This window comes from Ixodes scapularis, unplaced genomic scaffold (assembly GCF_016920785.2).
Source record: "Ixodes scapularis isolate PalLabHiFi unplaced genomic scaffold, ASM1692078v2 PGA_scaffold2__306_contigs__length_199485367, whole genome shotgun sequence".
NCBI classification, from domain to species: domain Eukaryota; kingdom Metazoa; phylum Arthropoda; class Arachnida; order Ixodida; family Ixodidae; genus Ixodes; species Ixodes scapularis.
In genome coordinates this window covers 33,374,636-33,436,046 of record NW_024609857.1, presented here as the reverse complement: position 1 = coordinate 33,436,046, position 61,411 = coordinate 33,374,636, and the positions used below count along the sequence as shown (strand labels likewise).

Sequence of the window (61,411 nt, the reverse complement as noted above, 5' to 3'; positions counted from 1 at the left end):
TTGACCTGCCGATCGACGTTCTTGCGTGTCACTTCCGGTTAGGTTCACTGACAGCTTAAAAAGGCGGCTTATTATGTTTACATTTCTTGGTTCAATTCATGTCTGCCACAGTCTGATTGTCTCCCGAGAAAAAGATGATCACACCATGCCATGCGTGTCTCAAGTCGTCAGTGATCAACCAGTATACGTCTCACACATCCTGATTTGGTGAAGGATGGCTAGTTGGGCTAGTTGGTTTTGCATCATGGTGTGATGCAAATACGCCAAAGCAACGTCCTGTCTAGTTCTCCCTTCGTTTTTTTGTCCCTGTTGTTTTGGCGTATTACACCATGCTGATTTGGTGAAGCGTTCGGGCGCGCAAACAATGTCAGCTGACTAACAGTGACAAGCAGCTTATATTCGTGGTCAGAAAAGTTCATCACCGCGGTACAGATCCAGGTTCGCTTTTAGAATACGCGTCCTTACCATGGCGTCGTCCAGAAGACTCTGTCAGCGGTTTTCGTTCAATGAGATTGTGCCGTTAACCGAGGACGCCGAAGAACTAATCACAAAGCAAGAACGATGAACGTGATAGTTCACGCCCAGTGTTTCTTAAGCTTTCGGTGATGATGTATAGCTGCGGGTACAGGAATCCGACCTTAGCGAGTCGAACCGAGATATGAAGATTGTGTTGCTAGAGGAGGACGGAGCAGGGACTGGGCGCGTGCGGTTGGTTCCCCCTCAGTTCGATGCGCTACTGCCGCATCCATGTAAACACAACCCAAACACCTCGCTCATCCGGTTCGGCTGGCATGTGCAGCGTGACTTGGCAATACTGGTTCAAGCTTTATCTAGCCTGGTCAACACCACCTAGACAGAAGGCCTCCGCATGGTCTCCTCTCCCTCTTCGAAACGTCATCAGAGTCGGATCTCGCTAACTCGGCTATTGGGCCCGAGCCGGACCTTGGACCCGCTGATTGGTCACGAGCCTAAGCCGAACAGTGACACAGCACCCGTGCCCAATCTCACGCCTCGATCGATCTGACTGTGATGACGCGTGCGGAGGCCTTGTGTCTACGTGGTGCTGCTCTGGTGGAGGATGGATGGATGGATGGATGTTACTGGCTATTCCCTTTGTAGCGGGCGGTAGCTAGCGCCACCTAGCCTAAGTCTAAGAAAGACTGAGGCTAGGTGGTCTCACGCACGATGTTGATGACGATGGGCATCATGAGATTGTTGAGGGTGGTGTTGCCCACGAACTCGGAGAGGAAGGCGGCCAGCAGGCAGAGGAGGAGCTGATTTGTCTGCACAGACTTGTACTGCCAGAACTTACGGCCCACCCGGTCGAAGATGTACTTGACCACATTGTGCTCCTGGAACGGTTGAACGCGGAAAAGCGACTTAGTTTGGGCATCGGGGATTGGACTGAAACTTCGACATGGGCACGAAGTGTTCCGAGTCATGTGTGCGACGAGCTGCCTCTGACTTGCGCGTTCTTGTCGATTTGGGTGAGCATCGTACCGGCGTGCGCGGTCGTGTATCACTATGTGATGCACGTTAAATATCCCGGGCTAACGTTGGTACTTCACTGGCCAAATTTCTCATTTACAGCTGAGACATCAGCGGCCTATTAGGACGAACTACTTTCCGGCTGTTTAAACACACACAACACACCATTACAATTGCGCGCTTTTGTTTAATTATATGTAACGATTTTCTCTAATGGTTAACAATAAGCATGAGTGTTGGCAAAGGCACGGGCGAGGGCGTGCCTCAACAAAATGTTTTGTATGTACGAGCATGGGGGGCTCTGATCGGGACACTTGGAGAAAAAGTCGGCGAGGAATTCGGCTGCCGTGATCGGCACCGGCCGATCACGGCAGCCGGATTCCAAGTGTCCAAATTAGCGACAAAGTACTCCATAGAAAAGCGCCCTTGAAAACGACGTGCTCACGCCTGCCTCTGCCTTCAAGCAGTAAAGACAACCTGTGAGATGGAGTGTATAAAGTTTAAGGTTCACTGATTCGAATGTGCATAAACTGCCCCGAGCTTCATTAGTAAGCTTGATTTATATCCCATTACTGCTAGAAAGGTGATATCTTAACAAATAAAATTAATTGTAAAAAAATGAAAGTATGCACTGATTGTTTATTTACATGGTGGCGGAAAGTAGCATTTGCTTCCAATCAGAACATTGCGAAGCTTTCCCAGAAATATCCTTCGTTGCAATAAAAGAAATGCTTGAGCGGCTCCTTCTTTGAATTCACAGAAAAACAAAATGGCGTTCCTACTATACTCCTCGCGATTGTACCGTTTCTGTGACGTCACGAAGAAAGAAAGCACCTGTTGGGTCCATTTTTTCTAAATTTTCTTTTTAGGGCACACGTCTATTAAAACAAAGCTCGAAACACAAAACTTCACACAAAACTTTTTTTTGTTTTTTTTAGCGATAGCTGTTATTATCGACGCGTGTGCCCTGCCTAAGAGTTTTACGATGTATTCTGTATTAGAAAGCAGGGGAAACCAACTACTTAGTACCTCGTCAGTGGACCTGACAGATAGTTTTATTTCCTGAACGAATAACCAGAAAGATGGTATTAATAGTGTTTGTTTCAATAAACCTTGATTTGAGAGTGCTTTTCATCTCGTCTACTTTATCTCCGTTTATTCGGCGCTTTTCGTTTAGCACGTGTGACTGTTTGTACCGAAGTGATGTATACGTCACTTCGGTACAAAGGGAGCGTGTTTTCGTATACGAAAACACGCTCCCTACTAACGCAGACAGCTGAAATGCTCTCTACTTAATACACCAAAACACTGGGAGTAACTTTTAATCAACATTTAAGCTGGAATGCACACGTGGACCGTGTTGCTGGGACCTTGGCAAAGGCTTGCGGTATACTTTGTAGATTCAGACAAATACTAACAACTAAAGTCAAGCTAATGCTCTACAACTCTCTTTTTGCATCCCATATAAACTACTGCAACCTTGTCTGGGGAGTGACGTCGCAAGTTAACAAAATTAAGTTGCATTTATTACAAAAAAAAGCTATTCGTCATATAGCAAATGCCCCATACGATGCCCACACAAAAGAATTATTTGCTTCACTCAATGTGCTTCCCTTCCAGCACTTATACAATTTTAATCTAATAATGAAATATAAACTTAGCATTAAAAATAACAATTCCACTTTTATCAAGTTGTATAACCTTAAAAGGCCTCATGATGCATCGTATAATATTAGAAAAAAGGATTCCTGGCTGGTACCCTTTTCCCGTACTAATCATGGGTTAGACAGGCTGCAACACCGCATGCCTAGTTGTCTAAACTCTTTAGAGAAAAGGAACCTTGATATACACACCATTTGTAAAAAAAACATCGAAAAAACACTTTTTCACACAGTGAATAATTGTGCAAAAATTTTGTTGTATTTGCTTTATATTTTTCCTGTATAGTATGAACTGTCGGAATACATGTTTTAGTGTGCACGATGTCAGTATTAGTTTATATTTGATGTAAATTGATTACATGTATATTTTTCATGGTTTGAATTTCTGTGCATATGTCTTGTCAATTTTAAACTGTCGGTTTGGTTGTGCCAAGGTAGGGGCAGGAACCCCGTCAAGCTACTGTATTGTAGCTTTTTGTTCCTGCCCTGGCATTTTTTGTTCGACAAGGAATGTCAAATAAAGAATTTGAATTTGGATTTGAATTTGAACCCTCAATGGTTCCAAAACGCTATGGAATTTTCGTCCAGTGTCTTACTCGGTTTAATACAAAACAGGGCCCATGCGGACTCTATATGGTGCGCGCTCGCACCTTTACCGTTCATTCAATTTGTCTGTTCCGAAATGACACCTTAGCGGCTCCGTCGTCACACCTCAGCTGTCGCTGTGTTTCACCTTACGGGTTGCGTAAGTGTTTACAATTTTTGGTTTACAGTGTATGCGGAACTTTTCCCGAAGTTCTTACGTTGCGAGGTGATACTTTTTGAACACGATCGTCACTACCTCGAAGAGCGATGGACCTTTTCCGGAGTGCTGCGCATGCGCGCACTAACTTTCACTTAGTCACGTAGAGTCAACTGTCACCGGCCTCCTTTTGTGCATACTGAAACCGAAACTTCTTTTTCGCCTACCATTGACCGGGACGTGGAAAGCGTTCCTGTACTTTTTCGATTGTCTGGCACAGTCGGAATGATCCTGTTTCGATCGACCGGTAATGTATACGCTTCTCCAAGAGGTTATTCCCGAGGCCGAAATTCCTTCAAAACGACGTTCACGAATTAGCCGCTAAATGCCGCCTTTACACGAAAAAAAAAAATATTGTGTGCATTAAAATTTGTTAGTATTGCCTATAGGAGCCAGCGCAAGCGTTGTGCGTTTGCGCTAGCGTCGCCTGCTCCGCGCTGCGCATGGGCGTCGTCGCCATGCGCCGATACAAGTCCACAGTTATTTATAGGCGCACGCGCAGCGTGGAACCCGCAACGCTAACGGAAACTCACGGCGCCTGCGTCTGCTCGTATACGCAATACTCCAAACTCATTAATGAGAACGAACACGCGGGCTGCCGAGACTCGCCTCGGCCAGAAGTGCGAGGGTCGAGACGGAGCCGTACATGACGATGACACTCCAGGGCATGCGCGACTTGATCACCTCCCAGGGCGCCAGCCGGTGCCGGGCCCAGAACCACCTGCTTCTGCGCGGCAGCATGCTCATGGCGATGGCCGACAGACCCAGGAGCGGGGCCTCCAGTTGTCTGCGTTCCAGCTTTCTTTCAGGTATCAGGTGGGACTGCCGATAGGGGGCACCGACGCTTTGGGCCTTCCGAGCAGCTTGGAGCGTCGCACTGCGCAAGCTTAGTGCTTCTGCGCATCCGCTTTGTGCCGCCTTCAAGCTGCTTGGCAGATCCAAAGCGTCGGTGCGTGCACCCTATTCTAAAACTTTCTAATGAGGTGGAAGCGACGTTCTTTTTTGACCAGGTCATACCTTTCGCTACGTGAACATGTTCGCGCCCATATCACTATGCAAACTGCGGGATACGGTTATGAAAGGGAGGCGGTTGACTGGCCCGGCGATCGTGTAGCTCATTGGTCCCACCGCACTATAATTCAGAGTGAAAAGAGTATATATGTATAACTGAAGGGGGTGTGCGAATATAGGCGCTTTACACACGCGCCAAATTACAGCCGCCATAGCTGACCTTCTCTTGTCTCACCGAGATGCCGAGCAATTGAAACGGTAGTTGACGATCCTGTACAAAGGCCGATGCTTTAGAAAAGGACACAGTTGAATCTAATATGGCAATAACCTGGCCTGCTATGGTAATGATGAAGTGAAATAAACGTAATAAGAGGAAACAAAAACTGAAGGTCAGTTATGGCGGCGTCCGTGCACAGCTGCTGCAAAGCGGCTATAGGCTCAAATGGGGCACAGCACTGTGTCCTTCGTAACCTTCACAGTGCGAGACGAGCTGAACGGGACTCGAACCGCATCTTAAGAGGCTCGCGCGCCCTAGCCTTTACAGTGCTTTCTTTCACCCAGTTTCAGCTGAGACGCTGTTCGCCGGCCCTGTTTTGTTATTAGTGTTAACTCCGGCGATTTTTGAGCTACCTCAACTAACTATATTTTCTGACTCCCCGGCCTTTACCCTTTCTGGTACGCTATTTGGTATCGTGAAATTCTTAATAGTTATTGCGAAATCGGCAAATGAAAATGACGCAAAAACCAACATTCAAATATACCCGCCCTTTTCAGTGCCGTGACGTCAGTGGAAGGCAAGCTTGCCAGTCGGGCGAGCAGTCTAAAAAATAGAATATGCCAATCATTTGTTCCGTGCTGGAGCGCGGGGACTGGAGCGAGCTTCCAAAGCATTCATTTGACACAATGAAACTGCTTCGAATCAGTTGGGAACAAATTCTACAGTCTAAAAAGTGAACCCCTGCACTTCCAATGACGTCACTTTTTCGTCGTTGCCAGTAGAGACTTTCAGTTTGAAGAACACGGTGAGGACCAAAATTGCAAATTCAATAACTTCGTGAAAAAAAAAAATATTTTGACCTAATATTTGGGATACTATTTTGGCGATGTTGTTTGGCGAGTTTAACAAAATTTCAAGCAAATCGGGGACCATGAAGAAATCGGCGGAGTACCCCTTTAAGGCATGGCCTCCTCTATACTCACGAGGCCTGCCAGTTCAACGACGGAGCCATAGGACCCCCCCCTCCCGGTCGCAAATTTGGAGAGCGAGGATCTGGTAGAGTTGCGCGTTCATCCCTCTAGCGCCGGCTTTCCGGCACGGCATTCGGAGTCTGCTCCTTAAAGGGCAACTCCGCTTCATTTTCGATGCTGAAAAAACAACGCAGTTCTATTTAGTATCACCTAGAAAGACTACACGTCAAGTTTTACGACGTAATTAAGCCTAAAAGTTTGTTAAACTGGTAAACAAAGTTTGAGATGCCTCAAGTCTCCGAAATCTGCTAATTCTAGCGGCCGATGTGCGGCGCAGAGAACAGCGCAGTCAATACCGCGTGTTGGCGCAGCCAACACTGCGCCGCACGTCATAGTCTGGGACCGCTTTTTTTCTTGTTTTTTACTTTATTGAGGCGCAGCCTACAGGCGGCGCCAGCAGCGTGCATACCGATGTCCACGTGATCCAAAACGCGCATGCGCTGATGAGCGTCTGAGCGAGCGCACCGCGCTCGTCGTCGGGAAGACGACGAGCGCGGTGCTGCTGCGTCTCGGAGCAACGTTTTGTGCTGCGATGCCTGGCATATTACGAGTGGTTTACTTAACTTCAACTACTAATGGTTCCAAAACATAACTTTAAAACAACTTGCCTTTTTCTGCGTCAAAACACTCTGCGGCCGCGGTAGTGCACACGTCGTTGGATAGCAAAGACCGTGGAGCAGACGACACGGCGCGACGACGCTTGCTCCGCCGATCCGTCCGTCCGCGCGGTCGGCGAGGTCGTCCGGTGACGTTCGTACCACGTGGGTTGTCCCAGACTATGACGACGCGGGACCAATGTTGCCAGGCGCGGGCGCAGTTTCGGTTTCGGTTCGTGTTCAGGAGTAAAGAAGGATTACGAGAATTATATTTCCTTTTTTGAGAAACAAACGACGTCGAGCCGTTTATTAGTATACCTTAATGTATAATCACCAAAAACCCCGAAATTCCTGGAATTGAGCGGAGTTGTCCTTTAAGTGACTGAATTCGGTGTGCAGCGGCGTCGCCCGTTCGAGGCGCGCGGTGCGCTCCAAAACAGGGGAACGTACGGCGGGGCGCACTCAGCGTCTACTTTCCTGCATGGCATTTGAGTCGACTCCTCACATGATCGGATCTCGGCGAATAGCGGCGTGGCCGCACGTGGAAAACAGACGCGCAACTCTGGCTCCCGTAGGGAGAATATACAGGAACTCTATAGAGGAACCTGGACGTAAGCGCACAGCTTTTGCAGCGGCGAGGACCCGAAACACACTTGTTCGCTCGGGAGAAGTGTGTTTCGGCGTCTCGCCGCAGCGGGGCGCCAGTCACGTGGCTCTCCTCTCATCCGTTGTCTGCCGCTCCACCTTTTCCATTTCGGCGGCCGCTTCTCGTGGCGATCTGCCAGACTTTGTCAGTATATAGAAGGCTATGTTTCAGGCCTGCAATGACACAGCGCCATCCGATACAAACCTGCATTCACACCCCCCTGGAACTGAAGCTATATCACTCCTGCGTCATCTGTAGTAAATACTATACCAAGCACTAGGAACGTACATGGATATGTATACCAAAATTTTTTTTTTGACAGTATAAAAAAAAAGAAAAAGAAAACAGCTCATGAGCGAGCGTTCTCTCTGTGGCTACACATCCTCGCAAAAATTCCCGCGCAAAAAAAAAAAAAAGAAAAAGGATAATAAGAAGGAAAGTTTAAATTCTGGTGTTTCGCGTCATTAGTTACGTTTATAATACTTGTGGAACTACGTCACTTTCCTAGGCTTGGTTGCTTTGAGAAGTAAAGCCAGAAAAATCTTGTTAGCTGTGGTTCCAGCGTTTAACAAAATGGAGTCGATCTAAGCCGAGGCAGGTGTGCTTGTTAAAATTAAATTAAAAAAACTGCGGTTTATCGTACTCTGCGTCATAGGTTTTCGAGATGTTGGACACGTAGTAAAACGGGAACAACAGGAACCAGTAGGCCACCAGAGCCTCCTCGAACCTGCACAAACCGAAAAGCGTGTCACCAGCAATAGCGAATTGTCGCGCCATAACAAAAATGAACACGACAATATAGGAATTCTAGTGGGGGTGTGCAAACAGTAGTTCGAATCGCATAGCGCTGCGTCATTCATAGCATGCACAGTGCTTGGAAAACTCGCGACACCGGGCTTTAGCGACACCGGCTCTTTCAGAGTTGTAGCTGAGGATGACGCTACACCTTTTTTTTTATTTGAGCCGCAAATCGCACGTACACCCCTCATTTTAGAGGCTGGATACCGTAGAGTTTGGCCATTCACTGGGAAGTATAGGAGACAAATGAGGAGGCGCCATTGGCCGGAAACGGGCTGGGCGTGTTCTAAAGGCCTGTTCATAAATTCGAATGTGACCCACTAGGAGCCGGAAATAATACCCTGGCGGTGGTCGCGAGAAACAGAATTAATTAATGCATCGGAGTAACTCTTGGTTACCTAAAATATGGTGCACGTGATGTTCCAATCGCGGTCCATCGAAGAGCATGGTGGAAGAGCGCAACTAGCGGAACGATCTACATCATCCGTACGCCAGGCGCCGAGGGCCGGGAATCTGCCGTTTGAGCAATCACACACTGTCCAAACAAAACAGGGCTCGAGCGGCATATTCATTTCTTAGATATTTCTGCATGATCAGAATCAAAACATCACGTGCACCCTATTTTCAACCAGGAAGGGTTCCTACATTTAACTATTACGCGTTTATTAAAATCATATACCAAATGATTACAACTGTTTCTCGCTACCACCGCTAGGGGGTTCTTTTCGGCTTCTGTTTGGCCAAAAGAGCATTTCAAGCCCCCTCTCTGCGTCCGGTGCAGACTCTGGCTCTGACCGCGCCCCCTCTCCCATTGACCAAACTCTTTCTGCACACGGCTATGCCTTAAAGGGTAACTGCAAAGAAAAAAAAGTTTTTTTTGAAATAGCCTAATTGGGACAAGCACGTCAAAAAACAATTTTTCCGCGAGAAAAAAAATTTTTTACAGCAATATTTATTGCGTGAGACTCATATTAGTTTGCGGCTATTTCGTCCGTTTTAAATCGCGCGCCACGAAGTTGTGATTATGTGACGTCAATCCCAAAAGGTTCTCATTGGCTAAGAGTTTGATTGACAGCTTAGATACGGTTGTTAAACCTTTGTTATATGTTGCAATTTCCTTTTGAGCGGCATATTTTTACGTTTAAAGAATAACCCATGTGATGAGAGTTATTATTCTTTACAAAAGGTTTACAAGACGGGCACTTCCGTTTGGATTCATACAAACAAAAGCTTCGCCATTCTGTCATGGCCGCCGAAGTCTCTGCACCCGCCTGTCTCGCCTACCTCGACTAATCGTTTCGCCGAAGTGATCACTGTTTCGTCCTTTCGTGCTGACCCAGGTGCTTGAGTGAGACTTCTTGAAGTGAAGTAGTGTGTGTTTAGCAGCTGTCGCAGGTGTTAGTGATAGGAAGCGACGCGGGGTTTTGGCTTTCATAGCGCGGTTCTTTCGTTTTCCTCTTTGCGTGCTTAGCGGTTTTTTTTTTTTTTTTTTTTTTTGTTTGCGCGTGCAAATGCTGACTTTTCGGAGATGTCAGATGCGTGATCCCGACAGTGAGCCTTCCAGCAGCCATGTCGCCCCGAAAAGAATGCTATTTGGCTGGAGGCAATCGGGCGTTCGCGTAGCGACCAACGTGTCTAGTTACGTTCTCGTCATATCGATCTGGAGGCCGTCGAGATTCGCCCCGTGTGCACCTAACGTCCGCGACTAGACAGAAAATAAAAAAAGCACTATGTCCACTACGTAAAAATGGTGTCAGTTCATGCATCTGTAGGCAGGTACGAAATCGTGCCCAAATTTATTCACACCGCACGATGCAACACGTCACTGTGCAAACGCAGTCCAACAACACGAAGCATAAAAACGGCAGATTTAGGACAACAATTCGGAGTCCATTATCAAATTAAAACGACGTAATTTTGTTGAAAACGCCCGCAGCTTTTTACTCACGGTATGCGTCGGGAAAGTTTCACATTTTGAAACAGAACGAGGCAGATTTACTTTTAAAAACGCTACCAGCGTCCTTTCGGACCAGTTTGACTGGATCAGCTGACGACGACGGGACTTAACTGGTTGAACGTCAACTCCACAACAACCAATTTGCGCTCCGTGTTAGCACCGCATTACACACACCACGAACGTTTCAGCTATGTCGCATCGCCGTGTTGCACCAAACGGAACGAGATCGCCGAAACCAACGCAGCGCTGTCGTGAACCTTGGCTTGTGGTTGCGCACTCGTGGATTCTGTGACTCCCTTCGCTTTCAAAGCGCGCACGACGATTACGAACGATACTTTCCGTCTTCCGGGAACATCACAGGGGCACTTCTCCGGTCACGTCTTCGCTACATGTGCTCGCAAACCGCGTCAAACCAAAACAATACCGCGGCACCGCCAGCACCGCGGCCTGGCGTAGTGGCGTAGTTGCCAGATCTTGCCGGAAGTCGAGACGCTGCGTCGTTCAACTCCGCAACGCAAGGAGAGTGAGGGGCGGGGCGTACTCCTCTTCCGCGGGGGTCGGAAGAGCGGGAGTTTCAAATGTGGAGAGGTTCTGACTCTACTAAATTACGTCCTGTGGCGTAAATATTCATAAAAAAAAATCATTTTTTTCGCGGAACATTTGTTTTGTGACATGCTTGTCCCGATTAGGCTGTTTAAAAAAAAACTTTTTTTTCTTTGCAGTTACCCTTTAAAGGGGCACTGACACCCCAAAGGTCGTATTTATTTTTATTGTCTAAAACGATGCAAGTTGCAGTCATAGACACGCAAAAAAAACCGCATCGCGAAAAAAAATTTTCCCGCGCGCGCGCGCGCCTTTTTATTTTTGGCGTTTGATTTTCCCGCCTCTCGCCTCCTCGCTTCTTTTGATCGGTGATGTCAAAAATCAGGAAATTTAGAAGCTTTGTAGGCGACATCTCTATAACATTTAATTACGGCAATCCTAAAACATGTTTTTTAACGCAATTGCGAACGCACTACGGCCCTTCTTTTTGAAATACCAAAAATCGGGAGTTCGTTGTGGTGCCGTCTCCTGGATTTGTATCCTCCAACGGAAAACAGGCGACACCGCTCAAAACCGGTCCGCCTTAAAGGGACACTGACACCCCCCAAAAAAATTTTTTTATTTTTTGCCAGGCGCTTCATTATGGTGTCGGAGGACTACCCAATTAATATTTTGCAACAGAGTAGCGTATTTTTTTAACAAAGCCAAAAGACGCAACTGCTCGAAACCGAAACCCGACGGAGGTCAGAGAAGTGGAGAGAAGAGAGTGACTGGCAGAAGTCACGTGGCTACACCCGACCGTGCGGTTTTTTTTTTTTTTTTTTTTTTTTCTCCTTTCCGGTAGCAGACGACACAACATGCGGCGTGCGATGCGGCGTGCGGGAACTGCTCGTTGTTCTGTACTCCAAGATGAGTTGTTTTGTACATTGAGGAGTTCGAGATGAGTAGTGAGTGTCCGTGGTGAATTTCCATGATCGGCTCCGAAAAGAATAAACCCAAGATGTTGCGTGAAGAGCTGGCTCACATGTCCTGCATCATGTCCTGCATGTCCTGCGACAGAGTTTCCGAAAGATCAACGGGATCGGGACCAATGGCTGGCTGCAATTCCTGTAGAACATTTACGGGCACCTCGGAAAGCGGACGCTACCTGATTTATATGCTCCTTGCATTTTGTGGAAAGTGATTACATTGAGTTCGCAGGTGTCAAAACGGAAATCCCATACCGTTTAATTCAGCGAAGTATCATCCACAACATTTGTTTGTTATTTTTTTTTGTCCGTTTCTTTAGTGATGATTGTAAAAAAAAAGAAAAAGATACGTAAACATCAAAAAATGTTTCAAAAAAAAAAAAAAAAAATTCACGAGGGATCGAACCCGGTCCTACCGCGTGTGAAGCGGTCGTCTTTCCCACTGAGCTACTGGGCCATCTCGTTTCTGGTGGATCTCTTTCTTAGTAATAATTCAGCCGGTAAACTGTAAGTTGGAAAGTTTGCTGTCGATTTTTCTCTATAAATCCCGGGTCGAAGTCGGGAAGCACCACGCTTTGCGGACATTCGCACCTAGTAAAGAAATCGTACGCGTGCATATTCAACTCGAAGTAGACACGTCGTGCTTGACGTTTGCGCAAGCGCTGTCTTCAGCCACGAGAAGGGAGCGACGGCTCGGCGACGTCTTCGTGCAAATCGGCTTGGTGGCAGGGCGTGTCGTACGGGATGAATACCAATTCTTTTGATCAGTCCCAAATTTCTCTTTTAACGGTAGACAGAATTCGCCGGTACCGCGAACGACAGTTCTGAAATAGAGGTCCCACGCCCGTCGTCCGCTGCCATCGCCGTCCCCGCGAGTCCCACGATACGCGAAACGACGAACGCACAGAATGCTTCCGGTTGTCTGTGGAACTTTTTTTTTCAATCAACGTATTTACAGCTTTTTAGAAGCCACAAAAAATGGGTTTCATATTTTTTTCTATTTTTAATATTGAGTGTGTGCCTTCAGTGACCCACGACTTTGATTAAATTTGGTGGTCGCATCGATACCTTAGAAAACGGCCCGTGACCGCGAAAAAGAGAGTGAGCGAGACTCGAACCGGCCAATTCTTGATCGGCGGTTTTCGGGCGGAAAGAAACCGAATTTCGAGGCGCAAATTCTGTTCTGGGTAGTTGAGCTCTCATATGTCACGTACAACTAAAAACCTCGGCGAGCATAAATACCCTGTCAGTGTCCCTTTAACGCGGGCGCTCGCTCCTTTCCTCCTCGCTTTGGGTCGCCATGGCAACAGCCGGGAGTGGTGAAAGGAAGTCGACTCTCAGGTCTCCGCGATTTTTGACGTCAAGGCACCGGCGCCGATCGCGCGGGAACTTCGAATTCGGCATTTGGAAATTGTTTTTTTACTTCACGAATACTGAATTCCCAAATCTCAAATTTTGAGGGTAATGTCCCGGCATCGTTTTCAATCGTTTCGGATAATAAAAAAAAATATGATTTTGATGTGTCAGTGCCCCTTTAACGTTACTTCGTAAAATAGCAATTCGACATAGCAAGCAGAATAGACAACCTCGTCACGACGAAGCGTTTATATAGCTGAAACGCTGCGTCATTTTGGGGGTCAGCCAATCAGGTACTATAGCATCACTAGATTCAGTACTGCTGACTAGCTTTACACAGAGGTGTTGGAGTACGCACACCTAGTCAGCATGACTTGGCATATGCTTAAAGGCCGCTTCGAGCCATTCAAAGCGTTCTGTGGAGAGTGGAGAGTGTGGAGTGTTGTCATTTTCTTCGTTCTGTCGGTGTTAGTGGCTCATTTAGACTGTAGCTTCTGTCTTTTACTAAGTTACACTTAGTAAAAGACAGAAGCTATACCCCCGATACTCCCTACCACCGCTAGGGAGTATAGGGCGTATCCATTGGTAGCCACAGCCTAGTCAATACCTTCTAGAAACTAAAGCCTGCGCGTTTCGTTTTGTTACGTCAGCTGCCGCACTGCTGCTAGGCCAAGTGAGGAGAGCCAGCAGAAGGTTTTCACCGCCGAGCATCTGCGACGATGCTGACTAAGCACTCCGGATGGCCCAGCGAGACATTTTCTTTGTTTTCTTTTTTAATGCTCCGTCATCTCCGTTGCCTTCGGTCGAAGCGTCATAGAAGGAACTGTACCATATAGCCTCCTCCTATGCACTGTAACGGTCCATGCCAGAAAGAGAATGTGTGGTATGGAACGTGGTTATATTGCCGCGCCCAGGGCTGAGAAAGCAACGCTCGGTCACGGACCTCCAGAAAGTTCTCGTTTATTCATGTACCGCACGTAACTTCTATCATTTATTCCTGCTTTTGTTTTCTAGAAAGTGCGTGTTCATTCTCGCCCGATCACGCGACGCTCGAGCCGCTTTCGCCGAATCTTCGAGATTGCGACGAACTCTAGATAAGAGGCCGCCCGCGACCTTGTCGAGTCAGTTTCGCCCCAGCGTTCGACTCTGCTGACACGCCGACTTCGACGCCCGCGACGCTCTTCTTTCTTCTGTTTCCTTCTTTATTTTTGGCACAAGTTCGCCACATTAAACGTTTATTTATTTCTGTTTATTTCTTGTTTATTGGTCACCACCCGTGACAATATACGCATTTGAGCATTTGACCGCAGCGCCCTCTCGTCTATAAACGTTGAGCCAAAGCATGCAAAGTTTAACGCGATTATATACGCATTTGACCGCAGCGCTCTCTCCTGTATAGACGCTGAGCGGCTACAGGCAACGTTTCATCCATGACATCCAAAGCTCTTGAGTTACTACCAGATCTCAGAGCCCCTTACTCGTCCCGCAGTCGTGGCCGAGTGGTTAAGGCGATGGACTAGAAATCCATTGGGGTCTCCCCGCAAATGTTCGAATCCTGTCGACTGCGCGAACATTTTTTTCTTTTTATGTGAGCACGGACGCCGTCCGTCCGGACGGACGGATGGACGGACAAGGGCTGGACCCTAAGGAGCTTCGCCCCTAAAAAACGTCGCGATAGGATGTGAAATAGCCGAAAAATAGCCACAAAGCCAACCGCCCGATTCGGACGCCAAATCTAGTACAAAGTAGCCCAACTTGGCTATTAATAGCCCAACCTGGTGGCCCTGAACACTGTCCGGCGGCGCCGAAGGGATACCAAGGGCACCGCCCCCCGGCCCTGGGGACACACACACACACACACACTCAAAAACAAGTTGGTACGCCACTGAATATGGGCCCTGCATTGAACACGAGCCCTGCGCGAAGCGCTTGACTTCAGTTCGGGTACAATCAGTGCCGTGCGGGGACACTCGCGTTGGGGCACGTGTCCAATCGCTGCTGTGACGGAATTTGCCGAATCGCTGCTGTGACGGAATTTGCCGGAATTCGCGTTAGGGCATCGTTAGAACGATGCCCTAACGCAGCACGCTGTGTGTCTATCGGCGACCACGCGCGGCCTCGATGAATAATTCCAGCACCTACCGGCACCAGATCACGTGGCCGCTTGTTCTGGCTGAGGAGGAGCAACCTTGCTCGGGTTTTTTTCTCCAATTTATTTGGTATGCGCGCAAATAAAACAAAATATAAATTAACGCGTGCTGAGTACTGAACGCCAAGAACAGACGCCATGGGACGTCGAGCAAACACCGTGAAATTCTATATTATAAAGTAATCACTATTCTATATAGGATTTCACGGGAAATCAATTGCACTACTCAGTAGTACAATGGATTTCCTTTCGGTACTGGACCTGTACACGGCGTGACGCGCGGCTCTCCCCAATTGCTGCAAGGACAACGATATATATTTCTTCCTTTGTGCTTTTCACTCTGTTACATGGTTCTGTTTTCTTCGAGTATTACCGCTCGGTGGTTACTTTAGGGCCGAACAGCGATCGCCTTCGGATGTTGCTCGACTGATTCAAGTTGGGACTTAGGAATGGCGGCAAACCGCCATCTTCGCGTACCTGTAGCCCCGCAGCTCTTTGAGCCTGGCCACGGCGCACTTGTTGATGTCCTCTTGTAGGCTCTCGTCAAACTCCTCACTGCGCATGTCAACCACATGAGCCCCGTGACCACACCCCCGCGACATTCAATTGTTGCACGCGCATTGGGTACTCGCAAATTGGGTTCAATCATGTTCACCGCATTGGACGCGCCACCGCTAATATTTACTCTAAAAGGAGCTTTGAAAAAGAGACGTTTACATTAATGTTTTTTTTTAAATTCTAACATGTAGCAGACGTATATCGCAGCCAATACTGGCAACATTTTAATTTAAACATATGATTCATTGTCCTACAAGTATACTAAGAAGTTAGTCAATTGATCCTTATGCCGCGTGAAGAGAGGGAACACAAGGGGAATACACCTAGGACGAGGTTTGTCACGTCACAACTGTCACCTCACAATAATATTCCGCTTGTTTTCTTTTTTTTTTTTTTTTGGGGGGGGGGGGGGGGGGGGGGAGTGGGGGGTGGTGTGGGGTTTACAAGGGGACGGTTTATGTGCTTTATAGTATTACGACATTTTTATTTGAAATTTATTTCATAAGCTCGAAAGCGAAAAGCTTTACTTATTGATATACGAACACATCACTCCAAACAAATTAACTAAAACAAAGCAAAAAAAAAAAAAAAGTAGAGCGCACTTTTTTTTTTGTGTGTGTGAGCCAGGGAATTTTTAGGATGATTAAAAAGCGCGACAGGACAACGGACACAGAAAGAGACACAGACACAGAGCTACTTACAACTGAACTCTATTTCTGCTGCAGCTCGGTATATATTACCGGCAACACCACACAAGTTGTTTGTGTTGCTGCCGGTAATATATACCGAGCTGCAGCGGGAATAAAGTTCAATTGTAAGTAGCGCTGTGTCTGTGTCTCCATCTGTGTCCGTTGTCCTGTCGCGCTTTTTAATCATTATGAATCACCAACTTGCCCAACTTTCTACCCTCGTTACTTTTAGTACCCGGCTCACCAACGTGCGCGCTGCCTGACAACTCACATGGGGACGAGGTAGATGGCGTAGATGAGACCAAAGGAAACCAGCGAGCAGACGGTGGCGACGGGGACGGTGACGATGAACCAGCTCCACGCACTCACTAGCTGGTACCTGCGCAGACGTCCGAATCACATTGGGCGTCGCGACACATTCGGTAAGGGATGTGGATGAAAACTGTACCTGTGCGCGTTTCTTGTGCTGCGTTAACTTCACTGATTTCAATTCTTCGGTAGAGACCGCTTTAATGCATACTTCCTGTCTGCTTTTATGGCGTAATATTATCTAAAATAAAACTGTTGAGCCTAAACTCTGTTACGGGGTGCTTATTAGGTATAGTACAAATTTTTTTTTTTCATATATGGCGTAATATTATTTAAAATAAAACTGTTGAGCCTAAACTCTGTTACGGGGTGCTTATTAGGTATAGTATAACATTTTTTTTCATATCAAATTAAACGTGTGGTTTTAGGGTACGACTGCTGACGAAGGGAGCTACATCTGCTATTGTCCCGCCTTTACGATACCATACACGAACTCAGCTCTGTTACGTCACGGCGTGGTGGTGGCGTTTCGGGCGCGTCAGGCGCACTTCCGGTCTCGGGCTGTGGGCGGAAATCACCTGCAGAACGTGCATTCCTCTGTTGTTTTAAAAAAAAAAAAAAAAAATGAACACGCATTTTTTTTTTTTTTTTTTTTGTGAAAACGCCGCGCTTTGGCTGTACCAAAAGAATCCGGAATTGTTAGGTCAGTCTTCATGCGTTTTCTACCTGCTTGGTTCGTCCGAAAATGTTGATATGGGTGCCGTAAAAAATAACAACCAGACGCCGTCGGAACAGGATTGCTTGTGCGGGAAGCACTTTGGGTTGAATTCACGGATACTTGTAGTCGTCAGATTTATTTGTTTTGTTCGAAAATGACCGCGGAAAAACTGCCAAGTTTTACGGACCACCTGCGGACTATACGTTCAGTTCGTCTTCAAGTTCAAACGGCTGCCCGATCGTTCGAACTGTCGTCTGCTCTTTCAAACGTTTCTGCTTCTTGTCGTCTGCTCGTTCAAACGACAGCGGCCCGTAAGCGCGAGACACATGCGCGAAAAATCCATCCGATCCGACGTCCGATCCGGCAATACGACTGCCTGATCCGAAAAATTTGGTCGCTTCAGACGCCGGATCGGCGATCCGACGTGCGTCCAACGCGCCAGATAGTTTCGCACGGTGGACGGATTGTCGGATGCGTCCAGCCAATGACAGCACAGCTAGCTCAAACGTCATGGTGACGTACTGGGTCTGGCGGGACGAGGCGAACGCGATAACGGGACGGGCGAGGGGAAACCGGACGCGTGAATCCCGTTGACCCATTCGAGAAAGATGGCCCCAGCAAAGAATGCACGCGCTAGCGAGAACAAGCTCCTAACTTCGCTCGTGCGAGCTGAACCGTCAATCTGGGACCAGATATCTATGAACGCGGACCTCCGCTGGAGTGCTTGGATCTCCTGGGCGGAGCCGAAAGGATCGTCGTGTCGCATGCAAGGTCGGAAGCGTGTGTCTCAAACTGTCGCGTACGGCGATTCGGAGCGGCGTTCGGACTGTCGGATCGGACGTCGGATCGGACGAATCTGCCGTCCATGTGTCTCGCGCTGTAGACGAAACGTTGACCCGGTAATTGCGATAACAAGTGAGTGCAGGCCTCAAAATACATTTAAGTTTGACGGTGGGTTGGATTAAGTAGGCTCTGTGTTAACAGTAGATACAAGAATATGCTGATCATTGTTAAAAGGCCATCACCGACTAGTTAAGCCTGAGTTAATTGGTCCGATTATGCTTGCGATTTTCAGTATCGATGGCGACCATCACAGAAACGGTCCACTCTTTTGAAACCCGAGCGACATCGCGACTGAAAATAGCGAGCAGAGTGTCATGCGAGTTAGGTTTTAGCGCCCATTCTGCGGAGTCCACGCGGAATGAATCGCCACATGTCACAATTTTCACGCTACGTTTTGCAGTGTAACGAGCCTCGTTAATTTCGCTGAGGCCACTAAAGTAGTCAGACATGCCAGAAAGGCGTGGAATTAACAATTCCAATGCGAACAATGGCACGGGGACTCACACCGACGCCGCCAACATCGACTTCTAATGATTTCTTTATGGGCGACGGCGAGCTCCTTGCCCACACTCCATCGCGCATGCAGGGTCCCGGTGGCGTCCGCTAGGAGCGCTCCGGTTTGTTTGTAAACATGAGTTGGTCTATAGTCATGTGACAGGTTAAGAATTCAGTGGGCGCTCCGCCTCAATCTCAAACTTTCGGCCTTTGGTAACATTTCGTCGCTCGCGCAGCCGAAGCCCGGTGAAAAGCCACAACTGCGTGCATAGCACGCACTTGTGGCCCAGCCACAAGGCGTAGCTTCCACTGAATTCTTAGCCTGCCACTGACTGTAGTTAGTATAATTTATTTCCCTGGTAGTATCTGACCGATGACATGTATCCGCCTACTTGTGAATACAAGCATATGAAATTTCAAGCCTGGTAAACAATCATTCGCGCAGATGATGCCTGTGTTTGCACTCTTGGTCACTAAAAAAGAAAAAAAAAAAAAAAAAGTGAAAAGTAGTAAAAATGAAATAAAATCAAAACCCTTTACTCAATTAAAAAAAAAAAAAAAAAAAAAACACGCTCAGGCTAGGTTTTGGCTTGTTCCCTTATTGAGTAAAACTTTAATTAATTTTTCATAGCTTCACTTGAACTCTGATGTATCCGTTCCGAGGCTTAATCGAGTCAGTTCACGTCAGACTGGGCCAAATCCAGACGGATCGTTTTGGCCCGAGTGGGATTAAAACAGGGGGGGGGGGGGGGGAGGAGGGGGAGAGAGAAAAGAAAGGGGAGGTGTTCAAAAGACTTTAAAAAGAAGACCTTGTGCTCTATGCTTTTTGAAAACTTAGGTTTTCCAGTGACATCTTTAGATTTGATTTGTTTATACGACTACGTTTTGGGCCCTGACCTGATGTGATAACAAGAATTAAAATGCCATCGCCCCACCAACCTGTCGGCATTTTTAATAGAACAAGAAAGCAAGTGCACTGTCTTCCCCGTTGCTCAATTTACTCAGAAATTAACCAAGATCAACATGTCTCTAAAAAAAACAATCGGCTAATTTGACGATCCTTGGTTTCCTGACGATTTCTATTACAACACTCAAAACAAGTACTCGTGTTTTAATGATGATATTTGTTTGAAGGCGAGAGTACCGAGCTCGTAGTTTTTTTTATCCTTGGAAGTTGCTCCAGCGGATCGAGAGTTCGCGCAGCTGACATACATTCTTAAATACATTGTGCGCAAATGTACAAATACTTGTACATTTTAAGCTGTTCGTGTGCTGTGTTTCTTCTTTTTGTTTTGTGTGCGCCAATGTGATGACCCGCGTGGTTGGTTTTGGGCACATTAAATAAACAAATTATTACTATTATTATTATTATTATTATTATTATTAAAAGAATAGCTCGCTCTTGCAGCCTAGGAGCGGAATTGTTTTACGTTACAAAAAGCAAAAAAAAAAAAAAGAAAAGAAGCGAAGCAAAGGGCAAATGAACACAGATATTCATAAACTATATGCATACGTTACAATGTGCAGAGGTACTTTTCGAGCGAAAATGAGTCGACGAGATGAGATCACTATGGTGCGTGCCATTTCTAGCGCGTCCCAGCCAGTCGCGGTGTTTGAGACCTCTGGCGTAGTGCAATATATGTATTTGTCTTTCAACTGCAGGCTACATACTTACTTGCTCAAGTGATGCAAGATAGCTTTTCGGGCTGGAACGTTCCAGAAACTTGCCAGGTTGCCGAAAATTGCCGTCATGGTGGCGCCGAGCAGAAGCGCCGTGCGCAGGCTAACGCATACTCTGAAATCAGTTGGTTAATAAATTAGTCTCTGAGCGTCAAAACTGCACACTTAGCGCAAAGAGCTAAACTATGACGCATACGGCTTATATATTTAAGCTTTATTTCTTGGTCAATTTACAACTGACATACCTTTATAACAGGGGTCTTTAAACATTTTGACTATAGGGAACCGGATTGGGAACCTGTTGCAGTCTCGAAGGCCGGAAATTCGATAAGAGAATATAAACGAAGAAACGCGAGATATATAAGCCTACAAAAGCATTTAAATACTAAATTTAAAATAGAGCAACAATTAAAAACAAATGTAAGGTGGACAAATACATATAATTTAATTTCAAGAGCCATATTTTACGACTTATATTATTGCAAAATGATTGTGACTCCGGGAACCTATCAGACAAATCAAAGCGCATAGGAACTTTGGATTATTCACACAGGGCAGAAAACTAATGAAAGTGATAGATCAGATCAGATCAGATCACTATGCATGTACTACATGTAAACACAAATGATTTTTTTTTTAATGTTACGCAGACATGAATCAGGGAACTAGGAAGAGTGGTTCTGGTGATCAAAATGCACAATAAATAATATGGCGAGAGAACCGGTGTTTGGATGCAGTTTTCTAGACATGTGGGAATAAGGTATTTCGAGTTCGAAGCGAATTCAAAACGAATAGTGATTTCGGCCGCACATTTTCGAATCGATTATTGAATAGTTTCTTCGAGCTTTTCACTACTGCACCACGTGCCTAAACGAACACCCATCTGAACTCGTAAAAGTTTTTCGCAAGCTTCCACTTGTCCCTATATAAGCTAAGTTCATTTTAATTTAGCTATATTTATAGAATGTGACATCAGAGAGTCCATTGCCTTCATGGGAATGGCAAGTAAACGATGCATTAAGCATAAATTTAAACCCATGGAGATGCCCAGCTGTACCTAATTGAGGCCACTTATAGATCTTCTTGCTATATACAGAAATCTTTTATTTAAATCTAGATTTTGAGAAAACAATGACAACCATGAATGATGAATGTGGTTTGTCAGGACATCTCTGCCTAACATATACTCTTGCATGATAGCAGAAGCTTAATTTTGAAAATTTTACTGTAGTGTAGATTTCAACATTCACAAAGTTTGTGTCTTCTTACATACACTATGCGCGCGTGTGCGCCATCCGGCTTTGAAAGGGGGCTTTCCTCTTAAGAACGTGCCTGCCATATTGGTACTTTTCGAAGTGTTGGTCGCGGCGGGTTAGCCCCGCTGACCGCTTTTCTTACCGACTACTGGTGCACTGCAGAGAAGCAACACCCGCGCATGCGAGCTTTGCAAGTGTTGCTTCTCCGCAGTGCATAGGTGCTCTGTAGGAAGCGCGCTCAAAGGGGCTAACCCACCGCGGTTAGCCCCTTTCGCATCGAAAAATACCAATATCACAGTCCATCTAAAAGCGAATATTGAATAGGTATTATTCGCATGTACTATTCGAAAATTCGAATATTCGCACAACACTACCGTTTCCTGTCATTCCTTCTGATTACTTGTGGCCATTTCGTCTTGGCCAGCATCGCACCGCTGCAGTGCGGTTCGTGGTGCAGGGAAGGCTAGGGGGGAGAGGGGAGCTTCTTTTTCTCCCCGCCAGCCTTCCGTGTACTAAAGTGGAAGAAGTTTACTCCACTGCGTGGGTGCGGTGTTCCCATTAAAAAACAAGGACAGGAAGAGACGTAAACACTGGCGTCAGTGTTTACATCTCTTCTTATCCTTGTTTTTTCGGCGCCTATCTTCGATGTCAGATAATAGCAGAGAAATGATCGCATCAGCGGTTCGATTTTCGACAAGGTGGAAGCGAGAGCTTTCTCGCCATCTGATTGGACGTGGCGCCAAAGGTTGCGCGTAATCAACCAATGAGACGTTTTAACCCGTTCGGCGAGTTCCCAATCGGAGAAACATTTGGTGAGAACGTCTCCCCAACACACGAATAATGAGGGTGGTCTCTCAGCCTCTGATGTGCGTGTCCTCGAACTCCTTCATCCATTGGTCGATGCCAGCTTGTGTACGTACAACAGTAGAACAACCTGAGATTTGCAAACGAAAAGCGGATTGGCAGTCGTTTGATCTCGCCGCGGCGGTCAATTCGTTGTACAAGTTTAACCTTTTTTTTCGGTTTATTAGCAGGTGACGTCCGGTGTTTAGCTTTACTTCTGTCTGTGAATGACAGTTGTAGCGGACGAAACGCGTTCTTCGCTCGCGTTAGCAGACGAACCTTCTACGAACGCTATCTTAATTCGCTCGCTCCGCGCGAGGCAAATCGGAGCTGTCTCTCGCTCTTGCGCTGACCAAAATCGGACCCCAAGAAAACAATAAATCAGACCTAGCTCTGACAATGTTCGTATCATTCGCGACTTTTAAACTAACGCTGTTATCTTATACGACATTCAGCCTGCATTTGATAAATATTAACTGAAAATAAATTTGGTGTCTACTGTTTTGAGTGGCGGGTGTGTTGACAGTGTCTTGTATAGACACTGTGAACACAATGTAAGACCCAACGAAAAATCCAAGAGAGGCTTGCGGAAATATTTGCTCACCTCGTATATGAAAATTTTTCTTTATTCTTCTTTTGTATCGATCTTGTGCGATTCCACAAAGGAACTGATATGATTAAAAGAGTGTAACATATTTACGGGCTAATGAGAAATGCAGGGGTCGATCAACACAATTAAGCCTGTTTTTTTTTTTTTGTTTTTTTGGCCTGTACAAATAAACTACGCATCACAGAACTTTAATACTCCGTGAGAATGTGACGCCGGCGGTGGCGATGAAATGAGCGTAAATACATAATCCTACTTAAATAAAAATATTTAAAAGATCTTTTTCAGCCGACGTCTTTCTAAGCTAAACATTTATCAAATAGAAATTTGATATTGTGAGTGCTTGTAAGCGTTAGTTTCAGTGAAAAATACTTGTCCGTTAGAGAGACGATATTGTCTTCTTTCTTCTTGACAAGTATCTTTTTTTTTTCTTGAATAAATGTAGCGGGCGCACATATTCTCAAGTTTATGTTTGATGAGGTGGGCTACGTAGATGTCGGCTCATGGATAAATTGTTTTTGTATCTTTTGATCCAGATAACGCTGTATGCTCACCGCCGCTGTCGCCATATTCTCACGGAGTGTAAGCTTTCCACCATGGGTTTCAGATTTCTACGATGCGGGCCGAAAAGCCGGGTTTCGTTTTCTCGATCGATCCCTTTGTAAGCTAATACATACGTTTGAAGTTTAAGCGTCTCGGGCGATGAGATCTGCTGCGATTCAAAGGATAAGGCTGAAACAAAAAAAGAGAGAAAGAAAAATGTTGACCAGAGATACCTTCGTTCATAAAATCGGTTATAACTTCTATCCTCAGCTTCAATGAATTATATAACTCGTTGTTTATATGCCGTTTTACCTCGTGTCTCAGTTGCACTAAAGCGTGTGCAACTGAAATGCTAGACCGAACCACACAAAAAGTACTTGTGAATAGATGACAAAGTTCACCATCGTATCACAGAGCCTTCGAACGTTCGCTGTAAATTAGCCAATCTCTACTTTTTTTTCTTTCTTTTTGCACGCTCCCACCTGAAGCTTTGCGCCTGGTTTAGACTTCGTAATTAAGTTTCTTCTTTATCGCGTGAAAAAAAAAGCTTGCCAGTATCTCACATCAATTAAAAAAATAAGAATAACGGAGGAGGAAACAGAAAAAAAGGAAAAGAAAAAGAAAAGGAGTTCACACTCTTGCGACCTCTTAAAACTGGGCACCTTAAAACCTCTTACAACGAGAGTACACACTGGCGTCATCTATTGGGTAGCAGTGTAAACTTGACGGTCCAGCATATTTACTATTTCTCTCGCGCATTATCCTTTCTTTCTTGTCTCGAAAAACTTTTGTCAACGTCACAAAGGAGCCTTTCTTATAGGTATTACGCACATTTGACCTCGGAAATCCCGCAAAACCTTCGCTTTTGTGAAATGCAGTTCCAGAGTCACAGCATAGATGGCACCAGCATGCCAGTGTGTTCTCTCGTTTTAAGAAATTTTAAGAGGTTTTAACAAGTCTCGTCTCTCTCAGTCGTACTCGGTTGCAAGAGTGTGAACGGGCCTTTACTCCTGCTTCAAAAATTATATTTCAGTGATGAATGACCTATTGGAACGCGAGGCAAAGTTCAAATCATCACGGCCCACCCGATGGGACTCAGGTATTTCTCTGCCTAGTCTGTCCTTGTCTCCCGATAACTCGGCTTGCATGGAAGCTCTCAGTTTCAACAAATGCGGTTATGCTCCACAATAGGATGAAAAGAGTCACTGGATTCTTGGGTTTGTTATGTATCAATCCACACTACGCCACTTCCGAAACCGTTCTGGTCACCTGCGGCCAGTCCTGCGTACGCTCGCTCTTCACTGCCGCTTCTTCCTCTTTACTCTCGTTCCCCCGCGCATCCGCGGGACGGGCCCGTTCGGTGCCGCGCTATCCCTCACAATCCTCCCCCCTTAGAAAGCGAAGTCCGGTCGGTCTTCGCAGAACTTCAACAGCTGGTCCACATGTGCCAGTCCCGCAAGTCTTCCAGTTCTTTGGTCCCTCAGACGATAGTCATTGGCCCCCACTTTCCCCACCACCACGAAAGGTCCCGAGCGTCTTGGAGCCAGTTTTGCTGCCACTCCTTTGCTGGCATCACTGAGGGTGTGCAGGTCGCGTAGTACTGTGTCACCTATTCGGAACTCTGACTGCTGTCGGGTTCGATTGTAGTAACGCCGTTGTTGCTCTCGCGCTTTTCTTTGGTTCTCCAGAGCAAACTCGTACGCGTCCTGCAGTCTAGACGTCAAATCTGCAATGAAGCCCGGCGTGCCACTGATTCGTAAAGAGAGTTGGCGGGGGTTTTGTTCCCAAGGGCAGCGGAGCTGGCGCCCATAACACAAAAGGGCAGGTGAGTACCCTGTGGTGACGCTCTCACAGGTTCGCATTGCAAAGGCGACCTCTGGGAGATGTTGATCCCAGTCACGGTGGGCACTGCAATATGCCATCAGGCACTGCTTTACTGTAGCATTATGCCGCTCCACCAGCTGTCCTGCTGGGCGGTATGGCACCGTGTGGTGGTCTCTGATGCCAAGGTGTTTCATTACCGCTTTCCACAGGTTTGACACAAAGACACGCCCATTCTCGCTAGAGATACTCTTTGGGAAGCCATGTCGACAAAACACTTCCAGCATTCTTTCTAATATGGCCTTGCTGGTCGGAGCTCGAAGTGGGAATAGCTCCACAAACTTGGTAAATTTGTCGATGATCACCAGCAGGTGTTTGTGTTGGCGCTTTGAGGTGGGCAATGGTCCGATGAGGTCCACACTCAGCTCTGCCATGGGTTCCTCTGCCCAAGTGCTGTCCATCAGTCCGCCTGGCTTCTGGCGGCGAGGCTTCAGTGTCTGGCATGAATGGCAAGACCTTACATACCGAGACACATCGGATCTCATGCCTAGCCAAAATACCTTTCGGACACTCGTCTCAGTGTCTTGAAATAACCTAGGTGGCCGCTTAGAGGGTGATCATGGGACAATTGGAGCACTATTTGGCATAGTTGTTTGGGCATCCAAAGGAGTCTTCTTTCGCCTACAATCTTCAGCAGCAGTCCATCATGGTCCAGTTCGCTGTCCTCAGCCATGTTCCGAATCTGGCATGCTTCTGCAGAGTCAGTCGGTAGGGTGCCGTCCTTGAGATAGCTAATCAGCTTGATGATCCCAGGGTCCTTTCGCTGTTCGTCAGCAAGCTCTGATGCACTGAGGAGGGGTGAGATGTCGGTTTCCTGGACCATCGCGTTCTCCTCGAATCGAACCCGGCATTCTGTTTCCACGGTGTCAATGGGGAACCATTCGTTATCAGTCTCTCTTGTCTCCGAGCCTACTGGAGCTAGGACGGGGAAACGGCTCAGCGCGTCCGCTGGGATGTTGGCTTTCCCCCGTCGATGCCTGATGAGGCAATCAAATCCCTGCAGGCGCAGCACCCATCGACGTACCCTGCTTGAAGTCTGGTCCGTGGTGAACATCCACCTAAGAGAATCGTGGTCAGTGTGGATCTCAAACTTGGTGTGCTCCAAATATGGGCGGAACTTGTCAACGGCCCACACTACCGCCAAACACTCCCACTCCTGCACCGTGTATAGTGCCTCTCCGCTTCCTTCAGGGCTCTGCTGATGAACGACACTGGCCTCAGCCTCCCTCTAGCCTCCTGCAAGAGAACTGCCGCAATGCCCCTCCCACTGGCATCCGTTTCCACCACGAATGGCCGGTTGAGATCTGGGAGTGCAACCACCACGTCATCAGCCAGCTTAGACTTGAGCTGACGAAATGCCTCCTCTTGAGGGTTCCTCCAACACCACGAGACCTTCTTCTGCAGGAGGAATGACAGTGGCTGAGCCACCTCGGAGAACTTCGGCAGGAAGGTGCGGTAGTACCCCGCCAATCCTAGGAAGGCCTGAAAATCCTTGACTGTTCGTGGGGTTGGAAAGTCCCTGACGGCCGCAACCTTATCAGGATCAGGTCGGCACTCTCCCGACGAGATGATGTGCCCCAGGAACTTTAGTGATCGCCTGCAAGTTTGTGTCTTCTTAGGGTTGATGGTCAATCCTGCATGGGCGATCCTGCTTAAGACCTCTTCAATATGCCTCAGATGCTCTTCGAACGAACTTGAGTATACTAGCACGTCGTCCAAAAAGGCCATACAAAACTTGTGCTTTATCCCCGCCAGTACTTTGTCCATGAGGTTTTGGAATGTAGCTGGTTCACCAGCCACACCAAAGGGCATCCTCTTAAACTCAAACGTACCTTGGTGGCATATAAAAGCAGTCTTGGGGACATCCTCGGGGCGAACAGGGATCTGAAGGAAGCCCTGCGACAAATCAAAGCTCGTGAACCATTGGGCTCCGCCCAGCTGTGCAAGTACCCAGTCTGTCCTGGGCATCAGGTACACCGGAACCTTGGTTTTGGCATTTAGTGGACGGTAGTCCACTGCTAGCCGGTACCCTCCAGGCTTCTTTGCTACCAGGACTGGGGCACAGGACCACTGACTGGAGCTTCGTTGGATCAAGTCCTGGTGCAGCAAATCTTCCAGGCAGGCGTCCATAATCTGCCTTTTGTGGGAGTTGACCGGACGAAGCCTACAGCGCGTTGGCAGGGAACTCCCCGTGTTGATACTGTGCTCCATCAGTCCGGTACGACCAGGGCGAGCATCAAAAATCTTATCAAATCTTCGTAGTAGGGCCGAAACTTCCGGATGTTCAGTGCCATGTTGCTGTACCGCGTCCTCCTCCGAGGGCTTCTGGGCGTCTTGATTCTGGTCGGGTTCCTGGTGTGCGACTTGATGAGGCTCTGCAAACAACTCCTGCAGACTGTACACCTCCTCACCCAGCCGGGGATGAACTGGCGCCCTCGAGCCAACGTCCCGGGCAGAGGGGATTAGGGCCTGTGGTTCATTGCCCAGAGTCCAAGAGTTCAGAGACACATGAACCGAGATGTTAGTGGCATTCAGAAAATCCCTACCAAGTACTATGTCTCGACAGAGGCCTGGCATATGGAGGAATCGCTGCTTCCTGGATCCTCCGGGCCAGTGTATTCCGCACCTAGTTGAATGCATAATCTGGGACCAGCCCGCTGCAAGACGTAGGCCTCGTCGTTCCTCCTTGATGCCCACACCAGTGGCTGTGGCTGCCTCTATTGCTTCATCTCCCATTAAGCTGACGCTCGACCCCGTGTCCAAAAGCGCCTTGAATGTGAACTTCCCAATACGAAGCTCTAACAATGGCTCCTTGCCGCCGGCTGTTGCAGCTACCTGCACTGTGGTGTCGTAGAGGCCCGCCGGAGTGGCCTCTACTGCCAAGAGTTTCCCTGGCACTTCGCTTGCATGTGGCCAAGCTGGCCACACTTGAAACAGCGTGGTGAGCCCTGGCGTCTAGCTGTGGGACATTGTCGTTGCATATGTCCGATGCCACCACAACGATGGCACTGGATCTGTAGAGGCTGGTTGGTTGCTGGGTACTGGTGAAGACTGCTGTGCAGGCCAGTCTGGTGGATCATTCTCACTGCTCCGGCTGCACTCAGCTGGTCTCGATAGTATGATGGCTGGAGGGATGCCGGATGCAGGGGCCAGGCCTGGCTAGCAACTGGTGGTGGCACCGCAGCACTTTGAGCTGGTGCATGAGTCGTTGCACTCTTGCTGTAGAAGGCCAGGTCCCGCGCAACTTGGTTGGTGGGCTGTCGCGGGGGAACATGCTGCACCCGCCGCCATACTCTTTCCATTAACCCATCCGCTGCCTGCGCAAGCTCTTTCAGGCTCGCAAAGGTCTTACCTGCACAGAAGTCTTGGAACTGAGGGTGCATTTGCTCCAACACCCGCTCGACTTTTTCAGCCTCATTCACATCGTCGCCGATCCTGTCATAGTATGAGGCTATAACATAAATGAACTGTTTGAGGTTCTCCTCCGGGTGTTGAGTTCGGAGCCTCAGTTCTTGTTTTAGCCGTTTCTTTGTGTCAACGGGTGCGAACTCCTTTCGGAAAGCGGTAGCAAACGTTGACCAGTCGGCGAAGTCCTCTGTGAACCGAAACCACAGTTTCGCGCTTCCCTGGAGGGCTGCAGGTACGACCCGGCTGAGCCGGTCCTCGAGTTTCACGCCGTGAACGAGGCAAAAGTTCTCCAGGTAATCCAGGAAGTCATCTGGCGACTGCAAATCTCTGAAACCGATGAATTTCGGTGGCTGAACGGGGACCAGTCGTGGGCACGTCGAGTCTTGGTCATCCGTTGTGCTGGCCTCAGTGACAGCCGCCGCGACGAAGGGCACCGCTCCCTCTTCCGTGGCTCGTATCGGAGTAGCAAACAAAAGCTCACGAACGCGGGCCGCGATCTTCTCCCGCTGTAGCGGTGTCCCGTCTGTTTGTTGCAGCAGTGTCTGAAGAAGCTCCGGTGGCACGAACACTGACGGTTGGTTCATTTTAAGCAACGGACGAGCCCCCACTTGTTATGTATCAATCCACACTACGCCACTTCCGAAACCGTTCTGGTCACCTGCGGCCAGTCCTGCGTACGCTCGCTCTTCACTGCCGCTTCTTCCTCATTACTCTCGTTCCCCCGCGCATCCGCAGGACGGGCCCATTCGGTGCCGCGCTATCCCTCACAGGTTACTTCATGAGAGTTCTCCCTGATGCGAGTGTTGAGGCATCTGCAGTCTGTCCAGTGTACTTATCTCCTCAGGTTAAGGGAACGGAGTACTTCACTTGCTCTTGCGGGGGACCAATGGGTGGACATGTTGATGGAACAACCTGTCGGATCACTATTGTTGTTGAACCTTTCGCAAAGTTGTTTGAGGCGCATCTTGCTGGAGAAAATAACTGAATCAAACGTGATCCGATGGCCCTCAAGCGGTGAACGGAGTTATGGACATAAGGGATGGTGGCTACACGTGAAGTATTCTTTCTGGGGGAACGAGAGCTTCCGGAATCTAATATTAGACGAATGAGGATGCAAGTTAAAAGATCGTCCGGGTACCCAGCCTTGAGGAGGTGTTCTTGCTGCGTTGATATGCTGAACGCAACTACTTGGCCACAGGGTTTAGTACGGGAAGAAATAAAGAGACCGAATTATTCCATGCTTGACAATTTTAGAGTGAGAACTGAAAAAAATGGAGGAAAGGTTTCTTAGGACGTTGCTGGACAGCCCAGCATAGACCGGACGGGAGAAGATAAAGGTGAAAATCTAGGTACTTTGATCAAAGCCGCTGTAGACCTTCGTGCGTAGGGTGTTCTCTCGGAGAAATTGCTAACTGAAAGAACTGTACTCTCTGTCTTCGTCCTTGCATGTTTTATTATTTCGTGTTTTTGAAATCATTTTTTATCAACCCGCTCTACGTTGCGCTTTAAGGACAGCGACGAGAAAATAGACGGTGGGAAAGCGGACATCTCAGAACACAGGACTGGTGGCATAGGTCAAGGGAAGAATAAAGTTTGTTATTATTTTCCTTTCAATCCGTAGGGCGAAAGTGCGCGCACCGGGTTGCGAAGAGACATCGCCGTCACACGGATTTCGGTTGTGGAAAATGGTACGCGAATGCTTGTGCTTAGCGGCGATATAATATTCTTTGCCTTTCTCAATTAAAGCAGGATTTAATCAGAGAGTACTTAATTGTTTGATTTAGAAGCTCTGGCTAGGTGGCGCAAGCCGCCGCCTGATTAAAAGAGTTCATTCAACTGTATCCACCCATCCATCCGGTCTATTTGTGTATCTCACTTTCTTGCTTCGAGAGAATCACATGGGGTGCTCCCTCTGCGTTCCTGGGACTCTCGACGAACATCCTGTTGGCCATGCCCTGGACCATCTGCAGGGGCTTGAATCGCCTGGTGCCCGCGATGTCTCCGAGCTCGGCCAGCCTCTTGTCCAACGGCGCCGGATCGTCGTCGCATCTGGCCAACGAAGTCCGCTTGGCTCGGAAGTCCGACGGGGGCTTCAGGATGGATGGACGTCGAGTGGTGGGCTCCTGGGAGGGAAATGTACACGCCATGTTAAAGGGGCGGTGCAACGATTAAAATATTAAAAAAATTTGCATCTCGTCATTTTTACGTTGTTTTTCGTGTCCCAGAGAATACAGAAAACATCTCCTTCATTAAAAAATGTCGCGATTCCGCTGCATAATCGCAAAGCAAAATTCGAGCTTTTTTCCCCACCTGCAGCCGCGAGTGGCAGCCGAAGGAACTACGGCGAAAAGCTTACGTGACCTCGCTCGGCTCTAAGCCTCAGCATAACGTCCGCTAATGTCAGCAGAGAGAGGGAGAGGAAGCGTCCTCCGAGAGAGCACACGGGAAGCTACACGGCACCCCGAATCACGTCAGCAGGAGGGGGACCAAGTGTGACCCTGAAGACTGGGAGCGAGTTGAGGGGTGCCAGAAATGCGAATACTTATTTTTTTTTTACACAACTAGGACACGCAGGCGAAATCGGTTTTTTGGTCTTTAGTTTAGATGTGTCAGGCGGCAACTTACTGAAATGTTTGACCGAAGTCCGGAAATTGTTGCAACCCCCCCCCCCTCCCCCCTTTAACACCTGTGCAAACCGAAGATGGTGTCGGATCCGACATCCGATTTCGGCAAGAAAACCGGTCCGGAGAGGAGGCTTCCTCCTCTCCAGACCGTCTTCCGATTTTTGACGGGCTCGGCCGGTCTTGGTTCGGCCGTGCTCAGGCGAGGTCCGGCTTGGGGATACGTACAAACCAAAATCAGCTCTCGATGTGCCCGCCTCACGTTTTTTTTTTTGCCGAAATCGGATGTCCGATCCGACAGCCGATTTCGATTTGCACAGGCCTTTCACCACGTTTGCTATGGTGGCAGCTGTTGTCGGCCCGAGGTTTCACAGAGGGATCCCCGAGTCGTCGTGGCACGTTACGTCAGTGTCGCGTGATATTAAGGTGTCACGTGACGTCATGGTGTAACGTGAGGTCACGGGAACACGTCACATCACGTGGTATGACGTCACGTGATATTGTGTTTTATAGTGTTTGTGACATCACATCATGAATGTAGTTTTTCCGCAAAATTTAGTGGAAACAATTCTCCGCTAAATTTAATGGGAAAATGCCTGTGTGCAGCAGTGTCATTGTGCTGTCGGCGTGCAGCAGTGTCCAATATACTCAGTGGCTCGGCTGTCGCAGCAGTATATTTGCAGGACACGTGTAGGAACCGGGAATTTTCGTTTGTCTCATGTAAAACCATTTCAGGCTGCGATAGGAGAGTAAATCGATGGAATCGGTGTGAGTAAAGTGTGAAATGGAATTGACTCCTCATCGCCTGCAAGCGTTGGCGAACCCGAGCGTTTCACCTTTTTGTCACAAGTCCGTAACTCCTCCATTTATGGACATATCTTTTTTAGAGCGCAGCTCTTAGGCGCCCGTTCCCGGCTTGAGGGGCGTCGGCGTCGCCGTCGGCGTCGCCGTCGCCGTAACCGCGAGTAACCCTCGTAACCCTCGTGAGGGTTACGAGGGTTACGAGGGTTAATCTCACGACGGTTACCCTCACGAGGGCTACGAGGGTTACTAACCCTCGTAACCCCCACGAGGGTTACGAGGGTTATGAGAGTTACCCTCACGAGGGTCACGAGGGTTATGAGAGTTACCCTCACGAGGGTCACGAGAGTTACCCTCACGAGGGTCACGAGAGTTACCCTCACGAGGGTCACGAGAGTTACCCTCACGAGGGTCACGAGGATTATGAGAGTTACCCTCACGAGGGTCACGAGGGTTATGAGAGTTACCCTCTCGAGGGTCACGAGAGTTACCCTCACGAGGGTCACGAGAGTTGCCCTCACAAGGGTTACTAAGGTTACCATCACGAGGGTCACGATGGTTACCCAGGTCACGTGACCCCCCCGGAGTCACGTGACCTGGGGATACCCCCCGAGGTCACGTGACCCCCGTTGACGTCATCGCCACTGATGACGTCATCTGTGATGACGTCACCGGCATCCGGATCGGCATCATCACTGATGACGTCATCAGTGACGTCACTGATGACGTCATCGGCATCGTCACGTGACCCCCAGGTCACGTGACCCCCCGACGTCACGTGACACCCCAAGGTCACGTGACTCCCACAATGTGACGTGACCCCCCTCCCCAAGGTCACGTGAGAGGGGGGTCACGTGACCCCCCCAGTACCCTTCCCTCCTCCTCAAGAGCTGCGCTCTAATTCGGCGTTACAAGGAGTTGTAAACGGCTTTCATTTTTTTTTCCTTTTTTTTATTCAATTGCAAACCGACTGGTATCGTCAAACCCTATTGAGTACATAAATGAATAAATGTTGAAAGATTTCCCAAAAGCTCTTGAAGAAAATTATATTCGTTAAACAAAATTCTCGTGCCACTGAGACATGACAAAGACTGCTTAGGAGCGTTTCGCCGCGTTTAGCAGGCGTCATTCTCCAAAGCCGATTTGTCACTTTGAATTAACTTTAAAACTTCGCAGGATGGTCGTTTCTTATATTCGTTTATTACATTCAACCGACATGACACTAAAGAAGCATGTCCCGATTCAGTGAACGAGAGACTATAATTAGAAACCAGTCCCCAGGTCTTTCGTGTGTTTATGCGACCATATCGGAATAGCTGTCCTACACTTGCCTTTAGAATCGACATCTTTCTCTCGCTGGTCGGTCCGGAGGGAGAGGTTGGCACGGACTGAGCGGTGGCGGGGGAACCCACCGTGTTCGGTTTGAACGACGGGGACGACCTCGGTGCCGAGCCGGTCGGTTTGAGAATCCATGCCCTTCGAGCAAAAGGCACCTCCGGGCTGCGCGATCTGAACAGGACGGCAAGTGTCCAGCAATAACGCAATTCAAATTCCACAGAAGATGGCGGTTCTGCGCCTTTCTGAGCGGAGATCTACGTGCGCAGCGACGCGCATGCCAGAAGACCAGCCGTTTGCGCGCCTGTGCCCAACTAGAAGCGCATCGGATACCAGCATTCAATCATGTTCGAAAAACAGTTAATTTCCAGCACACTATGCTTTTGTCTCCATGAAAAAAAAAAAAAAGTTGTGAAGACAGTTTGACGAGACCATGAAGGTCTCGACAAGCTGCAGTGATCTTTTACAACTCCTTAATATTTGGTTTTAAGTCCTAACTGAAACAATTCTTCTCCCAAATATAACAAAAAAAAAAAAAAAACAGAAAAAAAAAAAAGATCGTATTATTGGCGCGACGCGTGAAGAAAACGGATTATGTTTCAGTCTCACATATATTTTCCGTTGTCACGTAGGCTACAGTTGGTGCGGGGTTCGACTGAAGCGTCATATCGCGTCTCCAGCTTGTTGCTCGCCCTCCCGCGGCGGAAACGGCAAGCGCTCTAGTGAGGAAGCGCTCCAGCTCGTTGCTCGCCCTTCCGCCGCCATCTTTGCCTACTGGACTGTGGAAGGCGTTCTGAGCATTCTCTGTAGCTTTCTTGTAAGGAGTATTGCGCATGTGTTTACAGCAGAGTGGCTCCGCATTTTTTGCTTGGGCGATAGCTAATAAGCGATGGAAAGCTTTAAGGCCCGTTCACACTCCTGCGACCGAGTTAGACCGAGAGAGACCAGACCGCTTCTTAAGCCTCTTGCGACTTCCTAGGACCAGCTCCGCTGCATCGCATCCGGTCCTAAGAAGTCGCAAAAGGCTTAAAAACCGGTCTGGTCTCTCTCGGTCGAAGTCGGTCGCAAGAGTGTGAACGGGCCTTTATATGCTTCCGTGCAAACTGGATCGATGGTTCGGACCGTACTTGTCTCCTCCGGAACTGTCGGGTTTCGTCGGAGACAGGTCTGGCGACGCCCCCGTTTCGCCCGTCCTGGTGTCCTTGAGGATGGAGCATCGCTTGACGTTTCCCCGCCCCGAGAAGGACTGGATGCGGCGGATGGGTAGTTGAGGCACCGACCTCAGTGGGACGGGGTCGAACGAAGCCTTCCTGACTGCTCTATGGGGTCCCTAAAATATTTCAAAACGGGCGGAGAATCACAACTAAAATAGGCACACCGAGTTGGCAAAACCTATCTGTGGTACAACACGAATTCGTCGGACGATTCGTCCCCCATGCGGGAGGCATCATCAGTATGGGCGCAGAAAATGCCAGGTCTCATTGAGCTTTGTTTAACGTCAACCGGTGGTGTTCCGGGTAGCATATAGAGATGTCGCCGTAGGAGCGAATTTCAGTCAGATTACGATATCGGAGAAGCTATACGCTCCATTTTGCGAGTCGACAATGGCACGCGAGCATTAAATCATTAAAAAAATATTATTTTTCGAGGAACCAAGGCAATAGAAATAATATCAACATTGATATTGTTTATATTACATCGCAGCACTTTCGTTATGAACGGACGAAAATGAACAAATCAATTAATGACACGTGTTTATGTTTGAGAAAACCAGCTTTGTTATGTTGGTGTTCTCGCTGTTTTGCTTTACGCTGCTGCTTTGTTTTTGACATCTGTATGAGACGGCAAAGGAGCATAGGGCTCCGTCAAGGTGTTTATTATTTATTTATTTATTTTACAATACTGCAGGCCAGTTGTCTGGCCCAAGCAGGAGGGGCAAAAAAATACAACATATGGGTGCACATGAAAGAATAACAAAAACAATAATACAAAAGAAGACAAGACCGCTGGTGCGGAATGCATTATCGAATTAAGTACCGTTCTAATACCTGAAGGAAATTGGCTGACTGAATAATGGTTTCTGGTAGCAAGTTCTAGTCCGAAATAGTGCGATTAAAAAAACTGTGCTTAAAGGCATTTGTTTTTACGAAGAGGGGCTGTAGTGCGTGATCCCTAGTGTGTCGTGTTTCTTTAACTTAATTGGTTGAGATGTGGGAGTGTATTTAAGCTTGCTTTGGATGTCAGGATGTTGTAAAGAAATAAAATACGACTCATTTTCCGACGTGTATCGAGAGGTGGTATTTGGTTATCCCTCATAAGTTCAGTGGGCGAGTCCAATTTATTGTATTTGCTAAGTATAAACCTAACTGCCTTTCTTTGTACAAGGTCAAGCTGGTGGATATCTTTTTTATTGTGGGGATCCCAAATGACTGATGCAAATTCGAGTTTTGACCTGATGAACGTATTGTATGCGAGGAGCTTAACACTACTGGAGACGTGTTTGAGCTTTCGCCTTACAGCTTTTCCCCCTTGTTCCCTCCATTTATGCATGGGAAATAAAAAAAAGTTTTTAATATTAATATTTTTATTATAATTGCCGTGATACCATATATTACACACCCTTTAAGACCGGAGGCTGGCTTTGAAATCTTACGTCAATCGATCCTTGCATAATAATATACACGTATTTCTACGTGTAATCGGCGCTGGATCAATATTGTACATATGTCGGCCAAATTGGTCATCGAGGGAAATTAAACAAGAATTGGTTTATTTTAACCATGTAGTCCGGATGTTCAGTTGTCTAGCCATTTTGTTGGCATTCAAATTTGGTGCATAAAAAAAACAACTTTATACCAATTAAAAAAACAAAAAAAAACGAGCCAAAAGAAAATGTTTACACACTGACCACAAACACAAGTATAGTCTTGGCTGCGGAAGACAATCCTACATTGTCACAGTCAGTCTTTCAGACATCGCGGTGCGGCAGTCCAAATTGTCGCGGTTGTCCTATAAATTACTTTCTCGTTCCAAGAGTACGAGAAACAGTTGTTTGCTGGTTAAATTTGTTTATTATTTCCCGATACTGCCTTCTCTTATTTTGTATACCCACTTGAACTTCTAAAACATCTTAATCAGTATTGATCTGACATCCTTATTTTTTTCAACTGACACCCCAGTGTTTGGGGTAGGAAAAGAGCGCCATGGTCTAGACCAGATCACCGTCTCCGCTCCTCACACCGACAACTATCTCTATTGCTAGGGTCAGGTTACGCTCGCTGCGACCCTGACTCTGGTTACTTGAACGGAGTGTTGTACAGAACGGTGTTCCAAGGAGCGACGTTCCTCGAACGAGTCTCTTTTAGGGGCCCTACAGGAACGCCACCATCTTGCATGGGTGGAACTGGAACAGAAACTCCTTACGTTTTCCAAAAAACGGCGTTTTTTTTTTTTTTTTGTCCTTTTACCCGAAATTTAGTAGGCATTTAGGATTTTTTATCATGGACTATTTGCGCCTTTTACTTCAAGAGATGGTTAAGTGTCCGAGAGAGAGAGAGTCGAAAACAAAGAACTGGAACAAATGTGATTATGGCGACTCGAAACTTAGATCAATGCAAATATATTTACTTGCTCGCGTCTTTTTTTTTCATGTATTATGCAGTGCAACATGTAACGGCGCGTTCCAATCTTAAAAAAAATGTAACAAGAACGCGTTCCTTTCGAAGCACAAGATCTGGTAACGGGAACTCACCCCCAGATTGAGAGAGAACGAGGAACGAGCTTTCGGTTCGGGTTTTGGAGGAATGCGAACAAAGCTACAGCTGGACGTACAGTGGGCCAATTGTTTAATAATATCTAGCGAGCGTCGACCGCCGGGACTGCCAGCGCTGTGCCGCGGGGAAAGGCGGAGCAACGGGAAAGATTAGGCGCGTGCGCACAAAGCTCCTTTCGTTGCAGGCGTCGTCTGCTAGGCAATTCCGTTGACCGCACACAGCCCCTGTTCATCATCTGCTGCATAGCTAACCGCCTTTAAGCAAAGATCTGAACAGCGCTTGCTTTTATTTTCTTTTCGATACTGCTCAGGCGTGGCATAAACCGCGCGTCATCTCGAGTTTAATTTACTTTTTTTTTTCATTTCATGTGTGCGTTTACTTTTGTGAACAACAACAAAAATGAAAAATGCGGTGACGCGTGACGCGACAAACTGAATGTAACAATGCATTACAACCAATCCAGGGCTTTCACCCTGCCGCGTGACATCGTGCTTTCACATGCAGTCTTACCCAACGGGGAGACCACGTGACACACTTTTAGCGACGGACTGGCCAGGATGGCTCGTAGCGTCGGCTGCGGTACAAAGCAAAGTAAAACGGAGTACAGACAGGGTTTCCGCCTGGTGTTTTGTATTATCAACTACGTTGTTGCTGTCGTCATCTAGCCTATGTAGCCGGCCATAGTCACACTTTTTTTTGACAAGCGGGCGCGCGCAACTTTGTTGCCTCCTCGAGTGGCTACAGAAACACGGGAACGGGTTGTGAGAATGTCGATGGAAGGTATGACGCAAATGGATATAGCAACAACAGTCGGAGTTATACAGGCTACCGTCAATATGATTGTGAACGGATTCCAAGAGGAGGGGCGTATCGGCGACGCACTTCGACATTGCAAGCGCCCTGCCCTCCTTTGCGACGGAGCAGGGCCTGTGTGCGACCAACGGAATAGCCTAGCAGACGATGCTGCTACCAGAAGGGGCTCTGTGCGCACGCACTTAATCTCTCCCGTTTCGCCGCACGCCTCCGCGGCACGGCGCTGGCCGTCCCGGCGGTCGACGCTCGCTTGATAATATTAAAAAATTGGGCCACTGTACATCGTCCTCGATGCCAAGAAGCGGCGCTGGCTGATGAACCTTGTACTGCTTGACGAGGAGGGGCCCGATGTCCAGGAAGGGGGGCGATCCCCACTCCCTGGACTCGCAGGTTGGCTGAGCGAACGTGTCACCGTCCCTCGCCGGGCTGAACGTGGCCACCTCGAAGCCAGGACCCAGACTCACCCGAAGCCTCTGCGTGCAAAATACACCTCCCTTGACGCTTAGACTGCAGTGTTGACGGGAATGAGTTAAACGTAACAAAGTTACCGGTAATGCGTTTCTTTTCTGGTACCGTTGTAACTTACTTGTTAAATTCTCTGAACAGTACCGGATAACGTACTTACGTTACTTATCTCGAATCACGGGTCACGTATTGTTAAGTCACTCGTTACAACTTCTTCTCAAAGCTTAAAAAAAAAGATCAAAATGTACGTCAATTTTCTTTTTTCGTGTTTCGAGGCTCTAAGCAAAATTCTTGCACTCATCCCACATCCTTCATAATTTTGCCTCTTTTTTCCCCACACAAACACTGCCACTCTGAATAAACCCCAACGTCCACGCTTTGTGTCCCAGTGTAAGAAAACACTGTCGCCGTTCATCAACAAATAAAAATGAACGCGAAATTTATATGCGTTACTTTTTATCGGTAACGGTAAGGCGTTCCTTTCACTTTGAGGTAACGCAGAACGCGTTCCTTTTATTTGCAAGTAGCGAGTAGTGTACGAGGTCTGATATAAAAAAGTTCCGAGACTGATTTTGTAGCGTAAAAGGAGAGGGCATGCACAGCGCAGCAGTCGAATAAAGGGACCTTTGTGTCTCGTTATACCAAAGGGCGTCGCTCTGTGAACCTTTGGAGCTGTGCTACACGAGTTTTCGTGGCCACGTGGACGGGCACAATGGTAATTTGACCACAGACTGAAAACCAGAGCGAGAACGAACATCGATTCTGCGTCAAACTCGGCAGATATAAAACAGAGACCTTTGAAATGATTCAGCGGGCTTGTGTCAAAAAACAGTGAATTTTGCGAAATGTTTTAAGCGGAACTCACGCTTCAGGAACGTCAGAGCATGGCTGGAACACGAAGAGCGGTAGGGCGACCTTAACCGACCGCTCCTTGACTTCGGTGACGTTTTGCCATTCTTAAGGTGCGAGTGCCACTCAAAACAGAAGGCTTATGTCAAAAAAGATTTAGAAAGATTCTGAAATGATTTAGAAGGCTTATGTCAAAAAGAAGTGAGGTACCTAACTTCTTTTGACATAAGCCTTCTAAATCATTTCAGAGATCTCTGTTTTAGATTTGCCGAGTTTGTCGTAAAATTTATGTTCGCTCTCGCTTTGGTTTGCAATCTGTGGAGAGATCGTCATTATGCTCATGCATGTGGTCAAACAAACTCGTGTAGCGCAGTTCCAAATTTTCACAGAGCGACGCCCTTTGATATCTTGACTCAGGAAGGTCCCTGTCTTCGAAGGCTGCGCGTGCTTCACTGTGTTGCTTTTTCTTTCGCCGGAACGCTTTGATCACACCTCGTAATTGGGTACTTTTATTTTTCGGTAACGCCTACTGTGACGTGATTTGTCTGAGTCATTTTGAAGCACTTTTTGGAGCCGGAAAAAAGTCTATTTTTGGAGCAGCAAAACTAAGTATTGGAGCGTATGCGTACATTTTATTTTTATTTGTACCAGTGCGATTAGTATGGTAAGATTTATACGTTTGTGTCTGCTTTGCCTAGCTGTTTCTGTGCAACCTTTCGATCCTCTAGCTAGGAGTTTAATTCCGCGTAGAAACACAAGGCACAAAAACTAGATGCTGACTGATGAAAGGCTGTAGAAGTACAAGCCGATGTGCATAATTCTTTCAGGTGGAAACCGAACGTATACCAAACATAATATTTTACTGAAATAGTTTTGGAATATAATATTTTCGAATACCCAAGCTTATATTTTTTTTTCGAGTTCTAAAGGTTATAATAAAATTGAATTTCTTAAATTTACATTAAAAAAAAAGCTTTTGTTATTCGATTATGAACATCTATAACAGTGGTTCTCAACCATTGATGTTTCGCGGACCCCTTGTAGACTGGCGGAGATGGTGGAGGACCCCGTGTGGGGTGAGGAGAGTAGAAAGGTATAGATTAATCATGATAATAATTTTATAAATGAATATAACTAATTTCTAGTGTGAAGTAGACCTATCTCAATGACATACACATGAAAGAACTCACCCGAAAATTGAAAAGTTTCTTCTCAATGTGAAAAAAGACAATTCATACTGCCGTGCTTGACTGATGAGACAGGGGTTCGTGGGTGCCATCGCGGACCCCAAAGGGTCCGCGGACTCCCATTTGAGAACCACTGATCTATAAGATTTTATATGCAGAACTTCACGATAACAAAAATCAGCATGTGAACGATAATTATGCTTTCTTAAAACAAAAATTCCGCCGAACTCGTTAAGGTCCTTCCCAAACTTGTATTTACTGCTCCAGCTAACTTAGTTTTCAATTTCTGTATTTACTGCGCCATCAAATAGATGAAACCTAGACAGAAGTAAGAACTAAATGAAGCTTAAAACAACTAAACATAAAGAACAGCCCATAAAAGTTTTCTCGCAATACTCAAGCATCGTTGATGAAACCCAAATGGGGAAAAAATAAAGATAGCGTCAGATTAACGGAATCTGTTATACTGGGTGATTTTTTTGTTTTAATTAAAACATATTTATTACAGAAAATTCGTAAAAGATTCCCATCTGCGGTTTGTGCAGGTGAGTTATACGGCCAGGGGAAGATTATGTGTGTGACTAATCTTAGCGATAATTCGGCTAATTGATTAAAATTCGTCAATTAACTTTTTCATTTGTGAAAATAAACATATGGTTCAACTTTGAAACTTAGAAAGCGTTATCGAAAACCACTAAATCAACTCTTTCTAGAACGAGTTGAAGCTCGCGGGAAACTCGGCGGCGCGCCAAAGTTACAACTCGTGAAGCAGGCGGAAAGCCAGCAGTGACCGAACGCGGATGATTAGATCATTATAGCGTTCCGCAACTGCCAGCTTTGCGCCTGTTTCTCGAGTGTTAATTTTGGCACGCCCCCGAGTTTCCCACGAGCTTCAAGTCGTTCTAAAAAGAGTTAATTTAGTGGTTTTCAATGGCGCTCTCTAAGTTTCTAATTGGAACCATATGTTTATTCTCACTAATTGAAAAGTTAATTAACACACTTTAATTAATTAGCCGACTTATCGCAAAGATTAGCCACCCACATAATGTCCTCCGGGCGATATAATTTACCTGCATAAACCGCAGAAGTGCATCTTTTACATATTTCTTGTAATAAATCTGTTCGAATAAAAAAAAAAAAAAATCACCCGGTATATACTAGCCACAGTTTAATCAGGAACCGTGTGTATACCATCCCGCTCTGATGAAGTACTTTCCCCTTATCATTCGGGCGCGCTGCGGCGAAGCAAGATATACAGACTCGCAATGCCTACTAGGCGGTTGTCGTTTCCCTGCAGTACATACCTCTGCGCGGTGACAAGCCCACTCAACGAAGCTAACTAATCAACCAGCCAGAAAAGATAACGAACATGAGAAATAGTGCTAAACTTCCAAGTACTGTCAATGGTTGTTACAGTGATCACATCAGGTATGATTTTATTTGAGAACATAATCGAAAGTTCTGGAAATTCGTACAGGCCTACCGTAAAGATTTCGGCCACGTAGCGGGGCCTGATTTATTATATTTTCAGTCTTGACAAAGCGAAAATAAATATTGGCGTAATGTTGACGCAAATTTCTCACATTTTAGCAAAACGTAGCAGGATGTATAGTAGGGTACTCGCTTTGGCGCTGTTTGGTGCAAATGGCACAGCCATCTGATCACTGCGCCGACGACACTGCGCTTAGGTAGTTCCGAGTGAGTACATAACACAGTAGCAATTTTCACGACAGAACTTTAGTTCTAAAGGGAACACAGGAGAAACCAAAGATTGCTCATTCGCGCAAAGTGTATCTGGTCATGTTCACTGCGCGACATTGTTAGCACAAACAAGACATCGGCGCCTTACTACATGTTATTACTCTGATGGTGTATTGAAGGGCACCAAAATTTACCACTTAGGTTGTTGCCCTAAATAGTGCTGCAGTGTCACTCATAAATGGCAAATAAAAGGAACGCGTTACAAACCTACGTCACCTAAAAAAAAGGAACGCGTTACTGTTACCGCTGAAAAGAAACCCACGCAGCTTTTGCGTTACTGCCATTTGCGTTCACTGGCTTTGATGGGGACAGCGTCTTTCGACGGTGGAGCAAAATGAAAGCATGGGTTTTCTAATGTGAGAGTGTTTGTGTGGGGGAAAAAAAAAGAGACGAAATTTCGGAGGTACTTGGAATGAGCTCAATAATTCACATCACCGAAGACCTAGAAGCACAAAAATAATAGAAATGTACTTTTTCTAAGTCTTGGAAAGATGTAACAAGTAACCTAACTACTTTACCTGTTACTGAAAATAAGCAACGTAAGAACGTTATCCGTTGCTGTCTCGAAAACGGAACGAGTACGTTACTATATTACAGAAAAAAATCTAACACGTTATTGTAACGCTGTTGGTTGTAAAACGTCACCACCAACACTGCTACTTAGGTTATTGCCCTAAATAAGTACTTTCCTCCGCACTAAAATCATCCAATTAAAAAAAAAGAAAAGAAACTTATGACAGAATGGTGATTGCTCGTTGACACAACCAGTGTCGCGCTAGGAGTGCATACGTACAGTCTCCGGCAATATGAAAGACCCACTGGGAGCGCGTGGCCGAGGCGGTGGCTGGCGGGGGCGCTGCGAGCGCTCCGGGCAATTCCATTCTGCTTCGAGGGGAAAACGCTCACTCGGGCTCAGCTAAAGCGAAACGCGCTTATCAGATTGTGCTGAGTCCCGAGTGAGCGTCCTCCCCTCGAAGCAGAATGGAATTGCCCGGAGCGCTCGCAGCGCCCCCGCCAGCCACCGCCTCGGCCACGCGCTCCCAGTGGGTCTTTCATATTGCCGGAGACTGTACCTTTTGCCTGAAGCCTGTCTTGGCGCTCGTGTCTCCGGAGTGGTCGGTAATGTCGCTGCTGTAGCGCGCGCGGGAGGCCTTCGACCAGCGCTGCAGGTCGGTCCCCCAGAGGTCTTCCTCAACGGTGCTCATGAAGCGCTCGACGAAGATGGTGCTCAGGACCACCACGAAGCCGCTGGGCACCAGGAGAGTGCTTAGCAAGGTGGCCGCCATCAGGCAGGCGAACAGCAGCGGAGCCTGGAAGCCCACTGTGCACAGCAGGCGCAGCGCGACCCGCGAGAACACGGGCGTCTGGTCGCCCGCAATCACGATGACGAAGAGCGTCGACGCAGTCAGCACTTCCAACTGCGGGAGGGCGGCGACGAGGGCAACGTTGACGCGAAAGTTGGGGCAAGTTTTACTGTGATGGCCATTCTCGACAATGTTTTGCAGCGGATTCCCTGTATATTCAGTGGGCAGTCTAATACTTTACCCTCATGTTCAAAAAAAAAAAAAAGAATTTTCCTCAGGGTAGTTATAAGAAACATGTTTTTCGTGTAGGACCCTCCAATATCTTACGCGCTATAAAATACGCGCTATAAACAATTGGCAATCTGCGTTAAGGTCTTGCTTTGAGCTCTTTTTGTTCACGCTCTACTCATTGAAAAGCGCGGCGAAAGAGCCCAAGAACGCACCTGATTGTGCCACACCGCCATCTTCTTCTAGACGATAAAGTCTGTCTGTATGGCGACGAAGCGTCTGCTGAATAAACGTATACGCGAACGCAGCGTCTCAAGCCGCAGCAATGAATGACGCCATTTTCTGAATTACGTTTTCTACCGTCATTCGTACATGAACTTAGCTACAAAAAAAAACACCAGTTCTTCGCTGCTACTATTCTGCGTCCATATCTACTTTAGCCCGCATTAAAGATAGTGCATAAACCAGGGAATTCAATTAAAATAAAAAGACCTTGTAATTTGTGAGGAAGTTTGAACTGAAAGAAGGACAGGCGTTAATAAGCAGACGGCGTAATGGACTAAATTGAACTCCGAGTCTGCTTGGTTCGAAGCGAGTTCCGAACGGCGACCGCTGAGCATCGAGAGGGCTTGGTGCACGGCTCACGTTCATGAAGGCGGAGCCCAACTTCTCCGGTTCCATAAGGCCCGTGAGCTGGACGAGGACGATGGGAACAAAGGCCGTCACTGGCACAGGTATGTCGTCACTCGCCATGGACGCCACTGTCACCAGGATGCAGTAGAGGCTCCTGGTGGCCTGAGGTGGGCAAGAGTAGGTCACCAACGCCTTCAGCGCGTGTGCGCTAGACATACATACATAGCACGCAGGTCGTGTCATGTCGTGTCATGTCATGTATGTAAAGTCTCTTGTTACTTCCAGTATTAGATTATATCGTATTTAAGATCAGGTATAAACGGACTTTACTTTTCGAAAGTAGTGGCATTCTCTCAAGTGCCGACTGCGTCACGTAGTGTAGGCTTTAGGAAATGAAAAGCGGCGCGCTCCAGCTGGATAAACTACGTGACGCTATTATGTTCCTGCGGAATGCACTTTGTCATGCCCGTTTGTTGCAAATACTTCAAAATGAAAGGATCTAAGGGCTTTACTTTGCACAAATACCGACATTCTTTGAAGCACCAACGGTGCGATGGAGCAGCTAGGGTTTAGAAAGCGAATGGCAGCACGCAGCAGCACGATAAACTGAAAGACGGCATTTTTCACCCGCAATACGTGCTTCTTCGTGCCGGCTGTTTGTCGTTACTCGTAAAGGAAGGTGTCAAGGTACTTTGTTGGGAACATACTTTGAAGTCTTCATTCACCGAGCTCTCTCCATAGATCACAGTATTATTGGTCCTCAGGTTGCTCTGCGCGAAGGCTTAAAAACGGGCATTTTTGAATGTGTCGAGTTTTATACAGGATGCTGCCGTAAAAGCCAGCTCATTTGGCACGCCTTTCAAAATTCGAATTATCCAACGAACATACCAGATTAATGCAAAGAAACATGGTTTTCAAAAATGTTTTATGCTTTTCTTTTCGTCTGCTAAAGTCAGAAGTGGAAAATATAAAAAAAAAAATACAACAAAAACGGCGGCCGTGCATTTCCTGTGCCCTCTGCTGGATGTTCGTCGTCTGCGCATTGGTTTCTGAGATTTTTCCCAGGTGGTCATTGTCCATATATTTCGTTCAAAGTATTCATTTTCGCGATTATCTTGCTCATCGCCAGCCTCTAATATTGGTCTTTAGCGGTTTTGTGTTCCGCAAGCCACCTGGGAACGAGCTCGTAAACACGTGTGCAGGCGACAAACAGTCTGGTATAGGATATAAGAAATACACGGCCTCCGATTTTTCCTTATTTTAACATTTTACTACCTCCAAGTTCTGCTCTAAGAAATAGACATAAAACGTGTTGAGAAATAGACTGTGTCACAAAGTCAGTGCCATCTAGTGGATCAAATATCAGTCTAAATTTTTGTATGCTAGTGGCGGTACTTCGACAGAGACACTTCTATTGTGCTTCATGAAAATGAATTTCAGTTTTTTAATGATCGGGCACTAAATTGATCAACTTTTATGTGCTGCTGCCTCGCCTGTGTGTGTATATATGCTTTGCCTTTCCTGAATAAAACTAGTTGAAAGGTAGCGCTTGTCCTGCATACTTGTTGTCCTTGTCTTTTTTTGCGCTATTTTATATGTTTTAATAAAATTGAGTACCTATCCGCGAACGGCAGACCTGCGAGAGTTACGGTTTCCTTCGCTGTGCAGATATTTCTCGATTTGTTTCACTCCCAATGGTGTGTACCACAGATCTGTACGAAGCCCTTAGGTGAGTAAACCTATTGATACATTTCACCACATTCTATTGTCATGAGTTCTCTGGCGAGTGGCGAAGCGAACCTTCCAAGAATTTATAAGACCCTCCCCCCCCCCCCCCTTTCCCCTCCAATGCGTAGCTTATAGAAGCTTCTAAGACTGTCACGGTGACATCGAGCAATACAGTCTGGAATGTTCAGGCACCGCATCGGTGCCTGTCTGTTTACATTCTTCCTTCACCAGCCACCAAAAGGCCGCCATAAGCATGTACAGTGGATATGGACTTAAATGATGGTACTTACTGAAGTGGCCAGACTGAAATTCTAAAAGGGTCTATTACGTTCCCGTGCCAAATTTCAGGTTTGTACGTTAAGAGTTCAAATTTTGCAAGGCGTGAGAAATGTGTTGGTCCTTAGGTCCGCACGCCGCACGCTTGGTTACGTATCGTTGAGATACAGCTTCCAGTTACAGTGACATTTGTGCTTCGCACGCCGTGAGCCGCTAATATCCGATTTTTCTCGTGAGTGGCGCTGCCCAAGGCGTGAGAGCTACAGACATCGTGGGTTTTGTAAAAACAGCAATATTAGTTTTTTTTTTTTTAGAAACAAATATATGTCCGCACGTTGCATATTTAGTGCGTTAATTTATCAAAAGCAAAAAGTCCCAAAATATTTGTGATGTTGTCTTTAACATTGTAGTGTACTTACATTGCCTCCGAGTAGAAATGGGATCAGGTAGATGGGCAGAGCCCTCGTCAGGAGGCCAGGTATACGGTTTCGTATCCTGTCCGGCGGCGTGAACATTCCGAGCCACTTCCAGTCTGCGACACAGAGGACGGCACTGTCAGTCGCCGTGACCGGGACCATAGCCGGCTTTCTAGAAGCAGCATCTCAGCTAAGACAGAGTGAAAGAAAGCACTTCCAAAGCTAGCGCACGAGTGGAGTGGCGTCTCAAGTCGAGTCTCAAGCACTCGCCCGCCCGCTTGGCGGGCTTCCTTTCACCCAGTCTGAGCCAAGACGCTGTTTCTACACTCCGTTCACCCTTAACCTGAGACTGGAAGCTCCGCCTTCAGCGCGAGCTTTCTGCCCTTGCTAACACAAGCGTGAACGCTCAGGCACGCGCAACCAAGGCACCGCGGAAGCCAGCGAGCTCGCGTTGAAAGCATAGCTTCTAATCTAACGCCTGGTTCAGACAGTTGCGTTTGACTGCGTTTGACTGCGTTGCGGCAGCGAGAAACCAAGACATCCCTGCAGCTCATATCGCGTGCCAAGATGATTCCTTGTATTGGATTCCACGCTTCATACGAAGCACAGATGTGCCGGTGACTCGCTTTCGGTTCTCGACGCAACGCAGTCAAACGCACTCAAACGCAAGTGTCTGAACCGGCCTTAACCGCGAACAAGAACAACAAGCCGGCCCAGCAGCAGCGACGTGGAACTGCCACGGAGCATCTTACAATAAGGGCTGTATAGGTTTTCGGGCGTTTAATTTGAAAGGGCCGGATTAACCACTCGTTTTTCCTGCAGGCTCGAATACAGCGCCTGGTCGTTGTTCAGCCATAGGTATAGTATTTAGTGGACGACATATATTTGGACGCGGTCTTTACAGCTTTTCACTATCCGTCCGCCAAGATCGGTAATCTGAAGCTCTGTGTTGGACACTCTGCGAAAAAGTCGGCGGGATCCCCGACCACCCCGTACTCGGCTATGACCGCCGCCAGGAATGCTACCTGAAGCCCGAGGCATATATTATCGGCCTCGTGGTATCATCGTCGCGTACATGTGACGATGCCGCCTTTTGGACTTGTTCTTACCCTTCGTGGCGGCGGCCAAAGATTGAGCCTTGTGTCGCTGCGTCTCGGGTGGCTGAGAAGCGACCTTCTGCTGAGGCGTCCCACTGCTGGTGCGGCACTGAGGATTCCGGTTGATGGCAACATCTTCCATCGGCGGCAACGCCATCGGCGAGGCGGACGAGGAACGACCGGGACGCTTGGCCGCCCTGCGAGCGCCCATGCTGTTCTGCAACGCTTCTTCGATCTCGGCGAGGCACGTGCTTGCCGAGGGACCTCGCGGCTTTCTAGTAACATAATCATTGTCGTCGTTGCGGCCCGTCCACTACTCTAAAGTTAAATTTATCAACGAAATGTGAAGTCGTCTTCCTTCTACTGAATTGAAGGCAACACCTAAACGACTTTTTTAAGTCCCAGTCTGTCTGGTAATTTTGTTAAAAAGAATAAGTACCGCAGAACTGGCCCGGACGAAGCAGGACATTAGGCTAACGCCATGTCTCTGCTCGTGCGGCAACACAGCAAAAGCTGACGTTCACGCGTACGTTGCGCGTGCTTATACGCGTGGGGCACCGGTTGGGCCGTAGTACTTGCTATCCGCCTTTTCTCTGAAATTGGCGGTTCGAACTTTGGAGTGTTTGGGCGGAGAACGCGCATGAACACCGCAAGCGCTAGCACGCGCCACACGCTTGAAAGTCTGTTAATTGTCGCTGGTGAATTCGTCGAACGTGAACGTACCAAAAACTCTAAAATTACGAATAAAAAAAATAAAAAAAGGGGGGGGGGGGAGGGGTGCAATTACATCACTTCTCGTGTCAGAAAGCAGTGTAATGCCAGTGATGACTTCTGGCGCAGTTGTAATTTTTTTTGGCCGTGACAGAAAACACGTGTAACGTCAGATGTACCAATGCGGCCTTCACGCGCATGTTGCGCGTGCTTGCGCAGTCAGGGCGTCAGCCAAGGCGCCCCGGACGTGGAGAACGTTGATCTTGGTAGCAGTGTTCTTACAGTTTCTACGACCGAGCTCCCCGAAATAACACGACTCAGAATTGAGTTGTTAAAAACAAAGTTTATTTTCTTTATCACCTTTTTTCTTTTTTTTGTCCTTGTCTAGTTTCTATGGTATAAACACGTAAGGGGCATGTTCTAAAGATATAAAACTTCGCACGCTTTCCTGTAGTTTTGGAGAGAACAGTTGTGCGAGGTTCGTTCACAAAGGATGGTGCCTCCTTAGCTCGCAAAAGGACCGGTTCAGTGGATGAAGAAAGTTAATGCAACGACCTTTCGGTCATTTGGGCGACGTAGATTTGTGCAAGCACTCGGGAATACTGTCATTCGATATGCAAAAGCGATTTGCATATGCTACGTGAGAAACAGCTTGTTTGTAGTTTGTTTCAATGTATGAATTTCAGGAAACAACTGCTCCTGCGAATTCTCGAAACAAATAAAGCCAGTAAAAAAAGAAAAGATAAGTTGACGCTATTGTTTCAGGATTAACGCCCTCGAGAACAAAGCTCCGTCATGCCCAAAGCGTCGTTAAATTACGCGTTGTATTTTTTCTTTTTTTTTTTTTGTAAAGGCTGTTTCTTGTTGTTGTTGTTTTTTTTGTTTTTTTTTAGTCTTTCCGTCGACACATAATAGCCTCAACAAGGCGCCAGCGTCGGCAAAACTACTAAAGTAACGCACATGAAAGCAAATGCAATCAACCGCTCTAGCTTCACTTTTTTTTTCCTTTTGTGGTTGTCTTCGGGTATCTTCCATCATAAGCCGGTTTCACCCTCTACCGCAGGTGATTGGCCTCACCTGCTCGTGACACATCACGTTCCCAATTAACATTGTCTTTAACTAGCGAGCCGCGCTAATTAAAATACTCGCCTCTTGACAGTGATGAATCAGGCCGCGAGCAACGCACAGATTTCGGAGATAAACTTATGCAGGAGATGGATCAGACAGGAACCATGCTAGGTTGGATCGAGATCGCCGGAATCTTATTACAGTTGCACGCTTTGAGGTAGGTACCATTAATAGTTTGTCCAGATTTTATTGGCACCTACCGGCCCCAATTTGCAACTTCAGAGGAGGCAACGCCACCTAGCGGAAAGCCGTGAAGTAGAGAAGAAGACTACGCCTATCCAAATGCACAGCAGAAACTGTCGCAGCTTGGCGACCGACAAATAAAAAAAAGAGACAAAAATATTGTGGAATTTTAGTGTTAGCCGTCCTTCTGCAGTTTTCCAGTATTACATTCGTATTACATTCGTAGTTCTGCAGAAAAAAGCATGTGACTGGAGAAGGAAATGACGTTTTAAATAAATGACTCTTTAAAATGCCCTTTCGTCTATTTTCCTATACAGAGCGGTCGGAGAGCCAAATCTATGCGATCTATGGAGGTATCACGTCGAGTGAAGCAGTCGGAAATAGGTTTAGGTCAGAAGATGAGCTCTCTGATGTGACGCTGAGTGCGACGTTTCATGTGATCACGTCACCTTTATTTCGACATTGCGTCATCGTTAGGTCAAACATATACTTTCGCCTACCTCATTCACCGCGTGCTCTCTTAAAACGTGTCGCCCCCCCCCCCCCCCCCCCAAAAAAAAAAAAAAAAAATGTTGTGTATCTTTTACCGCGGGCGCTTGTTCTCTGCCCAAACGTAGCCCGGATGCCAAAATTACAGAACTACAGGGTGTCACGAAAAAAAACTTACAGTTTTTTTTTAGTGCAAAAATAAACTAGGCGTGGCCGAACGCTCATTTTCCGCCCAAAGGTAGCGCTAAAGGTCACAACCAGATGCCAAAGTTTCAGCCCGATCCGATACCTTATTCAAGAGTTATAAGTGAGTTTCTGAATATTTCAATGGGAAAATGGCGGCCGACGGAGTTTTCGAATACATGGGGCTCTATGACACCAGAAACCGAAAACGGGCAAAAATGGGCTCCATTTTTCCATTGAAATTTTCAGAAAACCACTTATAACTTTTAAATAATGTGTCCGTTCGGGCTGAAACTTTGGCATCTGGTTGTGAACTCTAGCGCTACCTTTGGGCGGAGAAAGAGCGTTCGGCGATGCCTAGTTTATTTTTGTAGTAAAGAAAACCTTGTAACCTTTTTTTTGTGACACCTAATTAAACTGTTACAAGCGATTTTCAGAAAATTTCAATGGGAGATACCTGGAGTTATTATAATGTGCGCTAAAGGTTCAACTGGCTCTAGTGTCTATGCGACCTCCGGGAGGCAAATTGAAGCAGACAGCAACCAGTCCACTTTTGCGGTGCTCTTGCGCATTCCTATGAGAGACGCGCATGCATTTTGTCTCTTCGCCAGAAAATAACGTGGAACACTTTTGTCATTTGGGTTGTACCGAAAAGTATGTCTCTAATGAACATTGTAATAGTGTAATTGGTTTAGTTAGCGCATTTTTTTATCACTAAACTATGTTTATCTTTGCTATATTTCAGGTCCAAACCTGCGTTTCATAGAGGGCGTGTAAAAGCAAGCATCGACTGTAAGCAAAACAACAGTCGAAAGGAATATAGAGTCTGTTCAAAGCTCGCCAGTATTTTTTTGACGCTTGTATATTGATATATGCCAGTCCTGTCATTATATCAAAGTGACCCTATCTTGCATCTTAAGGAGTGTTTGAAAACATTCAAAACGTAAAGAATACAGTAGGTGGGTTATAAAAGGTGTCTCCTTTTATTCTTTTCTGTGCCGGGCAACTTTTATCAGGCACTTGTTTTCTAAGATTACGGGCTTGCGTGGGATGTTTTGAACCTAAAACGTTCATTTTCGCACAGAGCAGAAACAATGCTGCAGTACTTATACTTATTGAAAATCGGACTATATTACGTGGCCTTCAATTTATTTTGATCGAACATGCACAGCGAGTTACTGACCCAGTGTTACTGCGTAATTCGTGACGTCTCTCTTGATTTTCCGGATGTCCTCCGTTACAAACGCGCCGACGTCGAGCTCGCGGTAACAGTGTCCGACAGTGCAGATAAATACACGTACCATGCAGGTTTAGCCCCGTTTTTAATGCAACGAATTTGAAGCAAAAACGCCCTGACCAAATATTTCGTCTCTCTGACTGAAAAATGCTTCAAGCTACCTAATACGTATGAATTATTTGGGATAGTTGCTCTTATAATCGAGCGCAGGGAGAAAATCCACTCGCTCTGTCCCGGAAGCCGATTATCGACTGGTTTCTGTCTGCTTCAATTTGCTACGGCATACTAGCGCCAGTTAAACCTCGAGCGTATATTATAATAACTCTACGGGAAAATGAGGAAGTTTTCGCTTGCTTTTGGTCCCATGGCGCCATTGAGCTCAACGAATTCGAGAGCTCCATCGGCCGCTGCTTTCACTTTGAAAATTAACTTTTGAATCGATAACGGTTAGTTCTGATATTTTGGCATCTGGTTTGAACCAATAGCGCTGCATTTGGCTAAAAAATAATGTTTCAACAACCCGTAGATTATTTTTGGGATAAAAAAACTGAAAACGCTTTTTTGGGGGAGGGGGGGGGGGGGCGGGGGGCTTGGGAAAGGGGGGGGGGCAGCTATTGCAGACATTGACTCTCAGACACTCGTAAATACGCACGGACACTTTTAAGAGTGCAGATAAGTTTCTGCGTAACGCACGGGCATCTCAGTTTCTCGTGCATTCGTTGCTTAGGTTTTTTTTTTTTTTTTTTTTTGTTTAACCTTCTTGAAACTAACTCCAACCGATAGCGCAGGCATTCTTGGGAGTCACGGCGCCGCCCATGCATAAAATAATAATCGGGGTTGTGGGGATATTTGTACAGCGTGACAGCGTGTAGTTGGTCAGCCATTAAAGTTGCGACGAGTCACACGCTGTAGATGAGCAATTTAGCCAGTGCAGTACAACCGCTAGCCTGGGGTCTTTAACGTGCACCACGCAGTAGTGATACACGACCGCACGCCGGTACGATGCTCATCCAGATCAAAACGGGCAGGGGTGGGGCTCGAGCCCAGGATCCCTGGGTTCTGCAGCGCGAGCTTTAGCTACACGCGCGTCGAGCTGGGTGTGCGCTTTAGCCCCCTCGGCCACCGATCCCCCCCCCCCCCCCATGCATAGAAATTTGACTGCACAGAGAGACCACCGAGCTGCAAAGCCGACGTATACGCCATGGTCGTATGTTCTCGGTTGATGTTTATATTACATGGATGTACACGGCTGAACCCTTAGATCGGGGGCGGCTTGCGTCACCTATCGAGTGATTTTACAAACAACAAAACAACCGCGTCTTTTTTTTTTTTTTTTTCGCCTTCAGTGGTTATGCGGGTAGAAACTAAGGGAGAGGAGTATTTGAGAGCGCGCGGAGACACCATAGCGCCTAACTCTGGTTGGCTCCGATGAAAGGACATTGGGTAGACCTCAAAGCAGCTAGAATTGAGGTCTACCCACTATCCTTCCCATCGGAGTCAATCAGAGCTCAGCGTTCTGACGTCACCGCGACCCTTGCGAATGAAGCAGACGAACTTCGCTGCGCATAATTGCCTTTGTGTCTACTCTCAGCTCGAGCGCGTTATAAGGCGGACGCGGAACGCAGGACGCCGGCGCTTGACACTCGAATGGGTTGGAACAGCGAGTCAAAGGTGACTAGCAGAGCCGTATATACAGAGAGTTTGGCCATTCATTGGGAAGTATAGGAGGCAAATGAGGAGACGCCATTGGCCGAAAGCGGGCTGGGCGTGTTCAAGAGCGTCTTCAGAAATTCGAATGTGGCCAACCAGAAGCCGGAAATAATACCCTGGTGGTGGTCGCGAGAAACAAAATTAATAAGTGCGTCTGAGCAACTCTCGGTGACTGAATATTTGGTGCGCGTGTTGTTTCAATCACGGTCGTCCGAGCGGTCACATTCTGTCTGAGCAATACAGAGTTCGAGCGGCACATTCGTTTCTTACATCTTTGTACACGATCATAATTGAAAAATCACGTGCACCCTATTTTCGATAATAATAAATAAAATATACACCAACCAAATCCTCGTATAAAGGCAAAACCCTACGTTTCGAGACAAGCTCGGTCTCTTCTTCAGGGGTTGACTGCGGCTATGGCCGTTGAGGAGCAGCAATCTGTTTTCTTCTTCTTCTACGGCAGTGTCTATCGTTTTGCATCGGTGAGGTGGCGAAGTCCGTTCACGTAGCCGGTCGGCAGAGTGCCGAGGGATCTATTTATGTTTCCTGGCGTTGTTTGTATGTGCCAAGATTCAATAAAAAGTCTATGCCTGGGATCGGTCTCAACAGCCAGGATGCTGGTGTTGGCAAAGTCAATTTTGTGGTCCTTGACGTCGCAGTGCTCGGCTACGGCGCTTCGTTCATGGTCAAACTTTCGAACATCGTTCATATGATGGCGGATTCTCTCCCGAAAGTTCTTCATTTCCCCGATGTATGTGACCGGACAGTCCGCGCATGGAATTTTATAAACGACGCCTTGTGCTTTTCCTTAGGCGGGCGATCGTTTGGACGGGGCATGAGTCTTCCAAGCGTATAGACATCGGCTTGTGGGCCACCTGGATCCCTTCTTTGGCCAGTACACGTGCCAGCGCCTCGCTTGTACCTTTTATGTAAGGAACGCTGATGCGTGAGTTGCGACGGGTCTGTGTACTTGCTGGGAGTTGCAGGTGTCGGCGATCTCGGGCTTGATCACGTGCAATGCGGCGGATGAAGCTGCTTGTATAACCGTTATGTTGTAGGTCGGCGAAGATGGTGTGTTCCTCTTTTTTACGGTCAGCTTCGGATGAGCAAATATTTTTTGACCTAGATAAGAGTGTTCTGGATAGCTAGGTTCGACATTGTACATGTACCTTTTTTTAGTACACGGAAGTGACGTCATTACGTCTGATTGGTTGGAAACAAAAGTGACGTAATTTCCCTAGAAAAATGTGGGCGGAGTCGGCAAAACTGGGCGGAGTCGGCTACCGGACGTGACAACAAAATGACGTTTCGTTTTGTACCGAGTACGTTTCAAAAGGTACTTGCTCGGAACTAGGTGTCATTGGCAGCATGTTTTCGGCGGCGAGGCGTCGCTGTCTCGTCAATTCGTCTTTTTCTTTAATAGAGCTTTTTTTTTTTCGCCCGAAAGGCTGTATCGGGAACACCGCGATGCATTCGAGCTCCCGGAGGAGATCTTTTGGAAGCAATACCGCGGTGGTTGTGCGACGAACTTCGCGAGGAACCGGAGGTGGGGAGAGTGCGTACCTCGTGGACGGTCATGACTGTGGAGCTTCAAGTGTTGTGTGCACTGCGCTTTTACGGCACGGGGAGCTTCCAAGGCATGGTGGCGAGCGACGAACACGTAGCGCGGGACCAAAAGACAGTCAGCGTTGCGGTCCGCGCCGTGTCCGTCGCTATCGTGCGTCGTCTCGGGGTCCAGCTTGGCTGGATCCACTTCCCCGAGAAGCCGAGCGAGAGGTTCGACGCGGAGAAGGGCTTCAGGCTGTTCGGCAGGATACCCGGCGTCATCAGTTGCGTGGACGAGACCATGGTCTCCATCGTCGGCCCGTCCAAGAACGACCCCACCGTCACGAAGGCGGCGTACTGATGCCGCAAGTACTTCTACGCCCTCAACGTGATGGTGGTAAGTACACCGGGCTCTGTATTACCACCCTTCAACAGCCACCGCCATTATTTCGGCATGTGCAGTGCTCCACTACATCTGCCTTGCATCGAGCGAGCCAGAACCGGAGTCAGACTCCGACCCTGAAGAGTCAGAGTTGGAGTCTGAGCCGAGCTCGGACGGTTCTGAGCCGAGCTCGGAGAGGTCAGCGTCGGCTCCCGAGAGGCTGGCTCCTGCCGGCCCTCCGGTCGGCCTTCCGGTCGGCCTCTCGGACAGGGGGAAGGCTCTGAGGCAGCGCCTTGTCGCCCGGTTCGGAACCCGCCGCAGACGTGCCCGTGCGGAGCGCCACACGCAAGGGGTCCGCCGCCACGACGGTAGTCCCGACCACCGGGGACTCCGTCGGGAAGCCCCTCAGCGCCCTCGCTGCGGTGGTGCCCAGCACGGACGCCGCCAGCGACAGGGAACTTCTCGCCACCACAACTGAGGTCCTGACCACCAAGGACCCCGTCACATTCTTGCCCTCAGTGAAGCCCTCCCCGTGGAAGCCGTAAAGTGCACACTTCGCTTCCTGCTCCAAAGTCATGGCCGTCCACAAGCTACATACTCTCTTCAGCTCCTACACCTTGTGAAGTTCGTCGCACAGCCAGCGTGCTGCCTCCGGATACGTGTCGAGTGCATCGCAATGAAATCGATACAGCCTTTTTTTTTATTTTTATGAGCATAAGGCACGAGACGCAGTCGACAGTGACAGAAAAGGTTCGGAGGTTTAGTTGCCAGACCAACAGGTCATCTGGATTGCCCCTGCAAAGAACTCAGAAGTAATTTAGACTACCTCTAGAAAGAAATGCTTGCTTTTGCAGAGATTGCTTTCTTAGTTGCTGATTGAACCAGGGATATTGTTGTCATGGACACTGTTTCATTTTACAAATGCTTCAAAACGTCTTGCCTTCAGCTCCATTTTATTATCTCTTTTATGGTACTTCATCAAAGTTAGGTGATTGTGTTATCTCAAGACAGTGCACATGTAGTTTGTTTTGAAAATTGCTTTATTTCTTAAAGAAACACCTGTGACTTCATGAATAAAAGTGTGATAACATGGAATGTAATATTTCATTCTTGGAAGTAAAACTGAGCATCGATTGGAACCATGTAAGCAATTGGGCAATCTTAAGTATATATCACAGATATCTTGTTGAACACTCTGGTGTTATTTGAGCACAATAGTTAAATTTCGAAAGGAAAAAAATATATATATATTCTCTGACTAGCATACCACCATATAAACACTGAACCACTTTGAAAGAATTATCACAGATGTTGCGCCAAACATTCTTATTTGAGCACAGCAATAGCAAGTTCTCGAAAGATAAAAAAATTGTTTCTGACTAAAGCAGCCGTCACTCGCGCGCTCCCCGTTGGTTCCGCCGGCCCCTCCGCTGCCCCCGGCACACCCGGCTCCTCGTGGTTCGACATTTTGGTTTGAAGAAGGCGCGTAGCGCACATCCCGCATAATATTGGAACAACTTTCTCTCCAATTAATTCTTAAATGTATTGCAAAAGGGTACAAAAAAGCGGTTTGTTTTAACAACGCCTAAAAGGTTTTGATTGTTTTTCAATACTTTTACCTGTACTAGAACAGATGCGACGGCCAGCGACGCACAGGATTGGTTGCCGTTCCTTCGCTAAACGCAGGAACTGCTCCCCGCGTCGTAGTAAATCCAACCCCGTATCCCGCGCGTAGGGACGCCTCAGGGAATGCGTAGCTACTTCCGCTCGTCGGTGGTTGGCTCCGGACGTCGCTGAAACGGGTGACGGGTGTCAAGTTTGCGATGACGTAGCGGCGTCAAAGTGGGCAGAGCCGCCACGTGAGTGTTGCTAGGATACGCTCCTCCTTTGAATTACGTCACTTCCATGTACCTTTTCTCAAATGTCCAACCTAGCGATCCTGGATAGCTAGGTTCGACATTGTACATGTACCTTTTTTTAGTACACGGAGGTGACGTCATCACGTCTGATTGGTTGGAAACAAAAGTGACGTATTTCCCTAGAAAAATGTGGGCGGAGTCGGCAAAACTGGGCGGAGTCGGCTACCGGACGTGACAACAAAATGACGTTTCGTTTTGTACCGAGTACGTTTCAAAAGTATGTCAAAAGGTACTTGCTCGGAACTAGGTGTCATTGGCAGCATGTTTTCGGCGGCGAGGCGTCGCCGTCTCGTCAATTCGACTTTTTCTTTTATAGAGCTTTTTTTTTTTTCGCCCGAAAGGCTGTATCGGGAACACCGCGATGCATTCGAGCTCCCGGAGGAGATCTTTCGGAACCAATACCGCCTGCCCAAGATCGTGGTGCGGTGGTTGTGCGACGAACTTCGCGAGGAACCGGAGGTGAGGAGAGTGCGTACCTCGTGGACGGTCATGACTATGGAGCTTCAAGTGTTGTGTGCACTGCGCTTCTACGGCACGGGGAGCTTCCAAGGCATGGTGGCGAGCGTCGAACACGTAGCACGGGACCAAAAGACAGTCAGCGTTGCGGTCCGCGCCGTGTCCGTCGCTATCGTGCGTCGTCTCGGGGTCCAGCGTGGCTGGATCCACTTCCCCGAGACGCCGAGCGAGAGGTTCGACGCGGAGAAGGGCTTCAGGCTGCTCGGCAGGATACCCGGCGTCATCGGTTGCGTGGACGGGACCATGGTCTCCATCGTCGGCCCGTTCAAGAACGACCCCACCGTCACGAAGGCGGCGTACTGGTGCCGCAAGTACTTCTACGCCCTCAACGCGATGGTGGTAAGTACACTCATGTTACGTTGTCAAAACGCGCCCCAAATCTGTAGAAAAAAAAAAAAAACGCATTGCCGATACGGTTTAAGTATGCCGTTTTATGACTGCGGGCTGTGGGGTCTCACGACTGCGCGAGCGTGTGCTCTACGTAGCATGTGAGCCGTGAGACTCTTCTCTAAAAAAATAATACTTGTCTGTTAAAGCTTCCGTAAAAAACAAAACAAAAAAAAAAAAAACTTATTTTTGTTTCAAGGTACCTTGCATCCAGGAAGGTGTGTTGACATGCATGTGTCAGACAAAATAACTTAAAAGGTTCTGAAATTGCAACTGCTTTGTGAACCATAAGTACAATCTACGACTTGTGGATTCAGGTAATTACATGTCAATATCTCTCTCACTTTCAGGTGTGTGACGCCGACTGCCGGATAATGTGCATCGACCCACGGTATCCCGGGTCGGTGCACGACTCCTTCGTGTGGCAATTTTCCTGGCTCCGAAACCAACTCGAGCAAGGGCAGGTGCCACGCGACGGCCGGTTCCTGCTTGGTGAGCATACTAAATTCATTCCTTACGCACACGGTGGCTCCCACTGCTTGAAAGCCACAGTACCACACGCACTGTGCTTGTTGTGAGGCACACAGACAAAGTGGCTGGAACTCCTTGAAGTGAGACAACGCCCAAAGTTTGGCCATTAACCTCTGTTTATGTCCACATAACTCTCACACTCTGCAGGCTACGAAAGCCACACTACACCAATCTCACGACAGTGATAGACTGCGCAGGCATGCAACCGCAGTGCGAGTCGCTGTCCAGTTCGGCCCACTCACTGTTACTGTCTGCCTGTACCCTCTTGCTGGTTGGTTTTTGCATGAAGTTGGAGCTCTTTCGCCGATCCCTGGGGGCTCGCCTGGTCGCTTTGAGTCAGTTTGTACGGAATGGGATCAATTCCTCCTTGGCCACTTGGGGCTCGCCAAATCTGTCCTCGTGTCGTCTCTGTCCCACACACTGGATTCTTTTCCCTGACCCTTCTTCTTCGGTCTGGCTATATAGCTCCTCCTATTAGACCCTCCGTGTTCCAACAGGACCTGACTCCTTTCCAATCTAACCACCCCCTCTCTTTTCCCCATCTCCAACTCCACCGAGGATTAGGAAAGAGGTTCGTCGAACTGGCGCCTTATCCCCTTGCTTGCCAAAGACAAGGCCAGCGTGTTCTGCTCTGCCCGTGCCTAAGGTCACGGCCACACTCCCAAAAGCAACAGAGCTTTTATCTGTCGGATGCAAGGGCCTAATAATGCACTTGCATACAACACAGCACCCCTAAGGAATCGTGCACACATCCCATACAACCCACCAGGAAAACATATAGTTACATGAAATAACAGGGAGTTTGCAGGCAAAGTGGTGCTAATTAAATATAATGTAAACTGATACTGTAGTGCAGAAATATTAACACACTTTTAAGTCACACTTAGGTTACATTAAAATTGACATAGTTGCACACAGCTGTTTTCTTGCCTTTCATTTTAAAAAGTAAAGAATGTAATATGTTCCATCATCTACATGTGCAGGTTACAGCGGCTACGCCTTGGAGCCTTGGCTCATCACCCCTGTCCCCGGGAACCACGCGACCTCTACCGCTTGCGGCCGGTTTAATAAGGCGCATTCCTCGATCAGGTCTGTTGTGGAGCGCTGCATCGGGCTGTTGAAAAACAGATTCCGGTGTCTGCAAAGGCACCGGGCTCTGTATTACCACCCTTCAACAGCGACCGCCATTATTTCGGCATGTGCAGTGCTCCACAACATCTGCCTTGCATCGAGCGAGCCAGAACCGGAGTCAGACTCCGACCCTGAAGAGTCAGAGTTGGAGTCTGAGCCGAGCTCGGACGGTTCTGAGCCGAGCTCGGAGGGGTCAGCGTCGGCTCCCGAGAGGCTGGCTCCTGCCGGCCCTCCGGTCGGCCTTCCGGTCGGCCTCTCGGACAGGGGGAAGGCTCTGAGGCAGCGCCTTGTCGCCCGGTTCGGAACCCGCCGCAGACGTGCACGTGCGGAGCGCCACACGCAAGGGGTCCGCCGCCACGACGGTAGTCCCGACCACCAGGGACACCGTCGGGAAGCCCCTCAGCGCCCTCGCTGCGGTGGTGCCCAGCACGGACGCCGCCAGCGACAGGGAACCTCTCGCCACCACGACTGAGGTCCTGACCACCAAGGACCCCGTCACATCCTTGCCCTCAGTGAAGCCCTCCCCGTGGAAGCCGTAAAGTGCACACTTCGCTTCCTGCTCCACAGTCATGGCCGTCCACAAGCTACATACTCTCTTCAGCTCCTACACCTTGTGAAGTTCGTCGCACAGCCAGCGTGCTGCCTCCGGATACGTGTCGAGTGCATCGCGGTGAAATCGATACAGTCTTTTTTTTTATTTTTATGAGCAGAAGGCACGAGACGCAGTCGACAGTGACAGAAAAGGTTCGGAGGTTTAGTTGCCAGACCAACAGGTCATCTGGATTGCCCCTGTAAAGGACTCAGAAGTAATTTAGACTACCTCTAGAAAGAAATGCTTGCTTTTGCAGAGATTGCTTTCTTAGTTGCTGATTGAACCAGGGATATTGTTGTCATGGACATTGTTTCATTTTACAAATGCTTCAAAGCGTCTTGCCTACTGCTCCATTTTATTATCTCTTTTATGGTACTTCATCAAAGTTAGGTGATTGTGTTATCTCAAGACAGTGCACATGTAG

General features: G+C 47.7%; 1 protein-coding gene across 1 annotated transcript; it reads right to left on the bottom strand.

The window, feature by feature from the left end:
• Positions 1-1,166: 1,166 nt before the first annotated feature.
• LOC8028903 lies at positions 1,167-48,497 on the bottom strand. Its single transcript, XM_042291342.1, has 14 exons — positions 48,353-48,497; positions 47,247-47,359; positions 44,836-44,985; positions 38,717-38,869; positions 34,938-35,140; positions 33,807-33,984; positions 30,930-31,176; positions 23,899-23,953; positions 20,511-20,630; positions 16,742-16,849; positions 15,701-15,778; positions 8,096-8,179; positions 4,561-4,738; positions 1,167-1,352 (listed from the first exon to the last, which is right to left on the bottom strand). The coding sequence occupies exons 1-14, from the start codon at positions 48,495-48,497 to the stop codon at positions 1,167-1,169; spliced, it is 1,998 nt and encodes a 665-aa protein (XP_042147276.1).
• Between the last annotated feature and the right edge of the window lie 12,914 nt (positions 48,498-61,411).

Excerpts from the sequence above, each read along its gene's own strand:
- LOC8028903 (XM_042291342.1), bottom strand. The coding sequence starts at position 48,497 with ATGGCGTTGCCGCCGATGGAAGATGTTGCCATCAACCGGAATCCTCAG. Across the intron at positions 20,631-23,898 it reads GAGACGCTTAAACTTCAAAC|AGTATGCGTTAGCCTGCGCA; the intron begins GTATGTATTAGC and ends AACTGATTTCAG. Across the intron at positions 15,779-16,741 it reads GCCATCTACCTCGTCCCCAT|TGAGGAGTTTGACGAGAGCC; the intron begins GTGAGTTGTCAG and ends TGACATGCGCAG.